The sequence below is a fragment of the Camelus ferus genome, chromosome 25 (genome assembly GCF_009834535.1).
Source record: "Camelus ferus isolate YT-003-E chromosome 25, BCGSAC_Cfer_1.0, whole genome shotgun sequence".
In the NCBI taxonomy this organism is placed as follows: Eukaryota; Metazoa; Chordata; class Mammalia; order Artiodactyla; family Camelidae; genus Camelus; species Camelus ferus.
This window is the reverse complement of record NC_045720.1, coordinates 29966002-30038090: the sequence shown is the minus strand read 5'-3', so window position 1 is coordinate 30038090 and position 72089 is coordinate 29966002. Positions and strand designations below refer to the sequence as shown.

Genomic DNA, 72089 nt, shown 5'->3' with positions numbered 1-72089 from the left:
AAACAACCTCTCTAGTGCCCTGAGAGCTTAATGTGGTGAGAACGTGCCTTCATCCCAACTGACACCCTTCCTAGGGAAAACTGAAGCTGGGTGACAGCCAGTGCAAAAGCCCTAAGCACAAGGAAAGGGCTTTTTATGAGTGTCTATGAATGTTACATGCTAGAGAATAGTGCTTTGTTTGGGGTGATTATTTTGCTTTTGGGGTTGCAGCTGGAAAGGGTGAAAATATAAGGAGGTGGAAATAAATATTTATCTGACTTTGTGAGCTTTCTGAAGTCATTATGTCTACTCGTTTCACACAAACAAAATTTTGGGGCTCTCAAATTTAATATTTAAAAGTCTCAACTCCTTAAGAATGAACATGTGCTATAGTCTGGATGTTTGTGTCTTCTCAAAATTCATATGTAGAAATCCTAACCCCCAAGGTGATAGTATGAGGAGGTGGAGCCTTGGGAGGTGATTAGCTCATGAGAGTGGGGTTCTCACAAATGAGATTAGTGGCCTTATAAAAAGAGACCTGGAGAGCTCACTTGCCCCTTTGCTGTTTGAGTTTTCATTGAGAAGACACTGAATGGCACTGTGCCAGTTCTGGGGCTAACTTTTAAGAGAGCTGGCAGCTTCCACTTTCACTCAGAAGAAGTCAGGAACCACACTATCAGGAAGCTGGGGCTAGATTACTGAATAACGAGAGAACATGTTGAGAGAGAAGCCAGTGCGAGGAGCACTGAGGCACTCCCCATGTAAGTGAAGCCTTATAGCACCTTCCAGCTAAATCAAATGGCAGGTTAAAGGCAGCTGTGAGAGTGACTTCAGCTGATGCCTCATAAAGCAGAAGAACCATCCGGCTGAGCCTTTCATGAATTCCTTACCCATGAAATTAGAAGGAACGAAACTACTGTTCTAAGTCAGTTTGGGGGACGTTGCTACACAGTAATGATTAACAGTAACACATGATACCAACCTTAGAACAGAAGTGCTACTGAGGCTGGGAAGGATTAACAATCTTCTCCTAAGATCACATAGTACGTGGCAGAGCCAGGATGAGATGCGTTTCATCTGACTCCAAAGCCTGAAGTCTTAATCAAACCCTATATTGCCTCTAAAGTCAATTCATACATTTAGGAACTTAAAAAACATATTACATAGAACTTGACCTTTTCATCAACTCAACAGAATCAGTACACAAGGAAATTCAGTATGAATTCAAACTTTCCACAAGTTATCATTTAGTGACCTCTTCGAGTGGTGACACATCATGAACTTCATGAGTGTGGGACTCTTCCTCACAGCCTTAAGAAAATTCCATCAACAGATGACTGGATAAAGAAGATGTGGTATATTTTTACAATGGAATACTATTCAGCCATAAAAACCGACAACATAACGCCATTTGCAGCAACATGGATGCTCCTGGAGAATGTCATTCTAAGTGAAGTAAGCCAGAAAGAGAAAGAAAAATACCATATGAGATCGCTCATATGTAGAATCTAAAATAAATAAATACATACATACAAATCAGAAACAGATTCATAGACAGAGAATACAAACTTGTGGTTGCCAAGGGGGTGGGGGTGGGAAAGGACAGATTTGGATTTCAAAATGTAGAATAGATAAACAAGATTATACTGTATAGTACAGGGAAATATATACAAGATCTTATGGTAGCTCACAGAGAAAAAACTGTGACAATGAATATATATATATTCATGTATAACTGAAAAATTGTGCTCTTCACTGGAATTTGACACAACATTGTAAAATGATTATAACTTAATAAAAAATGTTAAACAAAAAAAAAAAAAGAAAGAAAATGAAGGTATGGGGGAGGGTACAGCTCAGTGGCAGAGCACATGCCCAGCATGCATGAGGTCCTGGGTTCAATCCCCAGTACTTCCATCAAAAAAGTAAATAAATAAATAAACCTAATTACCTCCCACTGTCAAAAAAGGAAAAGAAAATGAAGGAATGCATCACAGCTGTCCTTTCCACCACTGACAGGGATGTGCTCCAAGCAGTCTGGGGTGAATGACAGTCGGAGTAAAGCGTTCCATGTGACACAAGGCATATTGGGCATTTGTAAGATTATAGAGACAACCGTGACTTTTCCACAAATTAGTTTAAACTACATATTCACACATAACATAGTTACTGAGTGTGGAAGGCTGAATTTTCCAAAGATGGTCACATAATTCCATGTGCTTTTCTGCACTGAGAACTTGCCATCCTTAGCCAAGTCTATTCCTCCACTCCTTGGCCTGCAAGGACTCCATGCCTGCTTGGATCAATATCATACAGTGGAAACGACCCAGCACCAGTTCTCGCTGGGGCCCTTCAGAGGCGTGGCATCTTCTACATCCTGCATTGTGGAAGTCAGTTGCCGTATAAGAAATGCTGCTACCCTGAGACCACCATGCTCTAAGAAGTTCCAGCCACGTGCACAGGACCTGGAAGATGAGACACTACATGGAAAGAGAGAGACCAAGGAGCGCTGAACAGGCCAGACATGTGAGTGAAAAGCCCTCTCAGAAGTGGGTCCTCCCGCTGCCCCAGGTGACGTTTGTAGAACATGCGCCATTCAGCAAGCCCTCCCCAAATGCCTGACCTACAAAATCATGAGCAAAATTAAGTCATTAAGTGTTGGGGCATTTTGTTTCCTAGTTATAGATCATCAGAACACTGAATAATAAATGTTTGAAAGTGACCAACAATTATTCCCTAATCTCCCTGTCTTTGGAATATGTCTTGTGGCTGGCTTCCATGGGCTATGGTTCCAAAGAGGTCACATTAACATTAATCTGCAGAATACAGTGGCCCTGAGCCCCCAGCCACTTGATTGCAAACTGTTGACCTAACAACCACCCTCACTTTAGTCAATTCTCCCAGTTACCTCTAGGAGCCCACATGTTCTCTCAAACCAGTCTGTCTGTCAGTGGCAGGGACCATGGAGTGTCCCATGTTACCTGTCTTGGGCTCCAAATCCCACTCATTCCTGTCTACTGCCTGAGATGCCACTGAAAGCTGTCTCACCATTGCCACTGCCAACTGGCCGTGTCACAGATGCTGTCCCAGGTGCTGTCTCCAATCCCTGGTGTAAGATGAGCCCAGAGTCTCACAAAGTCTCTGGGGAAGACAGTTTCTTCAGCTCTGGTCCTCAGCCCCTAACAAAGGCTCTGTCCTGCTCAGGGAGCCAGGTGGGAAACAGCCAGCCCCTGGTGGGTCCCATTCTCCCGGCCTGCTTCTCTCCAGTGGCCCCTACACCATGCATGCACCCCACCCACTCCTCTCCTCCTTCACCACTTGCAAAACCAGCAGCTCCCAGCCAATCGGCAGGTGTAAAGGAAACATCAGAAGGACACTGGTCCTTCTCCCCTGCTGCCCGGCTAAGAAGCCCTGTTTGAACAATTCACAAGGATCTTGGGGGATAAAAGAGCAACGAACAAACAAAAACATATAAGTGTCCCTATACACAAACAAAATCTTTTAAAGTGCGATGGCAAATTAGAATTCTTAACTACATCTTTCCTCCTAGACTTTTGCATCCCTGCTTGTGGTGGATGGCAGCATATAGATGTGGGAAACGCTGTGGAGTCTGGTGCTCCATGCCAGAGGATGGGAGCAGCCTCAGAGAAAGAGTGGAAAAAGAAGATGCAAATGAACGGCAGAGAGAGGAAGGGAGGAGCAACAGGGAAGGCATCCAGGCTGAAGCTTAATAATGAACGGCATGCGCCAGCTCCCCGGGGGAGCCCTGGGGCCTCTATTCCTGAGACAGTTGAATTATTGATGGAAAATAGATGATGCTCTGGCCTGAGCTTACAGCTGGAAGACAAGCTGACAGCAATTTAAGTTGATTCTGCCCCCAGTAACGTGGAAGCCACTCTCTGATTTTCAGAGATGCTCAAGGGTCCTGTACGTAGAGATGGTGAGGAGATGCAGGTTTTCAAAGGTCTGTGACTCTCCCTGCCCAGGTCTGGAACAGTAGGAGACCTTGGCCAGAATCATCGGCTTACCTAGTGACATTCTTTATTTATGTGTGAATCCTGATGGTGCCTCCAGGACTCTGGGCGTTTCTTCGGCAGCGTCCAGCCCCTACTCTAATCTGCTCACTCTTGCCCGTTTCCGGTTGGCTCCTGTACTAGCTTGCTAGGGCAGGTGTAACAAAATACAGGGGATTGGTCCCAGGACCCGATTTGGATACCAGAATCCCATAGTCAGCCTCCTGTGCCTGCCATTCTGTAAGCACAGATTCAGCCAACTGGGGATCTGCATTTTCTGTTGAAACAAATCTGCATGTTAGGGGACTCACACAGTTCGAACCCGTGTTGTTCACAGGTCACCTGTACCACAACCTGGGTGGCTTAAATAGCAGAGACCTATCATCTCAGTTTTGGAGGCTGGTAGCCCAAGATCAAGGAGCCAGGAAGACAGCTCCTTCTGAGGGCTGTGAGGAAGGCTCTGGCCCAGGCCCCTCTCCTGGCCGCTGGTGGTCTGCTGGCCATCTTCGGCATTTTTCGGCTTAAAGACACATCATCCTACCTCTGCCTTCATCTTCACATGGCATTTTCCCTGTGTGTGGGTGTCTCCATGTCCAAATTTCTTCTCCTAAGGACACTAGTCATATTGGGTCAGGGCCCACTCTAATGACCTCCTCTTGATTATCCATTTGATGATCCTATTTCTAAATAACTGTCCAAATAACCATCCAAAAGAGCCTATTACCTCAGTTTGCAATATTTAAGTGTATCAAATCAACATGCTGTACACCTTAAATTTATACAATGCTACATGTCAACTGTATCTCAATAAAGCTGGAAGAAAAAAAAAAGCAGCAGGGGAAAAAAAAGATTATATTACCATAAGGTGACATTCACAGGTACAGTGGCTTAGAACTTCACTACCTTTTTGCAGGACACAATTCAAACTGTAACGGAGCGCTTTACCCCAGACCTGGCTTTCTCTTTTCTGCACTGACTCCTGGCCCCCTTCACATAGAAGAGTCTGGCTTCTGCTTGTCTCCTGGGCCAGACCGCAGGGCATCCCTGCTCCCTCTCAGAGCTCCGTGTCTCATCTGCACCCTGTTGCCTCCAGAGCACCACTCAGGTCGGCACCCCTGACCCTGCAGACCCAGGACCTTTGGACAATATAGCTCCCTGTGTCACTGCTGTCAGTCACATCATCTTTTACAGGGCCCAGACTGCTTCTGATCACCCAGTGTGTGCAGGAACCAGCTCAGCTAAACCCCTAAACCCACAGCGCATCTGTTAGGGTGATAATCAACTTTGCTACAAAGTTTATGTTACCACAAAGGCAAGGAAAAAAAAAAAAACCTGGATTCTCTCAGCCTCTGGGGTCACCAGCAGAGCACAGAACTAGCTCTCAAAGGATCTGAGTGCCAGTCCCAGCTCCCACTTACCATCAGAGTGGCTTTGAGCAAATCATTTAACTCTCTGGAACTTTCATCCCTCACCTGGAGCACACGGCATTGAACCTGGTGCTTCTAAGTTCTTCAGCTCCACGATTCAAGGTGGACAGGCAGAAAGCAGGCAGGAGGTGCCTGTGCTATACGGTGATACCTGTTTTTCCTGGAAGCTCACAGGGCAGATAAAGTCTGATGTTTGTTAGTGAAAGCTTAGGGTCCAGCACACTGCCTGGGGTGTGTAAGGTGCTCAAATGATTTTGTGGAATAAATAGAAGGATCAGTGAATTAAATAATGCAATGCTTTCCAGAATTTCTGATCTTTCCAGCCCATCTGAGACAAGCTAGAGGAAAAGGATTCCTTACAGTCATGTTGGGTCCCCTGGCGTTAGCGGGGCTGAGTATTCCCCTAAGAGGGGGCAGGGACACCAGTAAGGAGCTGAATGGCTTTTCTGAAACAAACTTTGTCTGCAAGCATCTCAGATACTCTTTCCTCACCTTCTGCTCGTGGGTTCGTGTGTGGACACAACCACTCTCTCTGGTGTTGACTGAGTGTCTAAACCACCCGAAATTAGGGCATTGAACCATGGCCCCACACCAGGAAAATTACTAAGAAAGGGGAAGGCCCTTGAATAAAACAGAGGCGATGGTTTCAGCACACTTGTTTGTGGTGGGGAAGCCAAGAAAACAAAAAATCCTGTCGAGGTAAAAAATGTAAGATTTTTTCTCCCTCTGCCCCTTCTCCTCAATGTCCTTCCCCCACCCCAGGGGTAGAAAAAAGAAAAGAGCAAGTAACTATAGGAGAAACCAGGGCAAAGGGAAAGGAATGTACCAGAGAACGTTGCACAAAGTTCTGGAGAGACTTTTTCCTCACCAGAAAAAAAAGAGAAGATTACATACTACTGGCATCCCAGCAGAAGAGGACTGGAGGAGTCCAACCTCCCCACCCCGCCGAGCCCTTGCACAACTGCCCCAGACACCGTGTGCCTTTCAGAAGGGCCTCGCCTGGCGCTGGGCCCGTGACCTGCTGTGTATCTGGCGCACGGTCCACAGGCCGGCCCGAGGGCGTGGGGAGAGGACGCAGCTCCATCCGGGAGCAGGTACTGCAGGTGAAGGGCCGGCGCGCCGCTAGGGGGCGTCCGCCTAGTCCTGGAGATGCAAAGATGGGAAGGCAAAGGCTATACAGCAGAGGCGCTGTGAGGACCCACAGGCATGAGTCCTTAATTATCCGTGGGGGCATCAAGAAGGCTTCACAGAGAACTAAGACTTGAAAGATAAAGAGGTGTTTGCCAAGGAGGAAAAAAAAAAAAAAAAAAAAAAAAAGGCAGGCAGTCCAGTCATAGGGAAAAGCGTGTGCAAAGACACAGAGCTGTAACGGGATCTGGATGGCACAGCTCGGGCTGGGAAGGTGCAGAAGGTGGGGTCAGGCTGAGAGCTTGAAACTGTCACTCGGTGCTGAAGGAGGAGCACACAGGAAAGGACGCAGTGAGATCTGTCATCTAGAGGAAGCATGACCAGAGGTCATGAGACCAGGGAGAAAGGGAGTTGCTGTGGCCTGAATGTTTGTGCCTCTAAATTCATATGTTGAACTCTAACCCCTGGGGGGGATGAAATTAGGAGGTGGATTATTATTCAGCCATAAAAAAGAATGAAATAATGCCATTTGCAGCAACATGGATGGACCTAGAGATTATCATATTGAGTAAGTCAGACAGAGAAAGACAAATATCATATGCTGCCACTTATATGTGGAATCCAAAAAAAGCAACAATACAAATGAACTTATTTACAAAACAGAGAGAGACTCACAGACATGGAAAACAAACTTATGTTTACCAAAGGCAAAAGAGGGGGAGGGATAAATTAGGAGTTTGGGATTAGCAGATACACACTACTACATATAAAATAAACAACAAGGTCCTAATATATAGCATAGGGAACTATATTCAATATCTTGTTAACCTATAATGAAAAAGAGTATGAAAAAGAACATATATGTGTAACTGAATTACTGTGCAGTACACCAGAAACTAACACAATATTGTAAATCAATTATATTTCAATAAAAGAAAAAAGAAAAAAATGACATACTGGCCTGCCATGGAGAACTGAGTGCAGAATAAAAGAATAAGCCACTTCTTTGAAAAACTTGATAGCATTTCCAAAATGCTAAAATGATTTTAATTATGTTAATAAATCAGGATGTAATCAGACTATTGGTTTAATACTTATATTCCCAGTCTAAATATCTTATATGTAGGGGGAAAAAAATCCACTAATATGAGCATTCAGAATTTGGGGATTCCATGTAAAATTCTGTACAGAATTTTTCTCTTACTGGAGGCATATTGCTTAAGGAGTAACATTTTAAGGACTAGACATTCCACACATTAATACTTTGGTGGGAGGATGTGGCTAATAGGAACAGGGAAGGATGAAGTCTGTCTCTGGGGCTGGAATGTTTCATTTAGCATCCTCAGTGTTACTGTGAAACGGTGAGTTGCGTGGAATCAGTGAGAATGCTTTGGCCATGAGGTGGGTGAATTAAGGAGGGATTCTAAGGAATGGGGACACCAGGGAGCTCAGAGGCCTGACTCTTATTTATGGTTTTGTGCGGGGTTACAGCCCAGGAGAGCAAGCTGGGAGATAAGTGCCATTCTGAGAGGGCAGTGTCGCCCTAGTTCATAGAAAGCTGACGTCCTTTAAAACCTTGTCCTAGATTCGCAGAGCAGTCAGTCCCTGGAGCGAGGTGAGGGGTCTCAGAGATGGGACATAAAAAGCCTTCTTCAAGGATGGTGTTAGCATTTTGGGGGGTCATCACAACCCACTTCATTAAGGTGGAGAAGCCTGGGGATGAACATGTTTTATAAACTAGAAAAGTTTTGCAAATGTAAGAAAGTTTTACTGGAGATTGAAATGTACTAGGTACATTTCATTCTCTCAATCAGCAGTCTCATGTGGGGTGAGAGACACAGTGGGCTCTGTGCTGGTTGTGAATACAGAGAAACTCAGGACAAGCCCGGGCTTGGGGAAGCCTAGAACCGCAAGGTGGGACAGCCAAGGGCAGTGACAGTTGCGGGCGAGGGGGTGCCGTCCTCACATGAGGGGGCATTCAATCTGAGTCTCAAGGAATAACATTCCACCAAGACTCATTTGGCTTCAAGGAATAGAAATCTCTTCCAACTAGGTATTGAGAGGTCAGCTGGAATCCACGCCCTGGACATGAGTTCTGTAGCCCAGGGTCACCATCTGGAACAGACACTGGAAAGAGCAGAGGAGACACAGTTGCTCCCCGTGCCTCCCTTCTTCTCTCCCCCGCTCCCCATCCCTTCCCCCTCTCTCATTTTTGATGCCCTCTGTGTCTCTTCCTTTTTCTCTGTAGATCTGCCTCTCTGCTGGCGCATCACCTTATAAATGACCCCAAATGGCTGCCACAGGATCTGAGCCTAGAACACAGATAAATGCCTAGTACTGTTTTGCTTTTGTTTATTTGCTTTATCCCTATCTGGTCACAATCTATAGAATTAGTTTGAAATCTAGAAAGAAACAGCAGTCTGACTGATCCAGCTCAATTCTTCAATCAAGGACACTCAGCTCCCTAGCCAGCTGATGGTCAGCTGTTTGAGGATCAGCTGACCGTCGCTGGTCCCATCAGCAGAGTGCGCAGTACCGGGTCTCCCTCTTTCAAGGGCCAGGCTCGCTGCAGGGAGTGGCTGGCTTGTTTGTGGATGCTGTGGAATCTGGTGGAGAGGAGATAGGAAGAGAAATGGAAAGGACAAGGGAGTAACATGCGTGAAGGACCAGAGGTGTCAAATATTGGCATAATGGCGGCACCTTGAAAGGTTCAGTAAAAGACACTTTCATCTAGAGGTACTATTTGAATAACATTTTAACTGGTAAGGCCTGGGCACCAGCCCATCAGAACAGGCAGTGGCTCTGAGCAGCTGGAAGGGCAGAAATGGCTGAACATCAGCCCTGCCCTTACCTATTGTAGAAGCCTTCCCACGTCTGCATTTTTATGGAAGGGTGTGGCCCCCTTTCATCAGCTTTCCATGACCTCACGTCCTCCTTTACTGAATGATGGTTCTCAGACTGGGGAGAGGAGCTGGCTTGGGGGGGGGGGGGCTGGTCACGGGCTGGGTTTCACCTCCAGGCCTCCTGTGGGGTGGACAGCTCTGTTGTCCCTTCTGGCTGCTGCTTGGGTCTTAACGGGACTTATCTGCCTGAGGGAGTTTAGAAGCTGCCTTTCTCTTTCTCAGCCTTTCTGGGGATCAGGAGGAGGAGGAAGCTCAGTGTTTGAGCCCTGCTGGAGGCTGCAGAGAATGGAGGCGTGAGCACTAAAAACGTTTCTGAAAAGGGTTTTTCAGCCAGCAGTACTTTAGCTCTGGCTGGCACGAGTCACTGCCATTCTGTGTGGACCAGTGACTCATCTGAGTGACTCTCTCCCTCGCCAGAGGGGCCACTGGTACTGACGGAGCATCTCCTGTGTGCCAGACCCTGGGCTAGATGCAACGTGTATCGTCTTATTCAGTCATCCCCGTACCTTGTGAGGAGTCGATACCAGACTCTCGGGCTCCACAGCCCACACTCAGGCTCACTCCACGAACTTTTCCATTCCAAACATCCCTAGAGCCCACCTATTTCATATAAAGCTCTGGGTATGGTCAGAAAAAACAACTAACAGTTGGGGAGGGTATAGCTCAAATGGTATAGCACATGCTTTGCATGCATCAGGTCCTGGGTTCAATCCCCAGTACTTCCTCTAAATAAATAAGTAAGTAAACCTAATTACTTTTTCCTCCCAAATAAAAAAAAAAATAATAAACAAAACAAAACAAAACAAAAACCCAACCAACACTTGGAAATAAGGCAGATAAGGTAGCTGGCACACACTTTCCATATCGTAGCAGGTAAAAGACCACCCAAGATTGTCTAGAACTGCCCTGCCCAATACAATAGCCACTAGCCATTGTGGCTAGTGGGCGTCTGAGTGGTGGCCAGTCTGAATTGAGATGTGCTGTAAGTGGAAAAATCTATACCAGAGTTCAAAGACTTAGCATGGAAAAGAACTGTAACATAACTTATTAATAATTTTGTGTTGATTACATGTTGAAGTGATAATATTTGGAAATATTGGGTTAAATAAAATATATCATCTAAATTAACTTCATCGGTTTGTTTTTTTTTAAATGTGGCTACTTGAAAATTTAAAATTACGTATGTGGTTTGCATTCTATTTCTATTAGACAGTGCTGGTCTAAAAAGTAAAAATCCCAGTTCTCGTGCAAGGTCACCAGCTGCGTGACCTTGAGAAAATCACCTCTCTTCTTCATTTGTAAAATGAAGGGGTTGAACTTGAAGTTCTCTGAGGCCCCTTTTGTCATTGACGTGCCATGGTTCTTGGAACCACCACCTTGGGGAGCGTCCTCTGGGGAAGGCAGCCCCCGCTCTTGGAAGCTTCTGGGTACTTCTGAGAGTCTTCTTCCTGCTCTTGTCATCTCTGCAGTAAGTGGTGTTGAGAAGCTGGGAAACCTGCCTGCTCAACCCAGAAGAGACTGCTGCCTTTGGGCAGGTGGGGCGGGATCTTTTGCTTCCTGGAGTTCTAGAGTTAATCGTAAACAAGAAAGAATAGTTAATTCCCTTCTGAGGATCCCCAAGACACTGTGGAGGAAATGAGGAGCCAGCGTGTCACAAAGAAGAAAGAGAAACTGCACGCTGATTGCTCACTTAAGGAGCTGTAACTAAGTCTCAGTTTTTGTAGGTGAAAGTCACTGGAGCCTTAGATGAAGACAAGGGATTAGTCTGTAGATGTTCTTTTTAAATAAATCGACGAGGAAGGCAAGCTGGATATGCCTTCCCCAACCCAACAAGTTGAATGTCCTGCGGGGATCCAACAACTAAGTAACGAGGAGACTCTTGCCGGTGCCCAGAACCAGGAACGAGGGGACAAGTTGCACGGAGGTCAGCTTCCGTCCAGACGTGTGGGGACTGTCTGAAAATGGGAACTTCCTGCAAATCCACGCACAGCCTCCAAAGGCAGTGAGACTCAGGACCTTGAAGGTCTAGGCTAGGGCCAAATGACCACCTGGAAGAAGTGTTAAATACGGAGGCTTAGGGCACATCCTCCAAGCTCTCCTGTTTCCCTTCCATTGTTTAGTAATAGTTGTGCTTGAATACTGATCAGACTGTGGGGTCCTGCGCCTTCTATTTCAGCTTCTCCGGTGACCAGCACCTTATCTGGCCAGAGCAGCTACTCATTAGATGTTGAACTAATGCAAGAACCCAACAGTTCATCAATGGATAAATCAATGAATAAATACAGATGTGATACTCACATCAGAGGGTCGTTGGACTGGGTTGTTTTTCCACCCCCAAGGCTGGACGGTTGGATGAACTAGTAACGGACAGGAGTATCACCCCGTCTCCAGCGCTGAAGATGACGTTTCCTCAGAGCTCAGAGCAGAACAGCCAGGAGCTCGTGCAGCAGGGCTTGCTCTCCTCCTGGCGAGCAACTTGCCGGAGCCTTCTTCCCACAGGGAGAGGAGTTGGGGGAGAAGCAAGGGCAGAGGTATCTCCTGTCATATCTGGGCTCTTCCATTCAGACCAGTTGGTGGCTCATACATGAGGACAATAGAGAATCACTCAGTGGCATGAGTCGTGAGATGCTAGGGAGGAGATCCCACCATGTGCGGTGCGTTAATCATTCCTTTGTGTCTTGAAAGATAGTCTAATTTTAGTTCTACATTTTACAGCACATATAAATCTGTGCAAAGGATATCCACAGCCTCATTAGCATTTCTCAGCTCATGCCTCAGGGCCCCGTAGGAGAAAACCACTGCAGAATAGGTGCTGGAAAGAAACCCTGCTGTCTTCCTTTCCTGATGCTGCAGAGCACTGGGTCCTGCCCTCCCTGGAGCTTGAGGATATTTGTCACTCTCTGCTGGGACATCCAGTGCCTGCCATGTCTTCTGGGTCTGGTCCCAGCTTGCCCCTCCATGACATCACCCTCTGCTTCTGTACACAAACCTTGGGTTTCCCCACACATGCCTCTGCGTTCCACTCCCTGACCCTCTGCTCATGCTTTGCCTGCCCTGCTCTCCCCCTTCAATCCAGGGTCCCGCTCAGCTTGGAGGGACAGCTTGGAGGGACAAGCCAGTTACCTCTTCTATATAGTTTCTTTAATGTCAAAATGGGAAGACTAATACCAGCCCCCTAAACCTCACAGAGTGGCTGTGAGGAGCTCCTACTTACGAAAACAGTTTAGAATTTCAAAGTGCTACACACATGTAAGAGACGGCCAAAAGACTGATCTGAAAGAACCAGCAGACACAGGCACGTGGGGTACACTCTGCACTGTTTTAGGAATTTGATTGATGGGATTGCTAACCCCATGGAAGAGGGTGGCCTGCAGGTGTCACATCACTTTCTCACGAGGCAGGTGTGTTAAATGTGAGACACGAAGGCATAGTCTTTGGTGTTTTTTCCTGTTCCATATTTGTCATGAAAACCCCAGTAATAGTCCCTCTGGACCTTAGTGAATAAATCCACAGTGGATTTTTTTTTCTCTCTTTCTTCTAGGTTAAGAATCTTTGAAGTGAAAGACGTTCGATTCTGAGGTCCTAGAGAGATGAACTGAGTAAGTAATGACTTTTCTCTCTTTCTCTTTTTATTCTTCAGCTTATACACCTGATGAACAACAGAGGCTCAAAAAAGCAATGGCCCAAGCCACTGCTTGCCTGAGCCCTCTAGCTCTGTCTTTGGAAACCCAGCTCATTATAAATCTCTCCTCTTCTAGGAGGATGTCTGATTCCAAAATCCATTATTAGAATCCTTTTAACAGATGAGGAAACTGAAGTCAGAGACAAGAAAGTTGTCATTTGCGGAAACTCACAAGCCATCAGTGGGAGGGGAGACTGAGGCCTGATCTCTCCAACGGTCTATGACACCAGATAATAGATGCCTTTCAAAGACTGTTTTATTTACTTGTATTTATAGTTTATAAACTTGGGCCCAAATTCAAAACTTTTTTTAACTTTTTTTTTTTTGGAGAAGGGTAATTAGGTTTATATATTTATTTACTTTAATGGAGTTACTGGGGATTGAACCCAGGACCTCATGTATGCAAAACATGAGATGTACTACTGAGCTATACCCTCCCCCAAAATTCAAAAATTTCCAAAGGCTATCTCCTCACATTTCTATCCCCCAACCACCCAGTTCTTCCAAGAGGCAATCAAATACATCAGTTTCTAGTATATTCTTTCAGAGTTATTTTAGTTATATTTAAGCAAATATATTTCTTCTGCCTTTTGTTTTTTACACAATTGGTGTAGCCATGGTTCCTCACTTGGCTTATTTTACCTAACGATATATTTTGTAGGTTTTTTCCTATGAGACTCTAAAGAGCCTCTTTTTTCTTTTTATGGCCGGGTAGAACTCAACATAATGATGGAGACAGAGGTGATTTCCAATCATGTGCTACTTAACAAAGCTTCGCTGAATAATCTTACATATATGCGTATGTATGCAGGATACCTTCCTAGAAGCAGGATTTCTGGGTCGCAGGGGTATGTGTTTTTGAAATTGAAGAGATATTGCCAAACTGTCCTCCAACGTGGTTTTACTAAGTGACACGCCACCAGCAATGCCTGAGAGCCCTTTCTCCTCACAAGCACGGGGTTTTCCACAATTTTTGATCCTTGCTAATGTCTCTACTCTCAGACCTGCACATTAGGCCTGATTAGCACCATTTCCCATTTTGCATCAGTTATGGCTTCCCAGCTCGCTTAAAACCAGTTGCTACTCTTCCAGCAACTAATAAAATAAAAACCTTTTAGGAAAAGCAAAAGCAAATCTTTCCTATAAGGTACACTGTAATTCTATCCAAATGGCCATTATAACTTAAGATATGATTTATGCCTTATCTAATCAAATCCCTCTTGCTAAGACTACTTGCTTGTAGTCTTAACCTTCCTCTGTGCAGGAATGGCTCCACCACAGTGCCCTTAATGCTTGTCCACATGGGGCAAAGACTTGACCCACAGCAGAAGACCCCCGCTGCAGCAATGAGGCCTCTGAAGGATGATAGATGGGACGACACTGGGTCCCTGGAGGCCAAGGAACCACCATTCAAGCTCCGAATTCCCTACCTCTGAATCTTGTATTTGGAGAAAAATTAATTACTATTTGGTTAAACCAATGCAGATTTTGTTACAAGCAGTTGACTATAAACCTTTCAAAGATAGAAGTTCTTTTTTTTTTTTAACTTTTTTTATTGAGTTATACTCATTTTACAATGTTGTGTCAAATTCCAGTGTAGAGCACAATTTTTCAGTTATACATGAACATATACATACTCATTGTCACATTTTTTCCTCTGTGAGCTACCATAAGATCTTGTATATATTTCCCTGTGCTATACAGTATAATCTTGTTTATCTATTATGCATTTTGAAATCCAAATCTGTCCCTTCCCACTCCCCATCCCCTTGGCAACCACAAGTTTGAATTCTATGTCTATGAGTCTATTTCTGTTTTGTATTTATGTTGGTTTTTTTTTTTTTTTTTTTTTTTAGATTTCACATATGAGTGATCTCATATGGTATTTTTCTTTCTCTTTCTGGCTTACTTCACTTAGAATGACATTCTCCAGGAACATCCATGTTGCTGCAAATGGCGTTATGTTGTTGGTTTTTATGGCTGAATAGTATTCCATTGTATATATATACCACATCTTCTTTATCCAGTCATCTTTTGATGGACATTTAGGCTGTTTCCATGTCTTGGCTACTGTAAATAGTGCTGCTATGAACACTGGGGTGCAGGTGTCATAGGGTTCCTTCTCCCTAAAGTGGGTCTCTTGTATGCAGCACGTTGAAGGTTCTTGCTTTATTATCCAGTCTGCCACTCTACATCTTTTGACTGGAGCATTTAGTCCATTAACATTTACAGTAATTAATGATAGATGTGTGTTTATTGCTACTTTGAACTTATTCTTGCAGTTGATTTGGTATTTCCTCTTTGTTCCTTTCTTCTTCCTTTTGTGGTTTGGCAATTTTCCTTTGTATTATCTTGGATTTTATTTAGTTTTTGTGACTCACTTGTAAGTTTTTGGCTTGTGGTTACCCTTTTTTGTAACTCCATTAACCCATTACTATAACTGTTTGTACTAAACAGATAGTAATATAATCTCAAACCCATCCTACAGAGAACAAAAAATTTAAAAAAGAAAAAAAACACTCTACATTTCCTTGCTTCCCTCTCCCACTCTTAATGATTTAGATGTCTTATTTTACAATTTTGTGTTTATTCTATTTGTAATTCATGATAGTTATCACCTTTCCAGTTATGAGTTTCTCTTTTTTGTAGCATCCTGTTTCTTTTCTATTTAGAGTAGACCTGTGAATATTTCTTTTAGCGTGGGTTTAATGTTGCTAAACTCTTTTAGTTTTTGCTTATCTGTGAAATTCTTTGTCTCTCCTTCTATTCTAAAGGATAGCCTTGCTGGATAGAGTATCCTAGGCTGCATCTTTTTTTCATTCAGGACTTTGAATTTATCTTGCCACTCCCTTCTGGCCTGTAGTGTCTGTGTATAGAAATCAGCTGAGAGCGTTATGGGGGTTCCCTTGTAACTCACTCTTTGTTTTTCTCTTGCTGCCTTTAGGGATCATTTCTTTATCCTTGACTCTGGCCATCTTGATTATGATATGTCTTGGTGTGAGTCTGTTTGGGTTCTTCCTGTTTGGGACCCTCAGAGCTTCCTGTACTTGGATATCTGATTCCTTCTTTAGGTTTGGGAAGTTTTCAGTCATGATTTCTTCAAATACCTTTTCAATCCCCTTTGTTATTTCTTTCCCTTCTGGAACCCCTATTATGCGTAGATTGGCACACTTTATGTTATCCCATAGGTCCCTTATATTGTTTTCATTGTTTTTCATTTGTTTTTCTCTCAGCTGATTGGGAGCTTTCTGTTGTCTTGTCTTCTAGGTCACTTGTACACCTGCTTTGTACAGCCTTTAGATTGGCTCTCACCTCAGCAAATGAGTTTGCCAATTCTACTTGGCTCTTCTTTATAGCTTCTATTTCATTTTTGACATATTTTATATCTCTAAACACTTATTTCTTTTAGTTCCTTCAGTACTTTGATCACTCCTTTTTTGAAATCTTGATCTAGTAGGCCATCAATGTCTATTTCACTGATTGTTCTTTCAGGGGATTTCTCTTGCTCTTTTAATTCGGACTGGTTCCTCTGCTTCTTCATCTTGTTCGTATCTCTCTGGCACTGTGGCTTAAGGAGTATCAGTTATCTATTGTGGTCCTTAAGGAGTTTATTTATTTATCTATCTAAAGCCTATACAGGAATAAAACTTAAAAGAAAGAGAGAATTTTAAAAGAATGGAGAAAATAAAGGTTTGAAAACAGTGTATAATCAATAATAGAAGAGCAAGTTGAAGCAGAATAGCAATTGAGTTGAGACGTCTTTTAAAAACCTTTAAAAAGGGAGAAAAAAATCAGAAAACAATATTTGAAACCTGTGTATAATCAATAACAGGAGATTAAAACCAAGAGAAATGAAAATGAAAATGAGGTGGATTTTTTTAAATAATAAAAATTAAAATATTTAAAAAAAAATTTTAAAGGGATGAAAACTGGAGACATACACAATTGTTTAAAAAGTAAAATTTTAAAAGGTAATAGAAAATAGAATAGACTTTTAAAAAAAATAAAACGAGAGAATTTTAAAAGGGAGAAAAAAAGGTTTGAAAACTGTATAATCAAGAATAGAGCAAGTTGAAGCAGAATAGCAATCGAATTGAGACGTCTTTTAAAAACCTTTAAAAAAGGAGAAAAAAATCAAAAAACAATATTTGAAACCTGTGTATAATCAATAACTGGAGATCAAAACCAAAAGAATTAAAAACGAAATGAGGTGGATTTTAAAAAAACAGTAAGATTTTAAAAGAAAAATTTTAAAGGGATTAAAACTATAGACATATACAATTGTTTAAAAAGTAAAAATTAAAAAGGTAATAGAAAATAGAACAGATATAAAAAAGATTAAAAAAAAAAAAAAAAAAAAAAAGGATGTGTTCTCCTGGAGACCGTGCACTCTTAATGATTTTATCAAGAAGTCTTTCTGTCTTCGCCCTGTTTCTCGAACTCAGCTTGCTGTCTCCAGAGGCCCTCTGTTGGTGCCCTCGTCTGTGCTGCTCCCAGTGCCTGTTGGCAAGCAGATCGCGCCCCCTCCCAACACTGGGTCAGGTGCTGGTCTCCTTCGCAGTGGGCAGGCAGGTCACTCTCCCTCCCCACGCTGCAGTCAGATGCTGGCTGTGGGGGGAAGGTAGGTGGGTGGATCGCGCTCCCTCCAACCACCGAGGTCAGGGGCGGCGTTCCTGTCAGGAAGGGCGGCGGCCGCCCACCCTCTCCCGGAGCCAGTGGCTCCGCTGCTCTGTGCAGCTGCCCGCTCCGCCTCCGGTCGGCGCTCTGTAGGCGGGCTCCGGGAAGACCGCGGAACAGCCCCGCTCCTGCTCGGTTCCCAAGCTGAGCTCCTTGCCTGTCTTGGCGGCGCGAGATCTCTGAGGTGCCAGGGCAGAAAGATCCTATCTGCCTCAGACTGTGAACAAGTCTCAGTCCTGCTTAGGAGGTTGCGGAGCCCCCGGGTGCGGATTCAGGTCTCGGCCCTGCCCCGGCCCAGGCGCTCGGCACAGGAGGAGATGGCTGCTGTGGCTGCGCCCCGCCTCTCTTCTCACGAGAAGCGCCACTAATGGCGCCGGGGGTCTGAGGAGACGAAGGCTACGGCGCCCCTCCCCCCAGGGCACACCAGCCGTGTTGTTTTGCTTTTTTTTCATAATTTATGGGGGCCCAGGTTGTTCTGCTCCGTATCCCCTCCCAGCCTCAGCGCGCAGCCCCCTGCAGTCCCCGGGGCTGCCTCAGTGCAGCCGCCCCCGTCCTCCGCCTGGCTTGGGCGGCCCGTCCCGGCCCCAGCTGCCCGCTCTCGTCTCGGGCTGGGTGTTGTGGGGACCCTTTGTGCCCGTTTAACTCAGTTCTGTCGGTCAAGGGGTGTTCGGGGCAGATCTGAGCCTAGGAGGCTCCCTCTCTGTCCCGCTGGCCTCTCCGTTGGAGAGGGGAGACCCAGCGAACGAGCGCCAGTCCTCCTTTGACGCTCCCTCCCCGCGGGACCAGTCCCGCACTGTTTTGCTTTTTCTTCTTTCTTTTTTCCCTTTCTCCTACTGGATTTTTGGCTTTCGAAGAGAGCGATGTTCTGTCTGAGTTCAGCACGTGCTCTGGTTGGCTGCGGGGGGGGGGGGGGGGGGTCCGTGGATGTGAGTCTTGGTGTATCTGTGGGAGACCGTGAGCTACCAGCACCCTTCTACTCCGCCATCTTGGTCCCGCTGCCAGGCAGAGGTTCTTTTTAAGCAGGAGTAATATATTTACTGAGAATTTTATTTTCAGGAGCAATACTGTTGAAGAGAAATATAATGCAAGCCACATATGTAATTTAAAATATCCTTATAGCAACCTTAAAAAAGGCAAAAATAAACAAGTAAAATTAAAAATAAATTTTATTTAACCCAATATGCCCCAAACACCATCATTTCAACATGTAATCAATATAGACATTGCCAATAAGATTTTGTTTATATTTTTTAAAGTTAAGTCTTCACAATTCAGTGTGCATGTTATTTACGCACATCTTAATTCAAACTGGCCACATTTCAAGAGCGCCACAGCCACTGTATTGGACAGTGCAGTCCTTTAACTCCTAATCTGCAACCTGTTTTAGGCTCTGGTTCTCACACTTGGCTACACATTGGAATCATCATGGGAGCTTAAAAGAGTGGTGCTTGGGTCCCACCTAGATATTGATATGTAGTAGGTCTGAGTGCTGACAGGGTATCAGGGGTTCTAAATATCCCCCGGGTGATTCTAATGAGCAGCCAAGTTTAGGAACCACTGCTCTAGAGTTTTTATTTCTTGAGCCTCGTTATTAGTCTGGGAACAGTCAGATTTTTTGAAGAGCTTCTCATTCCAAATAAGAGCTAGCAGACTTAACACTGGATCTAATCTCTCCTTCTCTGTCTCACACACACGCCCCAACTGGGCCCTAGAGGTTTCGCTTGTATGCTGCATGCCACCAGGAAGATGTGACTCTAGTCCTGGCCTGAGAAGATCATACCTGACATCAAAACGATGAGCTCCACATTCTCAAAAAAGACTTCCCAGAATCCTGGGACCGCGAGCAAGAATCAGGCCTATTTCTGGTGAGTGAAGGCAAATCTAACACTCGGATTGCAGGCTAACAAAAGCAAACAGGTCCTCCCGGAGGGCGGGGAGCAGAAAAGGCCGTGACCCAGAGCTGACGTGTGTGAACAAGGGCAGGCCCCGCCAATCCACAGGGCAGACATCTACAATGAAGTGGATCTCGGGCTAGAACCCTAGGAGACAGGTACATTCACCTTTAGAAGTCCCTTCCAAATTGACCAGTAACTCAAAGTGATGTTCCTGTTATCAATATCTCTTGAGAATACTTTTTATATTAAAAAAAAACAAAACCACAAGCAGCTGTTAAATACAAAATAACCTTGGCTCTGGAAGCAAGGTCTTGGGAGCGAATTACCAGTGAGATTCGTTCCTCCGTTTCACCATGTTTTGAGCACCTTTTCTGAATAAGTCACTGTGTTAGGTGTTTGCAAAGTCAAAAAGGGAAATCTTTTTGTTGGCACAGATGCCAGAAGGGGGTTTAAGGTTTATTTACACGTTTGCTAAGTATCAATTATGTGCAGGTTCTATGCTGAGTGCTGAGGACAGAATGATCAATAGGACATAGTTGCCACCCTCAAGAAACTCAAGTTGCAGTCCTTTCTGGATATAACTTGTCTGGGGCATTTCCAGAATGCTTGCCCTGATAGGCAGGGAACACTTGTCCAGCATCTTCTTGTTGCAGGTTCTAGCTGAGGATGATTTTTTGTCTTCAAGAGCTCCTGTTGGAGGTCAGGACAACTATTGCTGGTAGAAATGGTCTCCTGCTGGACAGAGGAGTCTGGTAGTCTGACAGTTTGTTTTACTAGTATAATTTTAAAACAATGAAAATTTTGAATAAGTAATTTGACATCTCCTTTCTTAACTTGAGAAGTTATTTTTCTTTAATAGTATCAGTAATGGGACAAAGAGATATCACGTGCCTCCTGTTACGAGGCCCTCAGGACCCGACATCACTTCAGGGGGACTCCTGAAAAAAGTGCACAACCTGCAACTAATGAGGAAACATCGGGGAAAAAATAAAACAAACAAAAATAGAAACATTCTACAAATTAATTGGCTGGTACTCCTCAAAAATGCCATGAAAGACAAGACTGAGAAATCGTTCCCGATTAAAGGAAACTAAAGACACATAACAATAATGTACAACTACAGATCCTGGGTTGGAGCTCAGACCCAGAAAAAAAATTTTCTTTCTTCGGCTACAAAGGTCATTAGTAGGACAACTGGCAGATTTAAACAAGGTCTATACATTCGATGTTAGTATTGCATTAATGTAAATTTTCTGGTTTTCATTATTATACAGTTTTATATGAGACTTTGTTTTTAAGAAATAAATACTGAAGTATACAGAGGTAAAGAAGCATCATATCTGCAATTTTCTCTCAAATGATTCAGAAAAAAATTTATTTAGAGAGAAAAAGATGGTAATATGTTGACATTTGGAAAATCTGGGTGAAAGTTATATAAAAATTCTTTGCACTATTTTTGCAACTTTTCTGTAAGTCTTAAATTTTTAAAAAGAATATTTCATGTTTGCTACTATAGTTAAGAATATGCAACCCAAAAGGTCTTTAACTCCAAATCACCTAAAACGCCACAGTGTTGAGCATATTTCTTTGGATGAGAGGTCAATCTCAAGTTTTGCTAAATGATACAATCAAACTATTTAAAATAAGATAACAGGAAATATTAATACCTTAATATATGAATTTTTTAAAATAAAAGAATCATTACAAGACTTTATTCTCAGGAAAAAAGTTGCTGTTTTGTGTCATTAGGTAGAAAAGATTTTATTTCCTGGGAAAAGAAAAATTCCTCATTGTTGGTGTTTTAAACTTCCTTGAAAGGAAAAAAGAATAAAACAAAAAAATCAAGTAGGAAATAGGAATATATTTTCATAGTTTATTGAGCTGGGTTTTAGTGCTACATAGAGCACCTGCCAGATTATTCAATTACCTAATTGGGCTTTTTAGTGTCTTATTTTTTTCATTTTGGTTTCTGTTCTTTCTTTCACCTTCTTAATTATATCAAACACATTTAATAGTTTCTTTCAGATGGCTCTTTCGCTCAAGTTCTTGAATTGAAGCTAATCCTTCAGTTCATTGTTTGCAGACTCACCCTTGTCCTTTTTCACTGAGCTGAGATTGTTTTATAACTGGAGATGAAGCTCTAACTGCACTGCACTTCCTGTTAAACTTCTTTCATTTGTGGTCTGATGGCTGGAGGGACTTCAGGCAGCTTCATTCTCCATGCCCTCACCTAGCCACTCCTCCCTCCCAACACCAGCTGCACTGGCTCCACCAGAGATGCACTGGGTGGGGACATAAAAATCTCACATGACAGGAACTAAAGGAAAGTGGGCATGGCTCTCTGCTGACTGTGACAGATGTTACAGCCAACTTTCTTAGTCCCTCACTGGTTCTTTGAGGGATTAGATCTTGAGCACTCTCACTATTGGCTGCTGCTAGACTGGGGATCCTTTCCAGGAAGCCTTTTAAGCCAACTTCCTGGTCTTGATCCTGGCCTCCTGGAAACATGTCCACACTCTTTGCCAGACTCCACAAATCCTGAGAGAGCGGCCTGTTTCTAATGCTGTTACTTCTCCCTACTCTGCCATCAGCGTGGCCAGCTAGACATTCTCCCTGGGCTTGAGAGTTTCCAATGAGCCTAGCTTCACTCTGTGTCACACATTAGATTCCGGAATAGTTTGTGGAGCGGTCCCGCTGGAGTACCCCTCCTCTCCTCCAGTGGGCAGGCGGTGATGGAAGAAATTCCCAACACTCTAAAGTGTTGTCCAAAGAAACTCTCATTTATAATTTTTGGCTCTTCAATTTTGATCCTTTATAAGACCTTCCAAGTAATGACTTTCAGGACACCTCACCTCTCTCGCAAATCCTGGGAAAGAAAAGAAAGGATCAACAGCTGTATTTCTATTTGACCTAATACTGTTTATGGATCATAAATAAGTAGATTCTGTATCTTAAACTCTTGTCAAGTCAGCAGACTTTCCCTACAGAAACCAATTAAATTAAATAAAGAATTGAAGAATCCCAGAGGTGAGGAAAAAGTATTGAAAATCCTAAGACCTGGTAAAACATAAGGTGTAATAGAAGATGCCTCAGTGATTCAGGACTGAATGCAGGATGTTTCCTCTAAAGGTTAAGAAGTGAATTCAGTGAACATTTACATTACATTATTGCATTTGGCTGGTATGACATAAAATTCTTCAGGCCCTGCAAGGATAGACTCAGAATGTGCCACCTAAAGTTCTTGAAGACTTTCCTGCGCCTTCATTGGAAAGACCTGCACTTTTCACTTGTTTCATTGTTTCAGAACACAGCCTTCCCTGCTTAGCCATTCTTCTGACCAATCTCTGGTTCTTGCTCCCTGCTCCTGCAGAGTTAAAAGGAAAGGATGGTAGGACAGTTTTAGGGTCTAATGTATAGGGTAGCAATTTTTAAGTCTCTGTTGACAGTTTCAGGAGCTGTTTCATCAAACTTATCTATTTTTCATATTTTTAAAGCTATGCCAATCTTTTTACATTCAAGCAAGATTTTGACTCATTAATTTATTGGCCCCATGTACTTTGTTTTCATTTAGTTCCTTTCCTGTGTCCCAGAACTGGATTTATCATAATCCTTGGTTCATCCCTGTTCTTGAGTGGATCTCTTTCTAATGAGTATTTGTGAACCCGCCGCCCTGCTCCTGAGCTGGTAACAGCACTAGTAACTTACATTTACCTTGTCCTGCTGCCCTAGCCTGTCCCCCTGCTTCTTCTCTGTAGTTAACATCTATTCTGAATTTTGTACTTGTCATTCATATCCTTGATAGATGAAAGAGAAAGTTTTATCACATACAGGTATGTCTAAGCAAAAGATCTGTTCATTTATCAATTTTATAAAGATACACTGTAATAATAAAAAATTCAACCATGTTACTGACTGGACTATGGTTGCCTCACTTTCATGAATGAATACTGTCAATTCCATCCATTTCCTCTCAATGAACATTTACATTATCTCCAGTTTTTCATAATTCAAACAGTGGAGCTCTGAATACTCTTTTTGATTTCCTGGGGCACACACGCCAAGAGTTTTTTAGATGCTCAGAAGAGAACTGCTCGGCTGTAGGGATGTGACTGTTCAACTTCACAAGATAACGCCAAATTGTTTTCTAAAGGGATGTACTAATCTAAACTCCCATCAGCAATGTCTAGGAGATCTCCATCCACGTCATTGCTAACACTTGCTGTGACTAGACTTTTAAATTATACTAATTAAATGAGGTAAAATCATGGTAATCTGATTGTGGTCTTGGTTGGCATTGCCCTGGTTAAGCATCTTTTCAATGGTCAGGTATCTTTTCTATAAAAATACCTGTTCAAAATCTTTGTCCATTTGTCTACTTTTCTGTTTTCTTGTAATTTATATATTTATACTAAATTTTTGTTATGTTGTCTTGACTTGGTTGCTTTTCACATCCAGTTGTCAAAATTTTTATATAGTTGAATTTTATATTAAGGTTCATATATTAATATTCTGAGTTTACATATAATTTTTCTAGTTCGCTTTCTGTGTCCATTTTAATAGATCTTTCCTTACAAACTTCAAGGTCAGCAAGTTACTCACCTACATCTTATGAACATTCCAAAGTTTGCTTTTACAAGTCTTTTCATTGTTCTGGACTTGCTTCTCGTGTATGGCAGGAATTAAGAAAAAACAGTACAAATGGCATTCATTTTTTAAAAACCCACAAAATCATGTAACACTTTTCTCCCCTTGACATAGTGTAAGTTCTAAATGGTACCTTCTTCCAAACAAAAGGGTCATTAATGTGAAAAAACTGTCATGACAAGTAAACTTTATCGTTAATCTGTTTGGGAAACATGATCTGCTGAGCAGATCCACAAACTTGTTTTGCAGACTGAAATTCTCCGTTTTAGAAACAGGTTTTTTTGGGGGGGAGAGGTGGTTACTGCTTGAAATAGTTTTCCACACTCCTGTTTTCCCAAATGTGTGTTCCCTCTCCTCCTACAGACTTCAGCAGTATGGACACTAACTTATTACAGCCCATGGAAGCAAACTTATCCCTGGGCTTTTACCTGAGAATGAGAATTCCCGAGACTGGATACTGGGAGTAGGCATTTTAAACAAGTTCTCCCCAAGTTGATTAAAAGCATTAAAAGTGAAAACCAGAGGCCTGTCACTTAGGAAGCAGAATCTATTTCTTCTTCCTACACTCTGTCACAGGGCCTCTCACCTGCGAGTGCATGAAGTTACCTTTTAAGTTCTTCTATCTTGGTGCTTTTGTTTAATGTGTCTAAATATATCCATTCAATGTAGTCTCAGTTTCTGCATTCAAAAGGCATGAATGCCTGCTTGACGAGCATGATGGCTGAATATTCTTAAAAACTGAGTAATTATGGGACACAAGTCAGGTGCTGTAGATGTCTTCCTAACAGCTGGCCTACCAGCAAGTTTGCTGTTAGTTGATTTGCTACTCAAGTCTTGAAATTCTTGGGGGTATCATGAGTCATATATAAAATAGACTTCAAAGGACTCAGGTGAGTAGCATAATCAGACATGGATGTACACACACACAGTCACATTTTTAAGGTTAGCTTTCAGGCTTTAAAAGCAGATCTACCACTGTGATGGGTTCTTCAATACGATTTTGTTATCCAAAAACAGACAAAAAACCCTACAAAGACCCAGCAGTATCTTATTTTTAGGTCTCTAGTCTTTTAAAAAGAGAATTAATCGAGATTGATTAATATCAATCACACTGAAGATAACAGTACTTTATAGATGCAATTTCATTTAGAAAGGATCCAAGCCCAGCCATTTTCCAAGTACCCAGTCTAAGCTACCACCTTAAGGCTAAATATTTCAGTTCTACCACTGTTACCTCCTATGTGGTATGTGTCAAAATAATTCATGACTTCTTGAAGTTTCCCTACAGGAACACATATACCAGAGCACATAGGCACCAGTTAGAGTTCCTCACACACTGCAGGGCCGCATGCAGTGACTATGATGTACTTACATCCGAAGAAAGTGCCATTCTCGTAACAGACACAAATCATTTAAATGACGCTGTGACTGCTGGAAAAGTCTCACATTTGTATCTGGATCTGTATCCAGAGTCAACTAAAGATTTTTAGACATCTCACCACTGATGAGTTCCCATTATTCGATCAAGTTGAGGTCTGACAACAAATAATCTAAGATTGCAGATTACAAATTGGCCTTAACTAGTTTTAAAATATGCTTTGGGCCATGGCAGGATTGGTGACTATTTTTAGGGACAAGAACAAAATGAACTGAGCTCCTATAGCTATGAAGCCACCTGACATTACATCCTTTTAATCCTCTTGTACAGCCTCACCCCAATTTTGCTGATCTTTATAGTATGAAGAACAAATACTAACTGGAAAAACCAGGACCATAGGCCAGATTGGCAGCAAAATCCATCCTTTTAACTGATCACACTGCTGCTCCACTCTCAAGGCACACCTCTACAGTTTAACAGCTCTCACTACTACACACACCCAGTACATTGCACTGTTGAGTCTCCAAATTCCTGGAACTGTTACACTGACAGAAACAGACATGAAGCCTGAATTTGGGGGCAATTTAAGAAATGTTACACAAAATTTATTATTCAAATCTCAAGGCAAAAATCCTCTAGTTGAAATCTTTATCTGTTGGGCACTACTATGTAAAAATATAGTTAACAGCTAATATTAATGAAGTATTATCACAATTTATATCAGAATGAAACTAGCAGATGACTGAGGCACATGAACAGGTAATGTGACAACCTTTAGATTTTATTTATAATTTACTTGAGTAAGATCCATCTCCTCAGTCTAGCTTAATTCTTAGCTATCAAATGATTATTTCATGTCCCTGGCCTGGGGGTCAGGAGAAATCAATAGGAAAAGAGCTGTGAGTTGAGATGCATTATGATGTTGCCCTGTATGCGTAAGAGATCTTTTTCTCCTTGAAAGAAAGACCCCAAGACCTCCATTGCACTTTTATTTGAATGTAATATTTGGGACAAGTGTCCCACAGGGCTGATATTTCCCAATTTAATTTGAAGTCATAATAAAACAAGCAACGAAACAGTATTTGGGATTTCAGTTTCTCACCCTTATCATCAAGACTCACTGCCTCCCATCATCAGTATTTATTGAGCATTTACAGTGTACTAGGCACAATAGAACATACAGAAAACATTGTCCCTGCTCTTGAGGAGCTTACATTCTAAAAGAAAAAAAAAATACACCTCTTTTAAAATGGTATTTTTGTTTGGTGTTTTCTGCAAGGTACTGAGGAAATAGTTTGTAGGGTGAGCTTTGGGTATAACTTAGCCCCATCATTATTTCAAGAAGAGAGAAAGAGGAAGGATTTTAAAGGCAAAGACAATGACAGACCATTCAGGAAAGGTAGGCTTTACAGGGAGATAAACACAATCTCATCAACTCAGGAGAGATCTGCTGCAGTGAGTAGGATGAGGGAAATAGTTTGTGGGATGCAAGCAAAGGAAGCAGGGTATCCTTAAACACTGAGTGGAGCCAGGAAGATCATGCGGCCTTTATTCCAAGTACATGGCCACCAAGTAGGAATGATTGGTGACAAGACAGAAGGCTAAAAAAGGTAATCCTGTGCACCTGACAAATAGAATAAAGGATCACATTGAAGGCAGGCTGTAAGAGTATCAAGAAATTCTTAAAAATAAAAGAGATTTGGAAGCACGAAACTTACAATGTCATGATGGGCCAAGAACATTGTGGCTTCCTAAGTTAGAAAATGCCATATACCAAAATTTTAAATGGAATACATTACTTTTTTTCAATCAATTCTCCCCACTTCTGGAAAAAAAATTTTTTTTTCAGGGGAAGAGGGGAGTATGGGACATAGTTGGGAACAGTAGTAGTTATATTAGTAGTATTTTGTTGTTACGATAGACTTATTTAAAATTGGTAAAAGCCCATTAGCTGCCAAGAGGGAATACGGAATAAATTTCCAAAAATGTACAATTTCCTTTAGAGAAGTTTCAGAACCAAAAGACTAATTTACATGAAAAGCTGTAGAGAAAGTAGTTGAAAAGTCCATTCATAAAACTTTTATTCCACTTACATGAACTTAATACACGTGTTCTTAACAATTATGCTTGGATTGTTCATGAAAATTTCATAAGACATTAAACAAAGCTAGCCATCATCTCAAGTTATTTCCCTGTTTAACTATTTTTACAGCACATGCATGTTAGGCAAGTATCAAAAAAAAAAAAATCACAAAAGCAAAAAAACCTAAAAAAAGTTAAATACATGGGGTTTTTGTTTTACTGCTGTGCTTGATATACACGAAGTAATGGATATCAAGCAATTCATTTTTACTGCATCTTTACTTGTACATTTGTTCTTAGGTTGCCTAAAACATTTAAATACAAATAAAATGAGTGTAGCAAAAATAATGAAAGCAAACAGCAGGTAACTTTACAAATAATGGAATGTGAACCGTTTCTGCCCTTATCCAGAGGAAGTTGGGTCACAATTAAAGGAACACTTATGCAGCTATAGTCAGGTGTGCACACGGAGACCGAGTATTCCACAGATGTTAATATCCGTGGGATATTCATTTCTACTACAGCCTTGTAAGTGCTCCAAACCTTAAAGTACCCACAACTACACTGTGACTGGAACCAATTATCCCTTTTATTCCCCACTGGGACAAACCAATATGTAGGCAGTTTTCTTTGCTTAGACATGGAAGCGGTTTTAACACTGGCCCTCGTGAAGCCACAATGTACCAAAAGTACTATGCCAAACATTTATAACTTGAATAAAAATTCCACATCCCCATATTGGCCACCTCAAGATGAAAACAGATAACTCCCTAAATGTTAACTGGCTCTACTCCCCTAATATTAAACATAAAAACCACATGGGAAATATAGAAATTCAAATAGAAGTAACATAAACCTGTCATAAATCGTAAACAAAAAACTATTTGTGGGACAGCATGGATGACAAATGGTCTACTGTGTAAATCTTAGAATGAGGCAGACAAAAGTTGGAAGGCCGGTTAATTTTCCCCTCCTTCTCCTGCTTCAGCTTCGTCTCCTTGAGTATCCGATGTCCACAACTAGTGGGAAAAAAAAAAAAAGTAAAAAGATATTTTAGTATATTTCAGTTTGAAAAAAATCTTTATATTCCAAGGTACCAGAATGTAAGCACAGTTTCTGTTGAAAGGCTTTCTTTAAAAAAAAGCATCACTGAAGACAGTTTCAAGATATAAACCTCAATATAATACATTTATTTTCTCCGTAATCACTCTGTAAGCACAGTAAGTACATAGCAGAGTTGTCTTCAAATAAGTCAGATATAAGAAATTCTTGGTTATTCATAGAAGGTAAAGAAAAAAATAGAAGAAATCATAGAAATGCAAAATACTAATTATCAACAGTGATTATAATTATCAGATGGCCCCATTGAGAGACAGATGCGTAAGTTTAGTGCAACTAAATCAGAATCATCAAATTCAGTCCATGCTCAAGAAGCTCAGGCTGACTACTTTCTCCTGGTAGATCCTAGGCTCACTCCAAAGGGAATCGCACACACTATGGAATTCAAGAGCCAGGATCAAGTTTGAACTAAGATACAAATTTAGCTTTTCTAACATTTTTAAGTTTAAAAAAAATTCCTTTGTGAATTTGTATGATTGAAAATAAGTAGCTAAGCAGTTTGGTAAGAACGAAATCTTCTAAGATATAAAGACTGAATTGTCCCAAAGTGGTAAGACTATGGAGTCTTAATTTTTAGATTAATGTTATAGTTTTTCCACAGCTTAAAATGATGATATCAAAATTATCACAGCTGCTTCAAATATTAAATCTTATCATTCTATAATAATTTTTAGAGATAATTATAAAAGGATTGACTCAAGATGACCTTAACTTTTATATTGTTTATACAATGGAAAATGAAGGGGAGGAAACTCAGTTAATAAAATTTTCCTATCCCCACAATCACCCATTAGTTTTATTTATATATTAACGAAATATATCTCTAGCCTGGGAAGACTCCTTTGAAGATCATACAGTTAGCCGAATGACCTCTAGAAGTCTATGTGTTCCTTTTAAATAGGGGGTCTTGCAAGACAAGATGAAATTATCTTCCATCATCTCTTTCCAGTTCTAACTTTCAAGGATTCTTGAATTTTCTATATGAACATGAAAAATTTGATGAAAGATTATTTCTCTTCCTAGGGTTATGCACTGACAATATTGGTCAATTGGATCTAGACTCGAATACTAGATAGTTTAGACAAAAATCTCTCTACTTGACAGATAAATGATACACTCAAACTATAATGGTAACAGGTGATACGACCAAGGTTCCGAGAAGACACACAGTAAATAGTGACAGAATCAGAATCTGAACCTTGGTGGTGTTCTTACTCAGCTGCTGAAGTGAGTAGTGTATGTAGTAGCAGATGTAGTAGCCACTCAGCTCTTCATGCTATACTGATACCAAAATTCAGCTGGAAGTATGTATTTCAGATCGTGCCTTCTCAAAAAGTGCTGATGACATATCTCAGCAGTGACTAGGCTTCAAGTTCTACCTTTTAGAATAATTATCTCATCATTTCAAACCAGAAAAATATGAAAATTTCTGAAAATTAAAATTAGCTAACAAACTAAATTGCTTCTTTCATTTGATATACATACAATGATTCATTCTAAGAAACTATACGTTACCTTGGCCTCTTGAGTAAAATAAAAATCTCACAAGTTTGTAGGTAGCCTCCAATTACACTTTCTAAAATAATTTTCAGTGTTTAATAAACGAGTACACAGTACTGTTCAAAAAACTGCTGGGACTATTCAACACCAGAATTATAACTGATTCAGAAAATTGGCAGTGGACTGGATACAGTGGGACAAAGTGAAATGTATAAAATAATGCTGTACAGTCCCCAAGAGAAACGGCCCTAAAGCTAACAAAAACACGCAGCACTGGACTATCATCTTCATTCCTAGCTCTTTACCTGGCACATGTTTGATATTTGATACTCTTTTCACTTAAGCCTCAAAATTTCAGATTTAGTATTTACCTGAAGCAGAGGAATGTGAAAACCTATGGGATCAAAGGAAACATCAACCAACTAATACATAGACATGATTTGGATCCCAATGCAAATAAAAAACTTGGAAAAAAAAAGCAATACAAAAAAGACAACTGGAATATGAACACTAGAAATTTAACATTACCTATTAACAGTATATTATTTTGGTGTGGTAACGGCATTGTAGTTCTTTTTTTTCAGTGTGAAGTATACCAGGGACAATCATGACCTGCCATAGTAAGTAATTTTTTTTTTTACTAAGAGACCAGGCAAAACAGATGTCCACTTGGACTCTGTAGAGTGCCTTGAAATTTTGTAACTAAGGTTATTAAATACCCTACCATAGCTATATAAATACAGAGGCAACTTTATGGTCACCATTTTTAATGGAATTTAAATATGAAGAGAATTTCAGTATACTTTGATACTAGAAGCTAAACTCTCCTGTGACTAAAAAAACCAGAATCACCTACATTGAAATGAAAAATTAAGTGGCTCATATGACTGAAAGTCCAAAACGTTCAAATTATGAAATTATTTTAAAAACCAAAATTTTAACAATGGGCATATATTAGTAGAAAGGGCAAATTTTCAGTCCTTGGTCTAATATTTGTTTCTGTAAGGGTGTTTTTCTTCATGGTTTTAACAGCAGACAGGATCTTACATTTAATTTAAAAAGCCTAGAAATGCTCCTGTAGTAATCTATCAAACAACATCCAGGCATACCTCGGAGATGTTGAGAGCTCAGTTCCAGATCATCACAATAAAGCAAGTATCAAAAGAAAGTGAGTCACACAAATGTTTACACCACACTGTAGTCTATTAAGTATGGAATAGCAGCATGTCTTTTAAAAACAATGTACATACCTTACTAAAAAATTTATTACTAAAAAATGCTGACCATCAACTTGAGTCTTTAGCAAGTTGTGATCTTTTTGCTGGTGGAGGGTTTGAAATACTGTGAGAATTACCAAAATGCGACAGAGACACGAAGTGAGCAAATGCTTTTAAGAAAACAGTACCCACAGACTTGCTCAACACAGGGTTGCAACAAACCTTCAATTTGTAAAAATCACAGTATCTGTGAAGTGCAATAAAATAGAGGTATGCTTGTAATCTCTTCAACCACATTGACCACTCATGATGCTGTTATGTACTTACTGTCAAGTTGTCTCTCAGTAACTGCATTATTAGTGTGCTGTCTTTGTATGACTCTTCACTTAATGTATCAAGTTCAGCAATGGCTTCATCAAATGCCTATGATACAAAAATACATTTCAGTGCTCAAATAATAATGATTACTTAATTTCCACAGAATAGGAAAAAAAAAACATACCGTCTTTGCAAGAGAGCAGGCTTTCTCTGGGGAGTTCAGAATCTCATAATAGAACACAGAGAAGTTAAGGGCCAGACCCAATCTGATAGGATGTGTTGGTTGCATTTCCTTTTTGCTGATTTCAAAAGCTTCTTGGTATGCTTGCTGTGACTGATCCACAATCCCTAGATAACAAAATGTACCAAAATGTACTGATAAAAGTTTGCATTTCACCTTCATCTCTCAAACCAAATCTTTACTACCCAACGATATCCTCTGAAATATTAAGCAAACTTAACTGAATAGGCTCTTAAATTTTAACAAATAAGCTTCTCCTGGAATATTATGCTAGCCATTGATCAATGTCAAGACAAAAAGAACTCTGTAATCACCTCAGTGATTTTTTTAATAATTAGTTTGTACTATTTCACAGTTATACTGTAATCACTCTCTCTTAAAGTTGTGAGGAAACATTCCTAAACATAAAATTGGCTTATCAGCAAGCATTCATTTTAGAATACCAATTATCATGCAGTAGACATATATATATCTGACTCTCGAACAACACAGGGTTTAGGGGTGCTGACTCTACATGCAAAAATTTGGATATCATTTTAACGTCAGCCCTTTATATCCACAGTCACCCAAGCTCGGATCACGCAGTACTATAGTATTTACAGGAAAAAATCTGCGTGTAAATCGACCTGCGCAGCTGAAACCTGTGTTACTCAAGGATCAACTGTTAAGTCTCAGGACTTGAAAAAAAAAAAAAAAGGAAAGAAAAGTAGAAAAAAGTCCATTACTGCTTTTCATTAAGTGCTCTAGGCAATTAAGAAAAACAACAAAACAGCTGTCTACACAAAAAGAAACTACTTTCCTTCTGTGTTATTTTATAAACGTCCAGCCAACAGGAGGATGCAGCGTACCTTTCTTGTCATCCCCGGCGGCAACCTCAGCCAAGTAGCGGTAGTAGTCTCCTTTCATTTTCAAATAGAAGACTTTGCTCTCTGCTTGTGAAGCATTAGGGATTAAGAACTTTTCCAAAAGAGACTTGGGAAGAAAAGAAAGAGAGTCATAAGAAGACTAAAATATTTACAAAACTGAAAGAATCTGCATTTCCTAAGAGCGTATTACAGCCTAGGTTATAAAACTTTAATACCCAGTCACTACCAATAATACAACCTTTGAATGTAGTAGCCTCAAAAATTTGTGGTTTAAAAGTAGAATGCTTTGGACAGCAACACTTAAAATTTGAAATTCGTGTTCAGCTTATTACCTAAGGATGATATACCTGATTACTGGCCTCTCCCCTCACTGTGCTATCAATTTACATGCCAATGAAGACTGCACGTTAACAAATATAAAAGCATGATAGCTCATAATATTTCATAATTATGTTATTATATTATTTAACCAGTTGGCAAACTTTTCATTTTCAAGGTAGTCAAAACATTAGAATGGAAAATACATAAGAGATTAACCTTTTGGGATTCTAGAGGAATATATGATTTAAGCAGAAACCAACAATATAACAGACATTACCAGAGGCCATGACAGAGGAAGCAGAACAAAATTAACTTCACTTATAAGAATACAAGTAATACCTCAGAACAGGTAAAAAGCTTTTCAAAGTAAAAGTTTTATTTTTCCTAATTAAATTAAGACACTGGTAGGATTATGAGAATTACAGATCTGAAGAGTAAACCCTTAGTTTCATTAAAGTGACTTTCAGCTAGTAAGATACATGTTTATGGATTAACTCAGACAATAGGTAAAACTTCATCCTACATAATTCTGTTCAAAATTGTAACAATCTAATTAAATCCTAACACGCTAATATATTTTATAATTGATATAAAGTAAAACATGGTATCACTGTATTAGGAAGATAAGGCACAATAAACTAGTTATTTTATTTTAAAAGGAAGAAAGATAGTATTTCAGTAGAATTAGGCAAAATAAAAACAAAACAAAACAAAAACTCCATTTCTTCTTACTGAATATACTTTAGGAATCAAGGTGAAGTTATTTTTCAACTGGACTTGCCCGAAACAAATCTCAATTTGTACAAGGAAAAGGGGCATCTAATTCTTGGTCTCTATTCCCCTGGCACTCACCCAGTAGTTTAGACTATATAGCACCTACTTATACGTCAAACTGTTTGAAGAATGTTTTTAAATAATAACTCGAATTTTGTATGTTTACACCATTATTATGTTCCAAATGGTGGATGGGTGGGTAAGCTTTAAGCCAGCTTCTCCTCTTTCTACAACTTAAACTACAGAAACCCAGAAGAAGTGGGCAGTGCCAAGCTGGCAGTAGGAACAGGCTGCAATGCACTACAGGAAAGGTTAGAGGTGAGAGAAGTCAACATGAAATAATGTTTCCTGTGATTATTAAGTGATGAAACCACTGGCCTGAAATCAAAAGAGCACTTTGGGATAACAAAATTCTTATTATACCACACCCAGACTCTCCTATTCAAAGATCTCTAAGCTGTAAAAATGCTGTCATTCATTCATTCACATTTTGAGGCAGCTTCTACCTGGAATCTCAACCAAACTAGAAGTGAAGGGACCCTCTGGGACTGGAAGACCACCCGCTGTCTCTGAAGCGGGAACGCCTACAACCTAAAACTTGTCAAAATCCAAACTTCCTGCCATTCTGTCCTTTAAACACCATCATTCTCTTTGAGGCATGAACACTGTGAATATTATGGCTGCTCTTTGGGGATCTGTGTCAAATAGCAAGAAGATAATTCCATTTAACATATAGCAAGGGCATTTTTTTTTTTCACTTAAGAAACAAATGACCAGGTCTTTTCAGGTTTTGTATTTTAATACAAAACGCATCATTTACTCAACTATGGGAGATGGTACAGCATAATGGCTTTGGAGTCAGGCAAGGTTTAAAATGTAGCACTCCACACTTTGAAGAATAAATTCCGCTTCTGATTGGCTAGGCTAAAAATTAGACTATGAAGACTAAAGAAAAAGTGTGTTGTGATTAACCAGAATTCACAAATAACTTCAATTAAATAAAATTAAATAATGGGTAAGATATAAATTTAAAAGAAGATCCCATATACAATTCAATTGTGAACTGCTCTCTGGCTCAGTTATGTGTATTTAAGATTATACCAAGAAAAATTTCAAATAAAAGAAGTGACATGAACTAAAAGCTTAACCATGAAATTAATTATCTACCTAGGCATTTCTGTTTCATATTTTACTGCTTCAATGTATTTTTTACATTCACTTAGTCTCCAATACTTAAATGCCACTGTGCTAGGCACTGAGAATATGATAGTGAGCAAGACAGTCTCCAAGTCTGAGAATAAACTGTCTAGCAGGGAAGACAACTGAAACTAAGAATACTGCCTCATTATATTCTTCACTTTTCAATGATTTAGTTATCTAGCCCACTATATATATGTGAAGATGAAGGCCACAAATGCGCAGTTAAAGGTGAATCACTTAAGATATAAAACTTTATACATTTAAAAACTTGTAGAAGTTATTTAGGCAAAGTGTCAATAAACGCTATGAGAATTTGTAATCCACCTGAGTAATAACTCCTGCATTTCTGAAAAAAAAAATTACACTGGGGTACTCACACAGAGAATTTTTAAATTAGCAATGAAGCATCTCTTCCCCTACAGTGAACACTGAATTTAGCTATAGTGTCTGATTAAAACAACAACAAAAACTATTTTAAAGCTATTAACCAGAACCTACAAGTAACAGGAAGGCGAGATAACAGTAGGTAGTCTGCTTACTGGCCTAATGATAGACCAAAAGGACCAAGTATCAACAGTAGTGAATGTTTCTGGTAAAATAATGACTATAAAAAGTTGAAAAAGCAAACTCATCACACTATACTCATTATATATGTACAGTCCTTTGTATGTCAATTATACTTCAATAAAGCTATTAAAAATAAAAAGTTGAGAAAGGGATAAATGACATACTGTTAAAATCCTCTGATGACATAAAGGTAAGAACCATTAAGATTTAAGTAACAAAAAGTAAGAAAGACTGGATTAAAGATTAAATATGGTTCTGAACTCATCTACAAAACAGAAATAGACTCGCAGACATAATAAACAATCCTATGGTTACCAGGAGAAAGGGGATGGGGAAGGGATAAATTTGTGAGTTTGAGATTTGGAAATGTCAGCCACTATATACAAAAATAGATTTTAAAACCCCAAATTTCTTCCGTACAGCACAGGGAGCTATATTCAATATTCAATGTCTTGTAATAACCTTTAATGAAAAAGAATATGAAACAAATATGTGTATATGCGTGACTGGGACATTGTGCTGTATATCATAAATTGCCACACTGTAACTGACTATACTTCAATTAAAAAAAATGAAATAATTAAAAAAAAAAAGATTAAATGTGGTTCAAAAGCTAACTATCAAACTGTGGTAGACTGTGTCTCCAAAGATGGCCTCCACCAATTCCTCACCACCCGTGTTCAGGTAGGCATTCATTCCTCCTGTCAAGAGGTGGAATTTATTTCTCTTCCCAAATCTGGGCTAACTAATCATTAGAATGCGGTGCAAGTGACTGTTGCTTAAGAAGCCTAATGCTTTAGAGGACAGCAGCTTCCTGTTTTGCTCTCTTGGAGCCCTAAGCCACCATCTGAGAAATCAAATTCTCCTGCTGGAGAGAAAGCCCCAGTCATGGGACATGTTCAGTGAAGTCACTTGGGTACTTCAGCACCAGCTGAATGCAGCAATGAGCGACCCCAGCCAACACTATGAGAAAAACGGCCCCAAAGAATCTAGGCAAACCACAGAGTCACAGAAAAGAATAAATCACTGTTTTAGTTTTGACTGGTTTCTTATACAGCAACAGACATCTGAGAAAAAGAATCAAAACATCATTTCAATAATAAACATGACACTTTAATTAAGCACTTTATATGATTAATTAGATCCTTCCATAACCTTACCTATGAGGTACAAATTACAATTATCCCCATCTTATAAAAGATAATGGGGCCCAGCAATGTAATGTAATGTGCTCAAAACCACAGCTAAGTTGTGAAGGTACAACTTCAACTAAGCAATCTGACCTGTACTAAAACATAATGCTGTGGTTTCTCTGCCTCATTAGGGTGATATGCCTACTGAAAAGGAGAGTGTGATGCCAAGATATCAATTAAAATCAAAATTCAGGATAATGATTCTACATTATCTACATATCTACAGTATAGTTTCTTTAAAAATGTTATCAAGACAGGCTCAGACAAACTGGAGTATCCAGAAAAGGAAGCAAAAATGTTGAGCAAACTGGAAATTTCATGAAAACTGAAAGAATATGACATGAACGGCTCCAGAAGACAAGACTAGTTAAATTTAGGCAGAGGCAGATTTCTGCTCAGTATGAGAAAACTTATGAGTGGTCCAAATTTGGAATAGGCCACCTAGTCAGATAGCAAGCTCTACTCTTTTCAGAGACTTTAAGGAGAAATGAGAAACTCACTTGGGTATTTTGTAGAGGATATTCATAAATTAGATGTAGTCTCATTCAACTCTTAAGATGTGGAAGATACAGAGTTCACTGAATTAAGTTAATTGTAACACTACCGAGGTGATTAAATATGTTAACTTATCAATTTGACCAAAAAGAAATAAAAGTTCAATTTTCTAGATTTGGAAGCCAGAGAAAAGAGGCAAATGTAGGGAGAGGGCCATGATGGAAATAAAAACAAAGGGGGTGAGAGTGAAGGTAGTAGCAGCACTTACCAGAAAGCAGCAGTGACAAGAAAAATGGAGAATAAAAACAGGAGGTAAGAACTAATAGCTATTTTCAAAAAGTACAAAAACTTCAGAGAATACCTTGCTAAGTATATACACAACCTGCTAGATTTCATTCAACTACGGTAGCACAATGAAAGTGATGAAAATTCTGGGACACTGTAAGAATCTGAGTTTAAAAGGAGAGACATAGCATTACATAAGGGAAGAACAAATGAGTCACAACCTCTACTTATAAAATGAAGGTTAGGCTGACCACTGATGTACCTTCTACTTGGAAAATTCTCCGTATGACATAGTACATTCACTCTAAATGTAATTTATAACAGAAAAGGATTTTCAGGTCTAACACAAAACTGAGGAACATCTTACATCCAGGCACTGAACTGGGGCTACAGTGTTTATACTTATGAATCTTGAATCTATACTTATGAATTTGATTTAGAGATTCACAGTATTTCCTCAAGCAATTAAAATATCTGGTTTTGATGACAGCCATTGTTTTTTTAAAGATAATCGTGGCCATTTAAAAAATAAATAAAATTAATTTGAATTAGAGTTAATGCATATTCTGACTTTATACAGAAGTCATCCTAATAACCTTTAAGTGGGACTGGAAGCATGAAGCCCACATGCAAAATGTCTCCATAAATGGTTCATAATACAGAGCTAAATACATGATAGTTCTGGGGAGGGTGTTGAACTTTAATTCAATCAATGGATAAAATAAGTGGAGCTTAAGATTTTAGAGATAAAATATTTTTCTTCCTCTACAGCACCATGGTACAACAATTAACCTCTCAGGCGGTAAAAACACTTAAGACATATGAGATCAAGTAATGATTTTTCCCTTGAGCCAGTCAGTTTACCCAGGGCAGAATATATTAACAATAGTTTCCAACACATGCCTTGATCCAAAGATGGTCTACATAAGTAACATCAATGCTTTGACTTTGGAATGTATTAAAACTGAGGAACCACATAAACTGACAGGTCATCTAGTTCTGACTGCCCTTCTTGAGGTAGGCTCAACCTGTCCCCACTAATAGGAAAGAAACATTCAATCCCACCTGTGGTCAAATATTTCTAATGAAAGGTTTATAAACTGAAAACCCATCTCTATTCTAGTAAAATACCTCTCTCCTTGCCCTTTAGTATGCCTATAGCTTGACATTAAGAGGAAGAGTAAAACATCAAATCTGTAGGAATAATCAAGCCTAGAAACTACCTAAAACATCAAAACTGCTGCCTGAGCTGCTGGCAAGGCCCTGATAGCTGGGCATTCAAGCATTTCTTGGAGCAACAGATTGGTGTAACAGAAATAGTACACACTAAAATCAAGCAGAACTTAAATCCCACTGTCATTATTAATTTCGAGATCTCAGGCAAGTTAATCTCCCAGAGCCTTAATTTTCTCACCTATAAAAGGATTAAATAAAATTTAATTTTATAAAATGATTTATTTTTTAATAGAAAAATATATTTCAATCACAGCTTCTGACATAGTAGGCACTCTATTCAGTTAGATGTAAACATAAGATACAGGGATCCTGACATTCAAAAACCTGCTTTAGTGTACTTGTACTCTCAATTTTAGTTCTTTACTTTGGGTTCAGTAATTAAAATTTTGAGTATTTAGTAAGACTGGTGAAATAATGAGCAAAAACCCTTTTATTTGAAAACAGGATTAAGTCATACCAAAATACAAAAGGTAAAGGGAAAATGTTATAAATATATATATATATATATTCCCCCCCCCCCAGCAGATTTGTAAAGGGAACAAACTGGAAAACACTGCCTACTGCCTAAGGTCAAATCCCAGTTCACTGCTTACTAGCTGTGCTCACTTTGCCAAAGTTCTGAAACCTCTCAGGGCCTCAGGTTTCTCACCTGTAAAAGAGAGTTATTAGCAACTAGAAAGAATGCACGAGGTTATTGTGAGGATTAAACGAGTCAATCTATTGAAAGCACCTAGAACAGTAGAAGTATTATCCTCTTAGAGGGTGAAACAGTATAATACGAATCATAGTCCCTAACCGACTATTTCTTTCATTCCAGCACTGGTTAAACTAATCAAGTATACTACCTTAGAAAGTATTTGCACTGTAGTAACTGTAAAATGACATCTTAACCAATCAACCCACCATCTTCCCCAAAACTCATCTTAGTTCTGGACTCTCCTTCATGTGAATAAATTTCCTTTTGTTTAAAAAATGCTAACTTATTCCTCCAAACTGTAGTACTTTTATTTCTCTCTAAACATGTATACGTTCTAGGAAAACAAAAAATAATAACAAATGTTCCATCTGTATAGCTTAAAATTTTTTGGTCTTAAGACCACTTTATACTCATACAAATTTTTTTTGAAAGCTGTCAAGATGACAGTAGTGGACACAAGTTTTCCAAAATTATCTTTTTGCTTCAAAGCTTAAACTTTACCATGGTCACAATACCATTTGTTTTTCTTAAAATGACAGGCTCACCTCAATCATTTTCAGTAGATGTTTGCCAAATAACCAAGTATGAATAATCACAGCTTGCCTGTTGGCTATGCTTTGAAGAGTGTTCCATGAAAGGGAAAAAAAAAAAAATTATTGTATTTCCCACTGTTTCTCACAGAATTTAGAAAGATGTCTACATAAGAGCTATTAATAAAATAATTTTACAGCTTCTTCAAAGACATTAAAGTAAAGCCACTCTTTTTTTTTTTTTTAAAGAACATTGTCCATGGTGGTGAAGACTATAACAATTACTAGTACAGTATGGTGCTACTGACTTTATTAGTGTTAAGGAATCAGCAGTCTTACCTACCACTGCTTTTCCATCAATGCGAATGTCCAAAGTGGAAAAAGCCAATCACAACTTGAGTATCAAGAAAATAGATGCAACCTCATGGGACCCCCCAACAGGGCCCCCAGGGGGTCCACAGATCACTTTTAAGAACTGTTGGTTGATTTAAAGGAATCTGAGCTAATAAATGCCGTCCATCTTTCAATATCCAGTTCTAATGCCATGTTCTCCCTAAAGCTAATTCTCAAAAATACTGTTTAGCCTCCATTTTCTATACCTCTAGCGTCTGGTGAAGAGCTTTTAACTGAAAGAGAAACGAAAGGAAATATCTTAATTTCCATCAATATCAACAATAAATTATGTTATGCCCACATAATACTATAGAGACATTAAAAAGAGCGAGCCTGTGTGCCAAAATGGAATGAAACATAAGATATACATCAAAGTGTTGTGTGTGTGGGTTACAGAATAGTCTGTATATGATCCTATAGCCTTATGTGTATGAGCTTCAAGGACAGAACTGTTTGCATGGGTACAGCAAGTTCCCAGGAGGTTAAAAAAAAGACTGTTAGAGATTACCTCTGAGGAAGTGGGATGATGTCAGAGAAGTTTTATTTTTTAACTTTATATCCTATGCTCTATAACGGCTATTATCCAGAGCAAGTATAATTAAAAATAAAATTAAATTATGATTTTGCACCTTTGACTTTTCATGTATATATTCTTGCCTTACTTATAGGCTCCTTAAAGACACATTTTGCACACATTAGGCACACAGATTACAACCCCCCAGGCCCAATTAGTATACATACTAATTTGAACAGTTACATTTAAATATAATAGAGGAAACGTAGAACAATCTTAGAAGGAAGTCTTAGCCTAGCATCCTGAAGACCAAGAATTCATCATCTTATAAAAATAAAAAATTTTCAAAGATAAAAAACAAAAGTTCATCATCTTAACTAATTTTAATTAGTTAAGATAAAGCAGGATAGAAATTATTCAGGTTTATACTGTAGGTTAGACAGTATTTTGCTCAAAAAGAAAAAACAATGTTTTCCTTCTCTAAATATCGAGAAATTGCTCAAAAATGACAGGTGTTTGGGTGCTGTACTAATAAGCAAGTATAATCAGAAACAGCAGCTGAAGGGCAGGCTCAGTACGTCCTAATATGCCTTCAGGACCCTTGGATAAGCTCTGAGTTTCTATGTAATGACTCTGGAGGAGACAACTAAAGGAGACAAAGAAAAAGAAAAAGACAAAAAAAAAATTAAAATATCACTAGAGACACGGTAGGATAGGCAAATAAACTTGTTTAGAAGTCAGGAGACCTAGATTTTGGTACTAAAACTCTGTCACCAAGAAGATGGATGGGAGTTTCAAATACAAAATGATAACCCATCCCCTCATTCAATCTTCTTGTGTTTCACTATAGCATTCTCATTTCAAAACCTTCCTCCCAAATTTCATCTCTGGAAAGCTCCTCTAATGCCCTCAACTTCCCACCCTACCACTACTCCTTATATTTTCTTAAAAGGTCACTTTTCCTTTCCTTTCTTTCTTAAATGGGAATCAGATAATAGACTAAGGGTCCTTAGACTAAACTCTAAAAAATTAACAAGTATCCATTATAAAGTGTTTATATATTTATTTCAGTCCTAAAGAATGATCACCTACCACTATGCACTCAAATTAAATCACTGGGCTATGTGCTGTGATATGGGTTGCCAATTAGAATACATGAATCCAATTAATGAAAATGTATTTCGAAGGAAAATTATAAGTTATAGAGCTGCGATATTGCCCCCTTTCAAAAAGTAATCCATTTATTATAAAATGACATAATCCATTTAGAAAACATGTTGGCAAAATATATTTAGTTCTAACCTTTGATGAAGTAATCATACTTATGGGACATCTACAAAATTTTTTTTGATACTTTTATACCATAGAGCGATTTTAAAACTCCTCACTGTTGTTTAAACTCAAAAATATAATGTCCTATCTAGGTAATAGTTAGGTAACAGGATAATAGCATGTGTCTGCTATTATGATGCACCAAGGAGGGCACAGTATCATTTCCAGGAATATCCCCCCAAAATGCAAAATCTGAATTTACTCATGAGGAATCACCAGACAAATCCAAATTGAAATTTGACATTCTACAAAATAACTGGCCAGTACTCTTGAAGAAAGTGACAAAAGTATGAAAGGCAAAGACTGAAAAACTGATTCAAATTAAAGGAGAGTACGGAGACATGACAATGAAATGCAAACTGTGATCCTGAATTCTGGATTAGAATTAGACAATGACAGTGAGTGGTATAATTTGTGAATAAGTGCTACAGATTATATAACAGTTTATTTTATTCATTATTTTATTAATTTACTGATTTTGTTTATTATACTGTAGTTACACATGTTAACATTTGGGGAATGAGGTAAAGGATATATGGGAAATTCTACCCCCCCAACTTGAATTATTTCAAAATAAAGAGTTGAAAATAAGTAACTCGTCAGAAAGGCAGTTTAACTACCATATGTAGAAAGGGTTATTTTCCCTTTTGGTTACTTGATATTACCATTATATAAAAATAAGTTTTAAAGGAAAACTCTTTTTAATAGTGACTATTTCTGGAAGATGGCATTTCCAGTGAGTTTTGCTCTCCACCCATATACCCTTTCTGTGCTCATTTGTGTTTTTTAAATTTCCTTATTGGGCCGGTAAAACTTGTATTAAGGAGAAAAACAGCACAAAAACAAATGATGCATTTGTAAATAAAAATATGAGGGGTGGAGAGGAGGTTCCCACTTTGTCTTAACAGTATTCCACCAATTGGTCAGTGTTAAATTTAATTTCCATTAAGATAAAAATATATATAAAACGTCACTAAGCAAATATTAAGCAGTCCCAGAACATCAAAGCAAAAGAATCAACCTCTACTGAGACATTTATGGACTGCAATTTGAAAACATAGCTGGGTCAATCTCCTTTGCCTTGACCATACCAGATATGAGCACGGGGAAGACCAAGCCTCCATAACCCATTCCTGTTTTAGATTGTACTATCGCCGCCCTCTTCCATGAACACAACTAAGAAAAGAGGTCAGAAAATAGGTATTATCCTTTCGTACCAGACAGGCTCAAAAAAATCCCGACAGCTAAAATAGAAAAAGTGCCAAGAACTTGAGGCACAAGGCTCTCAAGTGTGATTCTTGTTATTTTCATTTAAGCACAGAGCCCTAAAATATAGTCTAAAACTAAAGCCATCACTTTTAATTAAACAAAACGGTAAATTTTCCAGTTTGCAAGATGGGATTTAACCTCCACTAAAAAAACGTTTCTAATTCTGGAATGTCCAACCCATTAAGCAACTCAAATAAATGAAATTTCAATACAACCAAAATTGGGCACTCCTTGTAAATTAAACGCAATAGGGACTCTCCCAGATTTTAAAAGAACAAACATGCATACAGATCAAGTAACTGGACAAAGTCTTATTCTGCTTCAGCTTCTTGACCTGTGAAAATGAAAAAGCTAGGTTGGATGCTCCTTTAAGTCTAAAATTCAGTGATTCTATAAAATTCAATTCCTAATTTATTTTATTATTAAAGACTCAAAAGCCCCACAAATGTCATTTTAAATATCATCAGTATGAAACTTAATTTAAATTCCACAGCACAATGTAGAAGTTTAAATTTCTGGTCTTGCACAATTCCCTTGTGCACAGAGGAAATTTCCCCAGGACTTCCACTGTATTCTACAGAGCCACTAAGACTTTTATCATTCCTAGAACCCTCAAAATTCTCAAAAAAAGAAAGAAAGAAAAAAAAAAAAGCAGCTATTTTTGTCGCAAGAGAGGCCCATCAATTTGGAAATTAGTCTCTTACTCCCTCTCGTGGCTGGAATGGCTTTCTTTCATTTGCAACTTCACCAGTTGCTTCCAACCAATTAGAAAAGTATTCCACCAAAATGCTAATGAATTAGGTGGTGGTTAAGAACTAATCTGGTAGACATTTGCAGACATTTTGACGTTCTGCGCACTCATCTTTCTGTGCAATGCTGGCCTAAGACTAAAATTTTATGTGTTCTACAAATGATACGGTCATATAGAAAAGAGACAGCTGCTAAAATAAAGTTCAAGAATGGAATCATAGAGAATTCTGACCAATCACTTAACTGAATGCATTTATCATTAATAAGAAATAGATGGCACATTTTCACCACTGAACTTTTAAAATACCAAAAAGAATACCAAATAGATTATCCCTGGTATTTAAGGAATATTAAGACCAGCCTAAAATTTCATTTAAATTCCTGTTAAAAATTAAGAGTGGTTGGCTCCATTTTTTTTTTTGCCAAAAAACCAAAAGATAACCACACAAAAACTCAATGCTTATAGAACGCCTCAAGTGCTCTTAAAAAAAAACACAAACTTTTTTTTTTGGAAAAATCAATTGGGTGAAAAGGTTAACAATAAGTGGGACTAAAAACTACTAAATTAAATCAAACTGCCTGCCTCTGGATCCTTAATGCTAGCAAAATAATCCCCAGGAGAATTAAATTTCATATTCAAAATGTACCTCCTAAAGATTCAAAGTAAAATAGTGAAAGATACCAAAAATAACCCACCGAGCCCTGGGCGGTAACTGCTAAAACTTACTGACACTTTCTGAGGGCTTTCCTTCTCCCTACCTCCAGACCCCCTTTCAGAGTTGGCATTAATGTTGACCTGGGCTGAAGTTTCTCACCAACCAAGGCCCCATTTCTCAATATTTCTATCACAAAGCATTTTTGTTTGTTTAAAACACTTCATTTTTTCCTACTGTTTTTTAAACGTGCACGTGCACATTGCATATTACGTATAAACCCCTTAGTGGGACCAGATTTTATCAGCCACTTTTAAAAAAGTTGAAGACCAGCTTTTCTGAATTCGACCAACACATAGTATTTTCCCCTCTAGGTTGTTGAGATTTTTTTTAAGAGCACAGGCTCTTTATATCTATTGTATTTTTCTTTATAGCACAGGGTTTATAAAATAGCAGGTAATCAATAAATATTAAAGTTTAAGCTGTTTATTAAAACTTCTCTTAAATTTAATCCAAAATTAATAAATCAAGCCACAATGATGTGACATCACAGAAGCACAAAAGAAAGTAAGCAGTGTATCTGCTATTTAATATCATCATGGGGATATATTAACTCTATATACAAGACATCCTAGAGGTAGATGCTACCATTACCATTCCCATTTGAAGACGTGGAAATAAGAGTCAGAGATTAATAACTTGCCCAAAGTCATAAAATAAATTAAAAATTCAAACCCCCAAAGTGTACATAGCCTGTGCTAGGTTATATCACCCCTTTTAAGTAAGGCAGTACACATTTTACTTTATTTTTAGGAATATTACACAAGATTATTCTTGAGTCTCATCCCTATGATCCAATTAAGTTAACTGTCTGATGGTAATCATCTCTTATCAGATGGAAACTACCAAAGGGAAAACTGGAAGGAAAAGTCGTTACTATTAACAAGAGCATGATCCCTTTGATACGTCTTATTTTCAAACATCTTCTAAACACAGCAGTAAAATATTCATCAAATTACTGAATTGAGAACTTGCTTATTCTAATTATTCTACAGCATGCCTATATAAAACATTGTCCTCAACTGTACATTTTTCAGAACCACATTTTAAAGCTAATGTGTTCTGAGCAGAACTTTCATCAAGTGTCTCTGGGTTGAACGTGGTTCAAGTATCCTTTGAAACTGGGCAATAGTGTTTAATACTATTTTAACAAGCAAAAATAATTATAAGTTGACAATTCAACAGTCTTGGATCAACAAGAGAAGTAGTATTCCTCAGAAACGCATTTGTATTTACTCAGATGAGAAACAGTAAACTCACCACTGGGTTCCTTGGTAATACTGCTAATTTAAAAAAAACTTCTAGGTCTCAAAACTCGTTTGCAAGATGGAAGTTAACCTCCACTAAAGTGTTTCTAACTTCTCTAATGATGTCCAATTCATTAAACAATTCAAATAAATGAAATTCCAATACCACAAAAAGTGGGCACTCCTTGAAAATTAAATACAAATGGATCTTTCCTAGATTTAAAAGAATAAATAAGGCCAACCCACTAGACAGTCTTATTTTGATCTACTTAACTCTACAGATTAACATTTGACTGACCTTACGTTTTTACTTTGCCATCCTACTATGGCTAATACCACTGTAACCATATTTTTACTTGGGGGAGAAGGGAAGAAAGCTCACAACAAATTCTGTCAAAGAAACTCAGAAAAAGCCTGTATGCTGAAACCTTTTGCAATATGCTGCAATACAACAGGACCATACTGGTAACATAACAAGCCAGCTATATTTATCCATGCTTTCTTGTCTCCAAGATCCATACTATGTAGCAAAAGAGTAAGTCAACAGAAAAAATTAGTGAAATCTACCAAGACTATTTTACACCACATTAGTACTTATGTCACATTATACCTTACCAGAAAGTGTAAAACTTTATCAATGACAAATGACAAATGACTGCTACTGCACAGCAATTTTCAGATACAAGTTTTTCTTCATTATAGGGAATTACTCACTAGGGAACAAATACGGAATGACCTGTTGCAAAACGTACTCAGTACAATGGGAACTGATAAGAACATGGTGGCTAAGCATGCCTTTTCTCTCAAGCCAAATTCAAACTTGTGCCACCTAAACATTAAGCATATCATATTTCTTCAGCATACTTCACAGATTAAACACCACATGCGTCAATGGTCCTGTTTTCAAGGGAAATGAAGGAATAGAGCCAATCTTCTAGAGTTAAAAAAAAAAAGGACATCAATATTAAAATAAGCTATAAATCAGAGTAATAAAGCAGGAAACCCTCAGGCCATAAAGATGGGAATTAGCAATGGTCGGTGTCAGGAACAGTGAGAAGACCAAATCAGAGTCAAAGGCTTTGTGTAGAATATTTTGATAAAGATCAAGCAAATGGACAGAAGGAAAGAACTGTTTTATAAAATAAGAGTAAGAGCTGTATGTAGCATGGAACTGGGAAAAGAACAGTAAAGATACCCAGTCCAAGTGAATGACCACCAGCAGCAGTAAAAAGTTTACAATTTAGCTTTTGCCCATTAACACTAGGTCAAGCTTATCCTTACAACATCACTTTCTTGCCAATATGCTTCTGAGTGAGAGAGTAAGGGGTAGAACTACTAGTACAATGGGAATAGCAAATAATCCTGGGTACTACCCATAGAAGTGTCATACACATGAGTATCAACATGAGAGTAAAGGGTTGAGAGAACCAATGATCTAAGCAACACAGCAATAACTACTTGCAATCAGAAAATGAAGTCAAAGTTGAGTTCAAGATGTCATTTTTGATTAAGGCTGGAAAATGGCTAAAAATTAGGTGGCTAGAAAGGTCAGGTAGTTTCAAAAGGAAGATGAACTCTTGCTTGCAGCATACTGAAACTGACAATAATTCTAAATCTCCTAAAGAGCAACGTTTATTCTCTATGTTAAAATCGTAATAAAGCAAGAGCTATGGAAACCAGGATGAACTCTCAATACGGGTATCTCAGGAATTCTAGAAAAAAAAATTCTAAAGCCTATTATTACAATTTCAAGAGACTATATTAAGTCAGCTGATACCAGAACACCCATAATTTTGACTTCAAAAAAATTTATTTCTCATACATACATTCTTCCATGTAAATGTGCCAAAGATCATTTATTTTGGAATAAAAAGCTTGTGGTCAAATTAATCTAAATGGTCCAATAACAATTCAGTATTATAAACACTGAACTATTTCCTATACTGGGCTCCCTTTATGTGGTAGAACCACTCATCAGATACGAAAACAGATATATTCACAGGGGGGAAAAAAACTCCTAAGTTTTTCATAGGTTAAAGCCCCAATTCCAAAAAAACCAAAAGTTAATGTATAAAAGATGATAAACTGTGATGGAGGGCACTGAGAATCTATTCTGATATTAACAAAGGAGAAAATTAGTCCAAAGAACAGAACCAGATTATCAGAGATCAAATCTTCAAAAAAAAAAAAAGGGTCAAATCAAAAGCTCTGATTTCCTTTATAAAAGGAAAACTGTTTTTGTATGTCAATCTACCTTGTTAGAGGCAAAATCTTGTGTCATTTCTTTTGTCTGAAGTTTGCCCGTGGCTGTTAATAATAATCCTTATTTCCAATATAGTAGGCCCTTCATGATCTAACCAGTACCCCTCTCTCCTAGGCTCATTTACTACAAAATTACTGGAAAAGGATTTTTAAATGAAGCAATATTCCTACCTAATAATGTTCTGATAGAATGATCTAGACTCCAACAACTCTTTTACAGAACCATCACTTAATTTGCTAGATTAACCAAATCCCACTTAACTGATAGACTGGCTTTATGCTAGGCCTTTCCAGTCTATGTTCTTTTATTTTCTCTCATTTCCACTTCATATGTCTCAGACTCTCCAACTGTACAATACCTCACTAGATGTAATACTTAATGGTTGTCATGAAAACTCTTTTAAAATGACTACTGAATTTTATTACCAAAAAGACTGTCTAATGTACTCTTTCCTAAGAGGGACTGTTGCTATCTGCGATGTCGTATGAAGTCTTTGTACTCTGAAACATATCAAAAGCAGTGCCTGACAAAACATATGTGATAAAAATGAACATAACACCAGAATTCTTTTAAGAAGCCCTTATTCCAATAAATGAGCTGCCTAGTGATTTTCAACTTAAAACTCTATATAGCAGTTTTTAAAGCTCAAGACATATATTAATACAGTCAGTCTAGGAAGGACCCCAAAGCTGCCTGGTTTTCTAGCTTGCTTCTGCTCAACGGCAGTTCTATGAGCTGGAGATAAAAACCAGTTCCCAGCAACCACACCTTAAAAACCACTCCTTAAAAATGTAGAAAAGCATAATAAAATGGAACTCAGTCAAGTCAACTGAATCACACAACTACTGTTCCCAACTGTTATGTCCTAATAGGAGAGGAAGCCATTCTTTTTACCTTATACACCAGTGGTTTCCAAATTTTTAAATGAAACCTTTAAAAATTTGCTGGCCAGTATGGACCTTCTCCTCTAAAAAAAACACCCAATTTTTAAGGCTTCTTGGATCTTTTAAATCTAATTCTTGGAATCCTGAGTTAAGAGTCCTCTATACTATTAGAGGCCAGCTTATACTCTTGTCACTGCTTTAAACAGAAGCCCAAAGCTGAGATAAGTGGCATGCTAAGAGCATTACATGATTTTCATTCCCCACATTCCCATGGAGTGGATATTATTCCCATTTAATTGAGCTCAGTTTTTCTCTGAGAGATGAGTGATTTCTTCAGGCCACTTGGCTATTCAATGGTAAAAAGTTGGTTTGATTCAAAACCTGGAGCTCTACATTCTTCTTTGAGCTTGATTTAGGTTCAATCTAATATGCATTTCCTCATTTCATTTTCCATTTCATCATCTTCAAGACAAAACTACCCAATTTTTGGCTTCTTGTGAAATTAGGCAGAAGAGATGCTAAGCATCATTAGTGCTGAGGTCCACCCCCACTAACAAAGAGATCTGGTCTAAGATCTGGTAGAAAAGACAGACTGCATTAGTTCACATACTGCAATTTTAAATTAACAACCCAAAGAAGAGAAGAACAGCAAATTATCTTGCATAAAGAGTAGTCCATGTTGGGAAGAATACACCAGTGACCATTTCCCACAGTAATGCTCTCTGACTCTTGTACAAAGTAACATGGTCCCTGCTCTTTTTCTTAGGAAATTATATAAACTAAACACTTGACAGATGCACATAACTAGAATGGCAGTAACCTAATAATGGACTAAAGAGCTCTTCAGAAAAACTTTGAACAGTGGAGGTTAGCTCCCACTAATGGAAGAAAGAATAAGCCAGTATGATACAGGTACTCAATAAAACAATGAGGTCTGGTCCATCACTAATACCCCAAGCCAGTAACATTAATTCTGGAAAGATATTACCTGCTTATTTTCCCCCCAAAAAATCAAAGTTTGTGGGGGGGAAGAAGTAGAGTCATAAAAATTATAATTGGTTATATTTTTATCATGTAAGTAAGATCCTGGGATATAATTAAGCATACTTTCACTAATCACCAAGTACATCACTTCAAAGAATTTTTTTCCCTAGAAGAAATATCAGTTCTGCTGTATTTTATTCTCCCATTTTACTAAAAAGGGGAAAAGGAATTTCATGCAATATGTTTCCAGAGGCAACATGACCTGTCTGAAAAAAGATAGGGAAAAGAAGCCTGCCTGTAAAGAATCACAGTATCTGTAAATATCAAATTTTCCCAAGTTGAAGCAGAAAAGGCCTTGGAAAATTAGCAGTGCTGCTAACCTAATTCCTATTATTCTCTTTCCCAAAGACTTTCTGCTCATTTACTTAACAAATACTTGAGTATCTACTATATATTAGGAGGTATGAGCCGTGCAAAGATCACTAACAGAACTTAACTTTTGAATAGACTAAGGCTGGAAGCAAAAGCTTTAGAATTCTCTGAGCCTTTTGCATGCTAAAGCAATTAAATTTTTATTTATCTATACTTTCAAAGTGGAAATTTCATTTAGACTTGGTGAGAAGCCGGTGCTAGTCTGAAGAACAACATGGGTAGTGACCAATATTAAACCCCCTTAAATAATCATATCAAGAAGAAAAGCTATTTAGAGATTAACCCAGTAATTCTCACCCACTGATCCTATGCAGTATTTTTTTTTTTTTTGATAAGGAAAGAAAAGGGGAGTAACATTAAAACCACTACAGTCTTATCCTAGGAAAACCCTCACAATGACAGGAGTTTTTATTCTTTTTGTGTGGAAAACATGCAAATACCTACCTGGAATTGCAAATAAGCTTGTTAGTAGAGGGTAAATGTTACCATACCACATCCCCTTTTATTTATAAAATTGACTTTTCTTAAGGGATATTATAACTTGCAACAAACTCTTTGAAACCAGAATAAAATTTGATTAGGTGTAAAAATTGAGGGAAAAACATGAGAGTGAACAAAATTCAGTAACATGTACACAGGTACTAATCAGTAAACAGAGCAAGATGGAAAAAGCCTAACATATTTTTTAATTACAGAAAGAAAAACATGGTATTTTCAAATTTTAAATATTATTACCCTAGCAAACCAAAAGATAAGCATTTGCCATTTAGCCTCAATAAAAGAATGGAATTCCCTTCTGATCTTAGAAATAAATGATAGCTATCAATATAAAAATTTCAAGTAAGCAATCAAAGACAAACAAACCACACACAAGACAGACAGCAAGTGAGAAGACTGTGAGCCCACGTTAAGATAAAAAACTACTGTTCTTTAAAAAGGCAGCCTAAAGAAAATTTGAGAAACAATACTCATGATTTAGGAACTGAAGCTACTCGCTCTTCCATTAGTTAGGCTAGTGTAAAGGAATCCTAATACTATTACAACTTTAACAAAAACCCCAAACCCACAACAACATCATTATAGTAGTTCTTCTGTGAATAAGGTTCAAATAGTAAGTAGTGCAGCTGGATTTTCAGATAAACTGGGATACTACATCTCTCCACATATGAGAGCCCTATCATACTGAGATCCAACCTTGTATAAACTGAAGTCCTGCAATATAAGGGTAATCATTTAGTAAAACCCACTTTAAATATTATTCCAAAAACTCCTGGTTCATTAAAAGGGAAAAGTATTACTGTATATAGGATATTACATGCTTAATGATTGGATTTTCTATCAACTTACCCTCAGATTTAAACTTTCCTGAAGCAGAAAGTCACCATTTGGAAGAAAACATTAAAATCAATCAAATTGTAATGTTCAATTCTCTTAAGCTATTTAGAGAAGCAGTGCTTCAACACAGTAGGTACTGAATAGTTAAAACTGAACCTGGAAAATCAAGCTTGAGCTTTTCATAACCTTTCATTGTGGTTGTCAGTGCTCAAAGTAGACTTCCAACACTTAAATTCAGGAAGAGGCAAAAGCAACCCCGACGCCAGTTTTCTGTGTAGCTTACTCATTACGTGCACATTATAGTGGCTAACCCAGGGAAGGGTACAGTGTTCAACAAGTCTCTTACTACATCTTACATAAAACAAGGTAAGTAAAATTTCTGCATCTATATATGTTCTTTTAAAAAAATCAGCCCTAGAACTACAACAAATATTCTAATAACTGAAAGGGTAATACTATTACTTTATCTTTCCAGTTAGAACAAACTATACTACCAGTCTCTCTTTGAACTGACTGATAATCATCATTGCACTTATTTTGTACAAACTTAACCACAAGTGTTTTAACATCTCAGTAATGACACCCTAAAAGACTTCGATTTCTAGAACACCCCATCTTTAAACGGAAACGAAAAATCAAAGAAAGAAAAAGTTATAAGTAACATAACTGATAATTCATTATAGGTGCCCTGTATCACAGTGACGCCAGACTGAATGGTTTGATTCTCACCAGTACATCATTGCAGATCTCTCTTAGCTCGGTCTCAATTTTCTCTCTGTATTCTCGAGCCATCTGCTGTTTTTTCTCAGCACCTTCCGTCTTTTGCTCAATACTTGAGACGACCCTCCAAGATGACCTACGGGCTCCTACAACATTTTTATAAGCAACTGAGAGAAGATTCCTCTCCTCATTGGATAATTCAGCTCCTTGCTCAGTTACAGACTTCATGCAGGCTGCCATGTCATCATATCGCTCAGCCTGCTCGGCCAGTTTGGCCTTCTGCACCAGCTCATTTTTATCCATGACTGAATGTTCTGCAGGAAAAAAAAAGTAGCATTTAAATACTTTTTCCATTAAAACAAACAGACTCAAAATTATAAACTATGTAAATAAACTATGTTAATCTCTCAAACCTAATTACCTATGGGACATTCTTCACATGAGGAATTTAATGCAGCCTCTCAAAAAGATGCTCAGAACAAGAAAAAAAAAAAAAAAAGCACACTCAAGCATGCAGAAGGTACATTTAAAGCTACTAACACTGGTTTAGCAAAACTAAAATTGCATTACCTCATCTTTGCTCAGAAGACCCTAATTTCACATAAGGTCAAAGCACATTTGACCAAGAGGCTACCTTGCAAACAACTTTAATCTTACTTGGTCAAAATCTCAACTCTAGTTTGCAGTATCACTAAGTAATCCAAAATTAAGCAGCTTTCTTCAGTGAAAACACCACCTATGAAGAGCATTACTTTTTATCATACTTCGAGAATCACGATTCATGTCAGTTTAATACATGTCTTTACTTTTTTAATAGCTAGTCCTTTCAAGAGAGTTTAAATTTTAGTTGGTACCCCACCCCCACCACCCCAAGTCCACTGATCTTTGCAACACTTGTCAGCTGAGCATAGCACGCCAATTTTCTCGGAGAAATAACCAAATTGCTTGTTTTACGATACTCTGAATATAAAACCACCACCAAGGATCAGTATCTAACTGACCCTAAAGCTTCATTTATCTGTACCTTGTAATATGCATAGGCTTAAAAGATATATCCATGAGTCCTGGAACTCCAACTCTATCTGTGAGCACTAAAATATACACATTAAGTGCTCCAGGGGAACCAGTGTTTCTGATGTCACTGTTCAGTTTAAATGCATAATTACATTTTGTTTCTAGTAGTCAAAATTAATTGAATACGTTATCACTCAAACTCAAGCTACTCTTATCGTGACTTTCTAATTCTCTCATTTTAAAGCTCCCTGAACTTTTCAATTTACCCCCGCTATACTCTTCCTTAAGATATTCTTTTGAAAGGTCCTAAAATAGCACAGAAAGATACTAAGTCATACAATGATCCCACAGGCTAAATGATTTTAAGGAAAAATGTACAGCCTGAGTGATGAACACAAGAGCTACTGTCTCTATGGGAACTGAATGACTCCCTTTACCTTCCCAGGGAAATCCCACAATACTTAAAAACAAAAACCAAAAACCAAATTGGTACAGGTCCCCAGTATTTAAACTAGTAAGCATCAGCCTGAATGGGAAGTACACTGTTTCAATGCGAAAACTAAAATTTGTGATCGCATTAACATCCCCTTTCAACCCCTTTCTCGAAATTATTGATTTTTCCTCAAGGAACTCGAAAATGCTCTTAGGCTAATGCTGCTTCTAATAAAAAATTGTCTAAAACCAGCACAAAGGTTTCTCTCCCCAACCCTTCGGGTACAAGGGGAAATGGATTAGGTTTCTCATAGAATAACCAGCGCTCCTAGGCCTTGCCGCACCCATTTAACCCTTAACCGACGTCAGACATCGAGGGGGATGAGATGAAAACTGGCCGACCATGACTTTAAAGTGCAAACCCTTCAGTCCGCCCCGTCCGCTCCATCCTCACCGCCCCTCCTTGGCTCCGCCCAAGCGTGTGCCTCCGCTCGAGTCCCCGAGTCTCCCTCTTTGTCATGGCGGATCTGTGTCAAGGAGCCCAACCTACTGCCGAGAGTTAATTCCCCCACCAGGGCCGGAGGGAGGAGCCGAGCGCCCCCGCCCGAGCCAAGGAGGGGGAGCCGCCCGCCTGTGCCTGGAGAACAGACACCAGCGCCACCCGCAGAAGCGGAACCACGATCCGCCGGGCCACGGACACACCCCACTCTCCCACCGGCGTCCGTCCGCCACCGGACACCGAGGGGGCTCCTTTAGTCTACGGGGACCCGACAGCTGCGGCAGGTGGGGGAGGGGGCGAGCCACACCCAGGCTAGCCCGGCCACCACCGGCTGTTACGCTAGGGCTCACCCGCCCCGCAGAGCGGAGTCGGCGTCTACACACCCAGAGAGGAACCCTCCCGCTCTAGCGCCCGCCGTCTTCCTCGTCTCTACCCCCACCTGGGCTCCGAGCCCCCCTCCACCCAGAGAGAGACAGCCAGCCCCATCCCCCACCCCGCCGGGAAAATTCAAGTCCTCCCCCCCCCGGGACCCAGGAAATTCAGCTGTCTCGGGCGAGCCCCACCCCAGAGCCGGCTCGCCAGAAGCGCGGCCTCGCCCTGGTCTACCTGGCCGGCGCTTCCCGGCCCCTCGGCTCGCATCCCGGAGCCCGCGCCGCCGCCCGGGTGGGGGAGGGCTGGGTGCCGCGGCAGCCGCCGCAGCGCAGGGCGCGGAGGCTGCGCCGAGGAGCGGGCGGGAGAGGCAGGGGGAGGGGAGAGGAGAAGAGGGCGGCGGGGAGGGGGCGGCCTCACCTGCGCCACTGCAATGCCCGCCGCCGCCGAGTCATTATCTCAGGCGGAAGCGGGCAGCGGGGCGGCGCGGAAGAGGGGGCTTTCGGGGCCGCGGGTCGGATCGCGGCTGGCCCACCCCCGGGAGCGGGCGGGTCCCCGGGGACCTAGCTTGTGGGCGCCCTTCCCACCCCCGGGGACCCGACCGGGAACGGACGCTCATCTGGGCCGCGGCGTCGATCCGGAAGCAAGTAGCCCGAGGCAGCCGCGAGCCGCCCGCCCGCCCGAATCCAGCGGAAGAGAAGCCGCCGCCCGTCTCCGCCTGAGGAGACTCCGCCTCAGCCCAGCGCCGCTACCGCGGGGCGAAAGAGACTGAGGGGATGTGGAGCGGGAACGGCCCCGCTCTTTCGGAAGGCTGGCCCGGGACAGGAAGGAGCGGGGCGACGAGGCGGCGGCCGGTCCCTTACCTGTGTCCGGAGTGGGTGGCGGCGGACGAACGGGGGCTCAGCAGTCTCTGGGCGGCAGCGGCGAGGCTGAGACTCTGTCCCTGGATCTCGCTGCTCACAGGCTACAGCCGCTCCGCAGACACGGGGTTTCCTCCAATCACCAGCCCCGGCAGCAGGGGCACCACACGCACGATGACGTCAAACGCTGCTATGGCAACCGTTGATTGGTGCCCACAGCTCTGGGGGCCCAGAGCAACCGCCGCTCCCCAGCGCGCGCGCCCTGCCCGCCCGCGCTAGAGGGCGAGCGGAGGAGCGAGCGTCCTCTCCGCTACCAACACTCCTCCCCAGCCCGCTCGGCTTCCAACTTCTCTACTCTTGTCCCGAGTATGCCTGGGCAGGAAGCCCCTCTTTTTGTCCCCCTCCTGGCCACTACTACCCCCACCTACCTCGCCTTCCCCTCAGATCCCTCGCCACCGCCGGCTCACGCCTCTAAACCAGCCGAGAAGAAATTTCTCCCTGCCCCCACCTTAGCTTTTCGTGCGGCCCTTCTGCGCCTGCGCTTGTTACTCCCTCTAGAAGGGGCTCCGGTTCAGCAACATCCGGGACTTCTCACATTCCCCCCCCCACCCCCTCCAAGCCGCCTGGCCCGCCCCGCCCTCCGTGCTTCGCGGTGGTAACTGTCCCCGGGGCCACCCGGGGGCTGGATTACAAGAGCCTCTTAGCGGCGCGGGCATTATGATCTGGACTTGGGGGTGGGGGCATGCGGTCAGAGGCTTGGGGAGGGCCGTTATGGCGCGATTTCACCCCCACCCGTAGTCTGCCGTTCTCCCCTCCAGGGCGAGGCGACGGGGGCGCGCGGCCCCTCCCTTTCTCCCTTCCGCCGCGGTGGCTTTACCTGCTGGCTCGGGAAGGCGTCCGGAGCCTTTTAAGGTTCTGAAGAGAGTGAGGCATCCGGCCCCAGAGTGTGGGCTGAGCGACGGGATGGTTTTCCAATCGCGAGCTGGGGAATCTGCGCGCAGTGACAGCTGCGAGGGGACAATGGGTGGGCGCGAAGTGGGGGTGAGGTGGGCCCGGCGGGAGGAGCTGGCGGGAGGTGAGCCTGGGAGGAGGCGCCGCGGCTCTCTGAAAGCCTACAAACCCCCAGGGGAAGAGACAGCGTCCTTAGATGGAAGTGACCACGGGGGCCTTAACATGAAGTTAGGCAAAGGAAAAGGTTTGACCGTACTGACTCTTTTCTCGTAGGTTAGATTTCTCTGTCTAAATAAAGCTTTCACTTGAAGATTTTCATGCTGCAGTGGCTTAAATGGCTTAAAACATAGTGATCATTACCTGTTTTCTCCTGAAGCAAGATTTGAGGGACACGGTGGTTCCCAGGGCCCCGATTAACCCAGCTGGCGGTGGGAGTGGGCCTGCAAGCTGGGCGAGGAGCGGGGACCGTCAGGAAGAGGGGAAAGAGAAGGGCGGAAATTGCAGGTGCCCCATTAACGCGCCAACATAAAAAACGGTAGGGCCTCCACCCAGTCTACTTAAGGAAGTTCAAAGAGATGCACTCAGTGTAAAATGTCTCTAGTCCCGTCTTCCTTTAAATGTGTTAAGAGTTTAGAAAAGATTAGCGCCTGGATTACCTGCAAAACCAGTTGCTAAGGTCATCTAGAGTTTCTAGTTAGAGAACGAACTCAGAACTCTTCCTACTACTCTTGTGTAAACTCCACCTTGGCCGCATTGACTTTTACAGCATCTTTTTATTGAGCACCTACTAGGGCCCTGCTGTTAGCCTCAGCTGACCAGGGAGCCTCACAAGAGTTCGGCCTCAAGGTCCCCAGAGGATTGAATTTGTCTGTAGCAGATACACAAAGTGTTTCCTCACTCTTACAGGACCTGGTGCTTCTGAGCACTCATCTTATCCTGTATGTTGGGTACAATGTCTGGGCCACAACTATTCTACAAATTACGTTTTCCCTGAAGTTTCTACTGGTGTTTAGTCTTTTATTTTCTGTTTCAGAGCAGATTCATAGTAGGCTGAATGCATGAACAAATTGATCAGGGTTTTATTTATGGCATATTAAAGTCACCTTTCTTTGACTCCCAAGCAAATTCTTTTAGGGCGTGACTCACTTAAAAATGACTAATATTTCAAAAGCTTTCTTTTAAAACATTTTTTTGTCTTCAGTGCTAGGCACCAGAAATTTGACAGAAAATAATGTTTTAAAAATATTTCTTAAAAGGAAACTGGTGTTTCTTTAGTATCTCAAATATATGTCTAGATAAAATATACACCCTTTATTTTAGAAGTTTAAGGATTTCTCTGCATAAATAAGCTGTGGATTTATTTTAAGAAACAGCTAGGTTTTACATACTCAAATCAACATGTTCATGGAATAAACTGTAATGAGGTTACAGGGAAGCAAGAATAGGGAATGTCATGAAAGCCCCAAGTGGTAAGTGTTTTGAGGAATGGGAATAATAGATGTCAAGGATAATTGAAAACAAAGAATAATTAGAATCTATGAAGCTGAACTCTGGGACTAGAGTTACTAGAGACTTTCACTAGTAGCCGGACCTGTTTTATTTTCTTCACTGCTCAACTCTATTGCCTCAGTCAAGTTGCTTAACCTTCTGTCTTGATATCCAAGTCAATAAAATATTGGTAATAAAAACACTCATTAAATGGTTTGAGGATTAAATGAATGTATAAATACATGTAATAAAAGATATAAGAATAGATAAACAAGATTATACTGCATAGCATGGAGAAATATATACAAGATCTTGTAGCTCACAGTGAAAAAAATGACAATGAATACATGTATGTTCATGTATAATTGAAAAATTGTGCTCTACACTGGAATTTGACACAACATTGTAAAATGGCTATCACTCAGTAAAAATGTTAAAGATATAAGAATCTTCTATCAGTGATTATAATTATATATAAGCAATTATATAAATATAATCTTAAAATATGCAAGATACATAGAATGTATAATATATATGTAATACAATGTGTAAGTGATCTATACCTTATATGTGTTATCTATATGAATTATAGTACTTTATATGTGTTATATATATTAATTATAGTACTATATACAATATTATGTATTTTATATACATAGTGTTTAGCAGCATTCCTTGCTATCTCTTTGTAAATGGATATATCTAATGTCTCTACTGTTCAAAGGGTTGTGAAGATAAAATGAAACTACATATTTAAAACATCTTTGAAAAGTGTGAGGTCTAAAGATGGTCACCTAGAAATGGAAATTTGTTACTCTGTTAGCACAAATGAGACGTAAGTGATGGGAAAATGACAATTGCTCCATTCCTCTGCAAGAGACTGCAATGATCTCTTCAGTTCTGTGTTATCCGTTAAAATGGGAAAGCATTCACGTGAATTAGCATAAGTCCATTATCTGAATTAGAAAGACATCTCAAAGGATGGAATCTATTGATGATGTGTCAATTTCATGATCTTTTAAGCTTCATTACAATTCAGTCAGGTTATAAGCTCACTTCCACATTATGCTTTACTTGGAGAAATGCAGCATAGTGCAGTGGACTTTGTTGTCAGAATGGGATACTAATCTTGGTTTGTCATTCAGACCTGTAGGCTGCTAAATTGGACATACTAATATCCAGTTTCATCAGAGTATTGCAAGGATAAGAGAGAGTAAGGAGAGAGCTGCATACAGTGCACTATATCACAATTATCCATTGTTGTAATAACCTGTTTGTGGCAGAGGCAGACAAGTTATTCACCAAACCCATTTTGCTCTATCAGAGCCACAGCTGGACTCCACTCCCAGTCTCCGTTGCATTTAGGTGTGGCCATGTGACCGATCACTAATTAATAGGATATGACCAAAGTGATGTGCTCCACTTGTGCCCTTGGTCCATAAAAACGTCCCTGTTTGAATCTCTATTCGGTCCCTTAATGGACCTCTATTTGCCACCAGGATGTGTAACGGAGCAGGACCCTGGGGGGCCTGCCAGGGTTAGACCTCTCCCCTATATCCTTTGGGACAGCTCCTCTTTGAAGCACCCAGATCATAGTATCTCATGTATATTTCCTGAGTTCTTCAGATGCTTAAAACCACCACCAAAGGGAAGAAATTAACTACTTGATGATCGAGGGTGCATTGCCCCCAGACCTTCTGGTGCCTTGGGGTTGATAATGATCACCCTGTCACCTCCACATCAACCAGTCAGAGGGTTGTGCACAAGCTGATCACATACCCTGCGACACCCACTCCCTTATCTGGCTTTTAAATATTTTTGGCCAAAATCCTTTGGGGAGTTCAGGGTTTTCTTAGGCATGAGCCACCCCGTCCTCCTTGCTTGGCTCTGCAATAAACTTTTCTCTGCTCCAAACTTCGACGTTTCAGTTTGTTTTGCTTCGTGGTGCAGTGGGCACACGAACTTGCCTTTGGTAACAGATGGAGAGGATTCCAAGGTTTTAGAGGAGGGTGGGACCATAAAATGAAAGGAACCTGAGTCCCTGAAAGGCTATCAAAGACAGCCCTGTCATTTTGGACTTTATTGAGGGTTAACTTCTCTTTTTTAAGCCACTGAGATTTAGGTTTTATCTGTTATAACAGCAATCACTCTATTGTCTGTAGCCGTCTTTGGCAAGTTCAAAGCATGATAAAGATTTTCTTTTTTTTAAAGAAAAAACTGGGAAAGGAAAAAGTGGGGTTGGGGGTGGGGAGGAGAAAGAAATGAAATGAGAGAGTAAGAAAAAGGAAACTGATCTTGTGATAAAAGCTATTTTATGTATTCTCAACTAATCTGTTGACCCCTGGAATGACCTTAGGAAAGTAACATTTCCTTATTTAATTCTAAGTCAATCTTACAGTTTCACTACTTTACTTTTTAATTTACTATTTGCTTGGTTCCTCATTCCTGTTTGCCATCCCCATTACTTTGTTTATTACTTTAGCTTTGTTTTTCTTAAAAAATTTGTTTTTCAGTCCATACCTTTCAACCGTATCCCCACATCCCAAACTCGAGCCCTGTGTTCTGTGATACTGTAGTCACAGACTGGGTTTTTTTCATGCTGATTAAAAAAACAAAAATGTAAACTAATAAGAAAGCCAAGTGTGAGCTCTCATTTCATACCTTCATACCCACTGGTTGGAGTTTATGCTGCTTATTGGGACAAAAATGCATAGCTCATGGTCCCTCCCTAAAGGAGCTCATAGTCTAGGGACAGAGACAAACATCAAATGCAATTACAGCAAAGCACAGTGAAGTCAGGGCTCATAAAGGTGAGCACATTGTGTTTCAAGAAATCTGAGCTGCGAGCACTGTCTCTGGAGAAATGAGGAAGGTTCCTGGAAAAACAAAAAACAGAAAACTCTTATTCATCCTATGAATGACTGTTTTGATTATCAGCAGAGTCAGTTTTGCTTTTTTGCCTCCAATGGCATTTCTAATTCCACAGTGAAATTTTTAGTTTCCTTACATTTTTAACTTACTAGTCACTGATAGACACCATATTGCCTCGCATCCCACTAAGTACACAAACAGACATATTCTCAAGTTTTCTTTTCCTATAGTAATCTCCAGTTACGTGTGATTCTTTGGCATCTTCAGATAGCATTCTGTTTCCTTATACTATAGAATATTTGATGGATCTTAGGTTGTGGTGGTGATTGTTTTCCTATCACATGTCAATGAGGGAAGTTCCTTCCAGTCTCAGAGCTGGCCAACTGGTCAATGAAACTTCCTCTGCTTCTCTTTCCCATCTTCTTGAAAACAGATAGGTCTAAAGTTGTGGGAGGGATTGAGAACAAGCTCCCTTGCCTAAAGGCTGGAATCCAGCAGACGTTTCCATTTATCACCTCTTGAGCAGCCGCCATGACAGAATCTTCCCCTGACCCATTGTCTAGTTGTCTGCAAGGAGAATTTATGTTGTCAAGAATCAGAGGCTATCTGGGGTTTTCTTTAATCAGCTGTGATAAATGGAAAAACTACAAACTTGAACACTGTGGGCTGTCAGCACGCTTCCCTGCACTGCTTATCTGCAGCTCCTAACACTAGGGGTCTATCCATCACATTCTGTAACCAGCCACCCAGGCTTCCTGGCCCTCTGTGCTTCCATTGTGCCTTCTCCTGGAATTTGGAGATTCTGATTGAATAATAGTGTGAAGGCTTAACTTCTTCCTACCAATTTTGCTCTTCTCTTTTGGAGGATAAACTATTCACGATAAACGTCTTGGTTTGGCTTCCTCTGCACCTCAATCAGGGGAAATTCCTCTTGCAAATGGTTGACTTATTTTTCAAAAACCTTTTCATGATATCTTAATGGAAAAGTGAGGGAAATTGTAGCAAGAATCATAGCCTAGCACCATTTTAGCATCTTAACATTTAAGTCTCCATTCACAGTCATTTATACACACACATACACACACACACAAACATACACATATAATATATATATAGTAAAATTTATTTTTAGAGCAGTTTTCAGTTCACAACAAAGCTGAGAGGAAAGTACAGAGATTTCCATATAGTCCAGCCCCCACTTACGCATAACTTCGCCTATTTTCAACATCTCCCACCAGAGTGAAATATTTGTTAAAATGGATGAAACTGATTTGTTTAAAATCAGTGGTGTATTTTGTTAAAATACACACACAAATCGTTATCACCCAAAGTTCAAAGTTTACTTTACGGTTCACTCTGGGTATTATACATTCCATGGGTTTGAACAAATGTATGATTATATATATCCATAATTATAGTATCGTAGAGAGTAGTTTTACTGCTCTAAAAATTCTCTGCGCTACCTGTTCAATCTCTCCCCTTCACCCATGGCAACCACTGATCTTTTTATTGTCTCCATAGTTTTTCCTTTTCCAGAATGTTATATAGTTGGAATCATACCGTGTGTAGCCTTTTCACATTGGTCTCTTTCATTTAGTGATATGCACTTAAGATTCCTCCACGCCCTTTCATGACTTTCCTCGGATTTTTTTTTTAGGATCGAATAATATTCTGTTGTCTGGATGTACCACAAAACTGTGTTATATCCATTCACCTATCAAAGGACACTTTGGTTGCTTCCAGGTTTGGGCAATTATGAGTAAAGCTGCTATAAACATCCACGTGCAGGTTTTTATGTGGACATAAGTTTTGAACTCCTTTGAGTAAACCCCAAGGAGTACCATTGCCAGATTGTATGGTAAGAATATGTTTAGTTTTATAAGAAACCACCAAACTGTCTTCCATATTGACTGTACCATTGTGCATTCCCATCAGCAGTGAATGATAGTTCCTGTTGCTCTCCATCCTTGTCATCATTTGATGTTGTCAGTGTTCTAGATTTTGACCATTCTAATAGGTGTTGTTTTAATTTGCATTTCCCCCATAACATTTGACGTGGAGCATCTTTTCATATGCTTCTTTGCCATCTGTCTATCTTCTTTGGTGAGGTGTCTACTAAGGTCTTTGGCCCACTTTTTAATCCAGTTGTTTTCTCACTGTTGAGTTTTAAGAGTTCTTTGCATAATTTGGGGTAGCAGTCCTTTATCAGACTTTGCAAATATTTTCTCCTAGTTTATGGCTTGCTTTCTCATCATCTTGATCAATTATATTTTTCCTGTATTACATTTTCATATTTGTAAGCAAAAGTAAAGACTTTAATTTGGTGTTAAACATTAAAATAATTTTGAAAGTCATCACTGAGATTAGTAGCATGGAAATGAAGGTGCTGGTTTATAATACTTATCAGAAATGTTATCTGAATTCAGTAATCATTTCATATGAGAGGGACTCATATGGGCAAGGCAAAATGAGAGAAGCTACAGGTACTACCATGTCTGATCATCCTTTGGAGCCTGAAATCTTTTGACAATAGTTTAAGACAGGTAAAAGCGGCTGGGATCTCCCAGTTTCAAAAGTGCATCATTTACGATTCAAAAGTAATCATGAAGTGGAAAAGTCAGGAGAAGAATTTGTCCCTTTCTGGCCTGTATTTCAGTCCTTAGTGCCCAGGAAGGAGCAAAGGAAACATTTGGAATTCATTAAGAGTTGAAAATACAATAAGAATGCATATATATCAGAATACTTTAAACCCTCCCACCCCTTGAGCAAAACAAGCATCTGGAAAAGGAATCAAGGGCAGTGTGAATTTCTGGCAGTTTTCCCAAGCCCTGATATAAAATTTTTCCTGGACCTAAGAGCAGAATTTCTGTATTCTAGTTTCCCTGGTCCTTCCTCTGGGGCAATTGCTCTCAACTTAAAATTATTTTTAGGAGGAGTTCACACAATTTCTTAGGCATGAAATCCTCAGGAGTCTCTGAAATATTTCAATATTTCAGCCACTTAATAGGAAATTTAAGCCAAATCCACTCTATAGGACATGAGATGCTTATTTTGAGAAAGTCAGATGTGTGTTTTTGACATGACCAACTTTCATACAGTGAATGCCTCACTTACCTGTTAAACATTGATTTTTCAGTCAGGCTAATAGAATCAGCAAGCTTCAAGCTTGGTCAATTAAAAAATGAATAAGTAACAACTGCAGGAACATTTTAATTGGTAAGTGACCAGTAGAAGGAAAGGGCACAGGGGTTGAATTGGTTCTCTAAACCACCATTGGCCAAAAGATCTATCTAAGCAATTTATAAGATGAGGTCACCTTCCTTTTGTGACTTTCCTATCACAGCAGAGCAGCTAGCAATAGCTTACGCATGCAAGCGGCATAAGTAAGTCAAAATATATCTGGTAGGCAGTGTCTGCGGATACAAGAGGGTAGGGATTAGAAACAGCACGAAGGTCAAGCTTTAGAAAGAACAATTAACCCTGAGCTGCTGACAAAGAAAGGCTTGATTGTTTTATTAGAGTTAAGTTGAGGGTGAGAGGTCAGGGAGAAGTGCATGTTGTACTTGGTAGGGAATAGAGGGGAATTCTAAACTCAGGGAAAGCACCGATGTCTTCTGTACAGAGACAGCATGGAGACCACGTTCTAAGACACGGTCTTCGGTATGGTATCTGACTCCTCTCCTTCACCGAAACATCGCAAGGGCCTTTATAGAGTGGCACATAAATAATACCAGGACCAGGAGATTCTGGAGTGTCAGTGAAACACTCAACATCATCATAGATTGTTTTCATCGTTTTTAAGAAAACAGCACACCATCAATGGATCTGGGATCTGGAAAGACCACATTTATTCTTTCTTTCATTCTTAAACAGATGTCTGTTGAACAATTACTTAAATACCAGATGTAACAGGTGCTGAGACTGGAAAGATGGAAACAAAGAAAACACTTCTGGACCACAGTAAAGCCATATTTTGATGGGAAAGAAAAATATATGAGCCACTTCTTTGTAGGTAATTGGTAAAGACTGGTTGAATGGAAGAAAAATAAATAAATAAATAAATGGATTTTTTTAAAAAGAAGAGAATAGCATTTTCGAGATTGCTAATATTGCTGCATATGAATAAATAACATGGATAAATGAAATTCACTGATAAACGCATTCTCAGTATTTATTTAAACCCAGAAATACTAGGAACTATTTCTTTATTAAGAAAAACGGAGTAAATTTTCTTTATGTTCATTTCTCTGCAAGGACCTCGATGTAGATCTGGTCAGTGATGAAAGGAGATAAGGGAGTGAAAGGAGAAGAGAAACAAGACCGGGATGATCCAGTTATGTATAAATACTGACAATAAAATGGACATTGTCATTTTTGAAATATTTACTTTATTTGGGGGACAGACTCTAGATACAAACTTAAAAATGGCTATTAGAATTAAAATATCACCTTCAACTCTAGTTCTGAAAAAATATCCAAATAAACCAAGGATTATATATAATGACAAAATCTAATTTTTTTAAAAGCCAAAATGTAATCCCTGCTGATTAGATCACTTTTATAAAACTTAAAAAAAAAAAAACAATAACCCAGGTAAAGTTAAAAAAGTACAGATCAATAGTAAGTTTTTTTAATTGCTACTAATAATGAATTTTTTTTCCTTGAGAGTGTATCTTTTCTTAATGATTTAGCACCTAGCACAATTTCTTGAAAAAAGAGAGTATACCTATTAAATGAATGATAAATCATCTAATGAGTGTTGGGTGTTTTGTATTTTTATAGAAGTCATATTTTTTGTTTAGACTTTTCAAGAAGGTAAAGACTTGAGAACAGTTGAAGAAACAAATGTAAATGTGGCCTGTGAAAGAGTCTCCAAATTTCTCCAATATACCTTCTTCCTTTCTTCTTAGAAACATTAATAGAATGTCTGATTTTCAGCTGGGCACAACACTCCCTGGAAAAAAGACCACATTTCTTACTGCCCACCCAGCTAGGTGGGCCTTGTAAATAAGTGACAGTCAAGAGATGTAAAGAGATGTTTGATGGGAGACCTCTGGGAAGTGTCCAGAAAGGGAAGGATGCTCACTACTTTGTCCTGTCCCCTTCCTGCTGGCCAGGACATGGACATGGTGAGGGCTGGGATAGCCAACCTGGACCAGGTGGAATCCCAAGGAAAGTGGAGCAGCCAAGCAGAAGGAGCCTTGGGCTATTACAACCCCTGGGAACTGCCGTACTAGCCCTTATGTTCATTTTTGTTATTGTTGTTGTTGTTCATGAAATTAAGCTGCTGCTAATATGAAGTGTCTGTCATTTGTAGTCAAACCTAATTCTAACCAATATTGGCATAAATAGTCCCAAAATTGTTATCTATTTTATGTACTTGTCATGGATTCTATGACTGTAGTTTGAGGTTCATTTTGTGATTTTGCCTATAGCTGTCCAATTGCCCTAACATCATTTTTGGGGGAAAGGTATCCTTCCTTCATTGAATTGCTTTTGCACCTTTGCCAAAAATCAGCTGGGCAAATTTGTGTGAGTCTATGTAGTTAATTCCTTTTTATTCCTGAATAGTATTCCATTGTATGGATATACCACAGTATCTTTAACCCCTCACCCATTGTTGGACATTTGGTTGCTTTTTGCTTTTGACTATTATGAAGAAAGCTGCTGTGAGCACTGACATACCAGTTATGTGTGGACATCTGCTTTCCTTTCTCTTTGGTAAATATTTAGGAATGAGACTGAAGGATCGTATGGGAGGTGTATGTTTTATTTTATAAGAAACTGCCAAACTGCTTTCTAAAGTGGCTGTACGAATTTGTATTCCCGCCAGCAATGTATGGGAGTCCGTTATTCTACATCCTTGGAAGCACTTAGTATTGTTAGTCTCATTGTTTATAGCCACTCTGGGTGGTGTGTAGTGCTATCTCGTTGTCATTTCAGAATACATTTCCCTAATGACTAATGTTGCTGAGCATTTTTTCATGTGCTTACTTGCCATTTATATATTGTCTTATCTTTTTTTCATTTTTAATTTTTTTTTGTCTTATTAGTTATAGGTTTAAAAAAATCCCAAATAAGTATTTTGAGGGAGCTTACCTTTAAAGGAATTCTGAAATGATTCTTCCCAGCTTCAAAGGATATTAAGTGTTCAAGAAAACAAAAGTCACTCCTCATTAAAAAGAGAGAGAGAGAGAGAACAATTTTCCTGATTTATTTAGTGTACATATTTGGATTTCCATTATAGTACTATGTTGTTTAAAGAAGGGTATACAAGAGAATAACTTTAAAAAATGTAGTGCTTACTGCTCATCCTTTGGTAAATTAGGAGTGAACATGATACTTTGGTGATCATATTGCTAACCAAATGTGAAGAACTTAACTTCTTCAAGCCAGCCTGTTAGCATTTTAGTGAATAATTCTTCTTAGTAATTTTTTTGACCCCTTGCAAAGGTAATCATTCCTTTTCTAAGTTTGAGAAGCCTCTCTGCGTTGCAGAAGATGTGTCCCATGACATGCCTCTTCGAGGAATCATAGGAAGTACCACAGTCCAGGAGAGTAGTGGCACTAGAGATGGATGGAGGGTAGTGGAATCTTCCATCCTGCTTTTCGTTTCATTCCAGTAGATTGAAGACCAGTAATAGATTCGAGGCCAAGGTCCACCAAGCACCCTAAGACCTATGATGCCAACCCAGGAGTAGCAGTTAATCACACTGTGAAAGGTGTTAAAATATTTACTGAATCAGGGAAATTCCTCTACATCAACCATTAAGCACATTTCACCAAAATAAAAGAGCGTCCTGTAGGCATCAATCTGATCAGCAGTGAAATGTGCTGCCTCAAAGAGGTGATGCTACCCATCACTGGAAATATTCCAACAAAAGTTGTGTGACATCTGACAGGAATGATATGGAAGTCAGCAATTGGTTACACAGTTTAAAATAAATTAACTTTATTTACAGTTTACTTTGGTGGCATCACAATTCTTAGAGGCAGTGTGGCACGATGAGAACAGATTAGGTTATAGAGTCACTTGCAACCTCTCTGATCCTCTGATTCTCAGTTCTTCCTTTATAAAATAGAGATAATAGTATCAGATATAATGTGAAAATTAGTGATACGTTTTAAAAATTAAAATTCCTTGCAACACAACCTCTTAGTGGTGTCTCTTGTTCCATTTTAATCTGGCTTCTCCCTGGGCAAAAGCTCAAAGAAATAGATGATTCTTATTTCATGATCTGAAGGTCAAAGAATTCCTAACCTGTAGTAGGGGCAGGGAATTAGAGCAACAGAGCCTCCCTGCTTCTAAGTGATGTGTGTGTGTGTGTGTGTGTGTGTGTGTGTGTGTAGCTCAGTTCAAGTTTTAAATCATGCTTTTAAGACTTCAGATACTGGGAGGATGTTACAGAGATTTAATACTGAATAGATAGTACTATAAACAGTTTTATCTATACAGAATAAATAAGGTCAGCTTGAGGTAGAGTCTTGCTAATTAGATTGTGAACAGAGAGTCAAAGACAGTGTTCTTTGTATCACCTGCTGCAAGTAAAGAATGCCAGGCAGATCAACCTGAGATTCAAAATTTAGAGACATGATAGCTCCCTCTGTGGGAAGAACTACCAGAGGTGGTGAGAAGGCAAGCTGCCCAAACCAAGAACTAAAGGATGGCTCTTAGAGGTTCAGAGTCAAACTTCATCTTTTCACCCACTTTTACAAAGGAGAAATAACCATCAGCATCGTCATTGTGAAGTTCAAAGGACAGACTCTTTAAGGAAGTGGCATCCCCAGATTACCTGGGATGACTGGAGCCTCCTGCAAGAATCTTGGGTAGCAAAGGACATGTTGCCTCTTCACGTGACAACAGAGTGTACATCCACTGCTCTCTGGTCAGCTCAGTGTGGCAGGAGAGGAAGGGAACAATACTCAGTGTCCTTTAGGATGCAGCCTGAGCACCTGCTCCCACCCCTCCTTTTACACTAAATACCTGCATCTTCCAAAACGGGAGTATTGAGTTCATTTGTCCCCATTTAAAATGGGACCATTTCTCATCAAGCCACCCCCAGCCTGCATATGGCTGCCTTGGGTCGTGGATCAATCCCCCGGTGAGCAGAGCAGGGGAGCAGCTAAAGAGCATGGCTGGTCACTCAACGTAGAGGGCACAAGTCATGGCAACCTCTGCAGAAAATAAGTAGGCCACTTGCGGTAAAAGGTGGCTGTGGGTAGGGTGGGAAGGGGTTATATCCCAACCAAACGCTGTCTGTTGACAGCAGTGCTATCCTGGTTGTCAGGGTTCCCTTCAGCCTCTTTTCTGTAGAGCTGACCAATCACCAAGAGTCGCTAGGACTCCTCTAAAATGTATGTCAGATTCTCCCATTCTTCCCCTGTTGGGGTAGACAGACGTGTGTTGCTCAGAGCCCTCTTCAAGAGATAACTCACTGCGCACTGAGGGAACTGTGATTGTCCAACAGCTGTCAGCTCCTTTGGGATCTGCCTCAGTGATTCAAGTCAAGGTCACTCTCTCCTTGGGGAGATCCTCAGCCAAGAGCTGAACAAGATGGCGGCACTTCGCCTTGACTAGCCACTTCCCCTCAGTGTGAGACCCTCCAACAGGCAATCTCTGTGACTGAGCTCCTTATGGGGCTGGCAGACTTGGTCAAGTCCCATGGCCTTTGGACTGGTCCACCTGCTCAATTCTGCTTCCTCCTCTTTTCCTGTTATAGATCTTACCTCCCAAGAAATCTTTTGTACTCCCAGTTCTTTCTCAGCATCAACATCCCAGAGAACCTAACCTGCAATGCTGGCTCCCTTCACCTAACCCTGAGGCATGTCGGATTCCACTGCGAGACCTGCTGTGGAGTTTGAAAAAGTCTTCCAAGATGCTGCACGCATCCCAGTGATGCTGATAGTCCCCCTTGGGGACAGTGGGAAGTGCTGTGGGCTTCTTACCTAGAGAGGAGAGGTGGGAAGGAAAACATAAATATGTGCCCAACGCTTGAATAACCATCATGTGGGGGGAAAAAAAGAAAAATGGGTACAAATCACCAGGTTTGGGTTCAACACTGGAATTTTTTTCTTCCTTTTGTTGTCTCTTTCATTCATTTTTTGCAGGATTCTTTTTCAGGTGAGTTAAATTATTCACCACAGGATCATCTCAGAATGTCTCCATGGTTCATTTAAATTCTGATTTATAAAATTTGAATGTACACTTCTCTTTTCTCAGAAAGTCACTATCAAGTTAAATAGATATAATATGCTTGAATTAACTGTTCTTCAAAATTGTAGATGGCACACAATGATAGCTTTGCTTTTTTTTCTTTTTTTTTTGCTTTTATATGGCTGAAAATACTTGAAAGACCTGCAGAAACACTAAATCATAAATCATGAATTAAAAGAGGCTCTCAAATGAGGAATGAGGATCCGAAATAATTCATCATTTTATGTTTTTCCAACGATAATAACAACACAGCCAGGTTTGCACTAAGGGTGAATGAGACATGGTGGACGAACTTTTTGGCTACGACACGCACGTGGAGTAATGTGGAGATGGTGGAGCAGGCTTGATTTGCTCCATTTGGTGAAAGATGGGAACTGACTGCCTATTTCTTTTACTTTTAAAATTGTTCTAAGTAGTTATCATTTCCATACGACTCAAATTGCAAAAGGTACAATACCATATGGGTGAGCAGTCCCCCTCCCACCCAGTCTCATTCCAGTGGGAGCACTTTGAGCCCTCCGTGGCCTTTGACCCACACCTTCCATTCATTCACTCATTCGGCAAATATTTATTGAGCACCTGCCTGGTGTGAGGCACCTCTTGCAGGTGCAAGGATCCAGCAGAGAATAAACAACATCACTGACCTCCTGGAACTGACCTTTTAGCTGTGCAGAGGCAGACAACAAAGACAAACAGAATACACAGCATATCTGATGGTGATGTTGCCAGACCGCCAGACTGGGGGCGGGTGGGAGGTGGGGGATGGAGTGCTATTGTTAAAGGTTGGTCTTGGAAGGCCTTTCTGATAAGGAGGTTTTTAAGCAGATCCCTGAAGGAAGTAAGCAGGCAAGCTCTCCTGAGAAGGTTTCCAGGCTAGAGGGAACAGAAAATAAACAGGTATATCTGAGGAAGCTTTGTTTCTTGCACTGCTCTACTCTAAGAGTAACTTTTCTTCCTCTTCCAAAGGGAGATTCATGGAACAAATCACTTTCTCAATATTTTATTTCAGAGGCTGAACTTGAGTTGGTCATGGTGGTGCCATTTTTTCACACCTAGCAACAATATGTATTAATTTTGCCTTTTATTTAGAAGAAAGAATTGTATTATGTATAGGTACACTTTGCTTAACTAAGTACTTATTTATTTGGAAAAGATAAGTTACATGTTGATTGGATTTTTGCAAATCAA

The 72089-nt window shown here is 39.8% G+C and overlaps 1 protein-coding gene across 2 annotated transcripts; it reads right to left on the bottom strand.

Moving 5' to 3' along the window:
- Positions 1–26701: 26701 nt before the first annotated feature.
- YWHAZ (tyrosine 3-monooxygenase/tryptophan 5-monooxygenase activation protein zeta) lies at positions 26702–56940 on the bottom strand. Of its 2 annotated transcripts, XM_032468168.1 has the most exons (7): positions 56806–56940; positions 56381–56564; positions 53213–53517; positions 33052–33175; positions 32147–32310; positions 31972–32067; positions 26702–28827 (listed from the first exon to the last, which is right to left on the bottom strand). In XM_032468168.1, the coding sequence occupies exons 3-7, from the start codon at positions 53504–53506 to the stop codon at positions 28768–28770; spliced, it is 738 nt and encodes a 245-aa protein (XP_032324059.1). In that variant the 5' UTR covers positions 53507–53517; positions 56381–56564; positions 56806–56940; the 3' UTR covers positions 26702–28767. The 2 variants fall into 2 exon arrangements, with proteins under 2 accessions (XP_032324059.1, XP_032324060.1); XM_032468169.1 differs by lacking the exon at positions 56806–56940 and having other exon boundaries at positions 56381–56724.
- Between the last annotated feature and the right edge of the window lie 15149 nt (positions 56941–72089).

Excerpts from the sequence above, each read along its gene's own strand:
- YWHAZ (XM_032468168.1), bottom strand. The coding sequence starts at position 53,506 with ATGGATAAAAATGAGCTGGTGCAGAAGGCCAAACTGGCCGAGCAGGCT. Across the intron at positions 33,176-53,212 it reads AGATCTGCAATGATGTACTG|TCTCTTTTGGAAAAGTTCTT; the intron begins GTGAGAATCAAA and ends TTTCTTCCCAAG. Across the intron at positions 28,828-31,971 it reads TACTGAGAGACAACTTGACA|TTGTGGACATCGGATACTCA; the intron begins GTAAGTACATAA and ends TTTTCCCACTAG.